Here is a 70,400-nt window from a genome sequence, read left to right on the forward strand (position 1 = left end):
CCCCGCTATAGGTTGTTGCAATACGTTCATGATTCACTTATGGTCGGTGGCGTGAGTGACAGAAGCACAGACCGAGTAAGGGGGTTGTTGCGTATGGGATAAAGAGGACTTGATACTTAATGCTATGGTTGGGTTTTACCTTAATGATCTTTGGTAGTTGCAGATGCTTGCTAGAGTTCCAATCATAAGTGCATATGATCCAAATACGGAAAGTATGTTAGCTCATGTCTCTCCCTCATATAAAATTGCAATAATGATCACCGGTCTAGTTATGGATCACCTAGGGACAAATGACTTTCTTGTGTGACAAAAGCTATCTACTTTTATTATCTTGCAATTTATTCGTAGTTTTATTCTCGCAAAGTACTCCTAGTTTTATTCTTGTTCTAGGTAAAGCAAACATTAAGTGTGCGTAGAGTTGTATCGGTGGTCGATAGAACTTGAGGGAATATTTGTTCTCCGTTTAGCTCCTCGTTGGGTTTGACACTCTTATTTATCGAAAAATACTACAAACGATCCCCTATACTTGTGGGTTATCAATATACCAGGGTCTCATAAGGACATCAATGTGCTGCAGTGATCATTGTTGTTTGCGAGGCTGATTGAAGGAAAAGCTCCTCCTTGCCACTATACTGTCAATGGACATGAGTACAATATGGGCTACTATCTGGTTGATGGTACCTATCCTTCTGGGCTACCTTTGACAGCACCATTTCTAACCCAATTGGCCAGAAAAAGGCTCACTTTGCCCAAAGACAAGAAGCAGTTAGAAAGGATGTCGAGAGGGTATTCGGAGTTCTGCTGGCCTGTTTTGCAGTTGTTCGTGGCCTTACTAGACAATGGGATTCGGAGACCTTGTGGGAGGTGATGACATGATGTGTGATCATGCACAACATGATCGCCGAGGATGAGGGTGACGATGTTGCCGCAGCTCTAGAACTTGAGAACATGGGTGATCCTATCCAACTTCCAGACCAGAGTCCGACCATATTTGAAGAGTTTATTCAAATGCATCAACAATTTCGGCATTGACCAACTCGTGAGCAATTGAAGGAATATCTGATTCAGTATCAGTGGGCGGTTAAAGGGGAAACAGTGTTGGAATGTAATATTTGAACTTTTTAAAATTCGAACTACTGTTGCATGCGGCTATTTGAATGTTTACACCCTTTGTATGTTGCTATTTGATCGTGCGGCTCAAAAAAATTTGAGGAAGGCTGGATGTATGCGGCTACGGTTGGGTGGCGTCATCCGACATCCATGTCCGTGGACTGGTCCCCCTGTCTGCGGACGGACGAGAGAGGAAATTTACGGGTTGTTGTTGAAGATGCCCTTATAATAACAGAAAAAAAGGGTTAGGCTCCACCGCACGCAAGTACAAAGGCCACGTCAGCCGCCGGCGTCCCCACCAGCCACGACATCCGACGTGGACTTGCCGGATCACACACCGAAAGTTCCGCGCTGCAGCCGCCCGCGCAGTGGAGACACCATCGGACGCACACTGCGTTTCCCCACTGACCCGGACCAGGTCGGCCAGGAGCACGATGTTGTCCGGGTCGTCGTTCCGCTTGAATGCCTGCGCCGTGCCGTGCCGTGACATGGATGGTGGCGTCAAGCCCGGCCAAGAACGCAGCGGACACCCGAGCTACCGAGAGCCAGTCCAAGCGGAGCAGGCGGGCGGCCCGCAGGGCATATAAAACTGCTCCCCATCCACCTTTCGTGTTGCTTCGTCTCCTCTCCCATTTGCCCCCGCCTCGCTCTCACGCCGCTCGCGTCACTCCGAGCCCCCCCAATCCGTCAACGAGCCCGCCCGAGCAAAGGTATGATTTCCTCCCCCTCCTCCCTGAACCGATTTGGTCCGTAGTTCCGATGGATCGTTCTCATAGATCGCCGCGCGAGGTGTCGGCTCGTAGTTTTTCCGGTGGTTTTCTCGCTGGCATGGGGGTTTGGTGGTTGATAGTTGGTACGACGCGATCCATGGTGGTCGTCCATGGTGTTTGATCATCGGATTGGTAGGATCTTTAGCTGGTAGCTTGCGCGACAGCCGTTGCTGGTCAAGTCGATGATACACGAGTTCCCTTCCCTGGTGACCGCTGACCACGGGCTGCAGTATCTTTTCTGTTGACCGCTTCGTGTTCGGGATGACCAGTGAATCGTGAACTAGTACTATCTTTCCTAATTAAACACGTGATTTGCGAAAGATTGGATCAATTTCTTGATATATGTATGTTGTACGTTTACCGTGATTGTAGCTGATTAAGAGTCAAATCCCCCGCTAATCATACCATGTAATACCTCGAGAAATCCTGCGTGATGGCCGGCAAACTATCCGTTTGTTATCACGCGTTTGTCTTGGATCCATCTGTATATATGTGAGCAAAAAATATTGTTGTGATGCTCAATACCATGCCCTGATCTTTTATTATCGAAATTGAAGAAACAGACTGAAAAATAGAATTCTTCTGTCGCAGAAAACCGCTTGAGAAATGGCTGAAGAGGATGTCCAGCCGATTGTGTGTGACAATGGCACCGGAATGGTCAAGGTCAGTTCCCCTCTCATGGTGTCAATCCCAAATTCAGTTAGCATGTTGTAGTGCAGAGTACATTTTAGCGTTCGCGCTAACTGAACAACCGTCCTTCGTGTCAAACTGCAGGCGGGGTTCGCCGGCGACGACGCGCCGAGGGCCGTGTTCCCGAGCATCGTGGGCAGGCCGCGGCACACGGGGGTGATGGTGGGCATGGGCCAGAAGGACGCGTACGTGGGCGACGAGGCGCAGTCCAAGCGAGGCATCCTGACGCTCAAGTACCCGATCGAGCACGGCGTGGTGGGCAACTGGGACGACATGGAGAAGATCTGGCACCACACCTTCTACAACGAGCTCCGGGTGGCGCCGGAGGAGCACCCCGTGCTGCTCACGGAGGCGCCCATGAACCCCAAGGCCAACCGGGAGAAGATGACCCAGATCATGTTCGAGACCTTCAGCTGCCCCGCCATGTACGTGGCCATCCAGGCCGTGCTCTCCCTCTACGCCAGCGGCCGGACCACCGGCATCGTCATGGACTCGGGCGACGGCGTCAGCCACACCGTCCCCATCTACGAGGGCTTCACGCTCCCCCACGCCATCATCCGGCTCGACCTCGCCGGCCGCGACCTCACCGACGGCCTCATGAAGATCATGACCGAGAGGGGCTACTCCTTCACCACCACCGCCGAGCGGGAAATCGTCAGGGACATCAAGGAGAAGCTCGCCTACGTCGCCCTCGACTACGAGCAGGAGCTGGAGACGGCCAGGACCAGCTCCGCCGTCGAGAAGAACTACGAGCTGCCGGACGGCCAGGTGATCACCATCGGCGCGGAGCGGTTCAGGTGCCCCGAGGTGCTCTTCCAGCCCTCCATGATCGGCATGGAGGCCGCCGGCATCCACGAGGCCACGTACAACTCCATCATGAAGTGCGACGTGGATATAAGGAAGGATCTGTACGGCAATGTCGTGCTCAGCGGGGGTTCCACCATGTTCCCTGGGATCGCCGACCGCATGAACAAGGAGATCACCGCGCTCGCGCCCAGCAGCATGAGGGTGAAGGTCGTCGCCCCGCCGGAGAGGAAGTACAGTGTCTGGATCGGCGGCTCCATTCTCGCCTCTCTCAGTACCTTCCAGCAGGTACCCATTTTCCCCCTACATGCTACTAATGCTTGCTCTGTTACTGCTCGTTTCACCCTGCGAGATTAATGGCGTGCCTCCATTTGTGTCGCAGATGTGGATCTCCAAGGCAGAGTACGATGAAACCGGCCCGTCGATCGTCCACATGAAGTGCTTCTGATCAGTCCGAGGCTGACCAACCTGTACCTGTCATTCAGTTGCTTGAGGTCCAAATCGCAGATGCTTGAATGTGCCATGGTTTCCATGGCGTCGTGGTTCGCTGAAAGTGTTTTGGTCATGGAACAAATTTGAAAGGTAAGGTCGATTGATGGTTTCGAACAATTCTGTAGGACGTCGGGTCAGTTTCAGTGGGTTCACTGAAGCATGTAGTCTGGGACATTTATTTTGGTTTCGGCGATTCAGCTCATGCGTGTGCTGGAGACCTGAAACAGAGTGTCGTTTGTTTGCACCACCCCGGCGAGGGTGTTGATTCTTGTACCTTTTGTAGCGGGGGTTTCTTGTCAAACCACCTGGTCAGTTCTCGCATGTAGAAGCTTATTTTGTTGGTACTTCAGCATTTGTACATTTTGAATTATTATTGAAGGAAGTTTATGTTTGTTATGTGTTGTTGTGGTACTCGTTGTTGATCCGGTTGGTGTGTTATGACTCTAGCAAGCGTCACAATCCCGTGCGATGGAAGTTTGCAACAGGTTCATGTATACTCTCGAAAGCTAAACAACAATGTATTTGTGTGCGTATGGCCTTGGATACATATCGTCAACCTCAAATCGTGTCGGTGGCTGATCTGTCCATACCACATCCTTGGTGATTGTCGATTCGAGTCGGGCGATCAGAGATGAAATTGCTCAAAACCCACCATTCAAATGGAAGTTTGAGACTCAAGAAAATCTTCTTCCGTGTCCGTTTTCAACTGGAAATCCAATGCTCAAAGAAAACCTTCACCCGAGTCTGTTTTCCTAATAATCACCTCAAATAAGCCTACAACACGCCTTTTAGTGGTATCACTTTGCTCAACGAGAGATGACTTACAAGTGATCTATGGTGTGCCTTTTATAGGCTCTTGGTAGTGTAGAAATGACCACCAATACTCTCGTGGGAGAGAAAAGTAAGGTCAATACCCTCAAAAAGGAGAAAGGAAAACATGTCTGATGTACTTGGTCCATAAAAGGGGCTTGCTTTGGTCCTTGAGGGATGTTCATGGACGTACTTGGTAGATTTCATGTTTCTTGTGAACCTCCCGTACTTGGGTTGTCTTTGACTTCTGCTTATGTTTTATCATCCTATAAGGGTCAATTCTTTCGTGGTTTATTTGTGGCTGTGGAAATAAGCTGCCTCATATCCAGCTTATTCTAAAAGTCCAGCCTAAAATTTTAGTTTATAAGCCTACTATTTAAACCTTAATTAGTAAGATTCTAAAATAAAAGTTTAGGTTAATAGGCTTCTAAAATAAAATTTTAGGTTAGAAGCCTACTAATTAAGGTTTAAATAGCTCCTTTGAATTCAAGATCCAACCGAGGGGTTGGCCTCGACCTCCTCCACCGATAGCCACAAAAACCATAATGGAAATACCTCTCCTATAAAGGAGAGAGGCCACATTAAGAAGAATGAGGAGGGCCCTAATACATGTAACCAACAAAGCTAGTGAGATTGAGAACCTCACTAGAAGTGTTGGAGACCAAGTGAAGTGCCTTAGTCAAGCCTCGGGGATGAGAGGAAGATGGCCCGATAACTGCCCCCGAGTCGCTCTCCTAGGCGACTAGGGCGGTCACCCATCCCCGCCGCCTGTAGGATCGAGAAGAGGTGTCTAGAGGGGGTGATTAGACTCTCAACAAGGAAAAGTAGCAGTTTTTAATTTCTTTAAGTTAAGATGGAGTTTTAGCACAAGGTTAAACATTCACAATACATTTCAAGCAAGCATGGCAAGAGTATATGAGCAGCGGAAAGTAAAGCATGCAACTTGCAAGAAAGTAAAGGGATGGGAATGAAGTGTGCAAACACAATTGGAGACACGGAGATTTTTGGCATGGTTCTGATATGTGGTGCTATAGTACATCACGACTCAGAGCCTCCGGTCCTTGCCCGCTGTTGGGGAACGTAGCAGAAATTCAAAATTTTCCTACGTGTCACCAAGATCTATCTATGGAGAGACCAGCAACGAGGGGAAGGAGAGTGCATCTACATACCCTTGTAGATCGCTAAGCGGAAACGTTCAAGAGAACGGGGTTGAAGGAGTCGTACTCGTCGTGATCCAAATCACCGGAGATCCTAGTGTCGAACGGACGACACCTCCGCGTTCAACACATGTACAGCCCGGTGACGTCTCCCATGCCTTGATCCAGCAAGGAGAGAGGGAGAGGTTGAGGAAGACTCCGTCCAGCAGCAGCACGACGGCGTGGTGGTGATGGAGGAGCGTGGCAATCCTGCAGGGCTTCGCCAAGCACCGGAATAGACGAGGAGGGAGAGGGGTAGGGTTGCGCCAAGAAGGAGAGGAACTCGTGTGTATTGGGCAGCCCAAACCTCAACTATATATAGGGAAGGGGAGGGGCTGCGCCCCCACCTAGGGTTCCCTCCCTAGGGGTGGCGGCAGCCCCCTAGATCCCATCTAGGGGCGGCCAAGGGGAGGGGAGAGGGGGAGGCGCACCAAGGTGGGCCTTAGGGCCCATCTGCCCTAGGGTTTGCCCCCTTCCCCTCTTCCTTGCACCTTGGCCCTTGGTGGGGGGGCGCACCAGCCCACCTGTGGCTGGTCCCCTCCCACACTTGGCCCATGCAGCCCTCCGGGGCTGGTGGCCCCACTTGGTGGACCCCCGGGACCCTCCCGGTGGTCCCGGTACGTTACCGATAAACCCTGAAACTTTTCCGGTGACCAAAACAGGACTTCCCTAGCGTCATCGAACCTTAAGTGTGTAGACCCTACGGGTTCGGGAACCATGCAGACATGACCGAGACGCTCTTCGGTCAATAACCAACAGCGGGATCTGGATACCCATGTTGGTTCCCACATGTTCCACGATGATCTCATCGGATGAACCACGATGTCGAGGATTCGATCAATCCCGTATTCAATTCCCTTTGTCTAGCGGTATTGTACTTGCCCGAGATTCGATTGTCGGTATCCCGATACCTTGTTCAATCTCGTTACCGGTAAGTCTCTTTACTCGTTCCGTAACACATCATCCCGTGATCAACTCCTTGATCACATTGTGCACATTATGATGATGTCCTACCGAGTGGGCCCAGAGATACCTCTCCGTTTACACGGAGTGACAAATCCCAGTCTCGATTCGTGCCAACCCAACAGACACTTTCGGAGATACCTGTAATGTACCTTTATAGCCACCCAGTTACGTTGTGACGTTTGGCACACCCAAAGCACTCCTACGGTATCCGGGAGTTGCACAATCTCATGGTCTAAGGAAATGATACTTGACATTAGAAAAGCTTTAGCATACGAACTACATGATCTTGTGCTAGGCTTAGGATTGGGTCTTGTCCATCACATCATTCTTCTAATGATGTGATCCCGTTATCAATGACATTTCAATGTCCATGGCCAGGAAACAATAACCATCTATTGATCAACGAGCTAGTCAACTAGAGGCTTACTAGGGACATGGTGTTGTCTATGTATCCACACATGTATCTGAGTTTCCTATCAATACAGTTCTAGCATGGACAATAAACGATTATCATGAACAAGGAAATATAATAATAACCAATTTATTATTGCCTCTAGGGCATATTTCCAACACCCGCCACAACCCAGAGCCCTCCGCCATGCCCCATCACGACTCAGAGCCCTCCTCCATGCTCCGCTCCTTAGCAATTTGTAAATCTAAGAAGTCAAAATGAACCACTCATATAAATCTTGCTGTGAAGTTGCTTCTACACGTGAACATAAGAAAAAGGGGTATCATAAACTACAATTAGGCAAAACTTGTGAACCTTCTTAGTCTCATACCTGAAGCTACAAGGCCATGTGGCACCTATCAGACAGTACACCATCAAATAGGATCGGCGGTCACGACATTCCCGGATGCACAGTTCCTCCGCTCCTTCCCCGCCACAATCCAGAGCCCTTTGTCATGCGCCGCCGTCACCCAGGGCCCTCCTCCATGCTCCACTCCTTAGCAAAATCAAAGAAGGTAAAACAAACCACACATATAAATTTTGTTGTGAAGTTGCTTGTACACGTGAACATAAGAAAAAGGGGTACCATAAACCTGTTGGAAATATGCCCTAGAGGCAATAATAAAAGTATTATTATTATATTTCCTTGTTCATGATAATTGTCTTTTATTCATGCTATAACTGTATTATCCGGAAATCGTAATACACGTGTGAATACATAGACCACAATATGTCCCTAGTGAGCCTCTAGTTGACTAGCTCGTTGTGATCAACAGATAGTCATGGTTTCCTGGCTATGGACATTGGATGTCGTTGATAACAGGATCACATCATTAGGAGAATGATGTGATGGACAAGACCCAATCCTAAGCTTAGCACAAAGATCGTGTAGTTCGTTTGCTAGAGCTTTGCCAATGTCAAGTATCTCTTCCTTCGACCATGAGATCGTGTAACTCCTGGATACCGTAGGAGTGCCTTGGGTGTATCAAACGTCACAACGTAACTGGGTGACTATAAAGGTACACTACAGGTATCTCCGAAAGTATCTATTGTTTTATGCGGATCGAGACTGGGATTTGTCACTCCGTGTAAACGGAGAGGTATCTCTGGGCCCACTCGGTAGGACATCATCATATGCGCAATGTGACCAAGGAGTTGATCACGGGATGATGTGTTACGGAACGAGTAAAGTGACTTGCCGGTAACGAGATTGAACAAGGTATCGGTATACCGACGATCGAATCTCGGGCAAGTAAAATACCGCTAGACAAAGGGAATTGTATACGGGATCGATTGAGTCCTTGACATCGTGGTTCATCCGATGAGATCATCGTGGAACATGTGGGAGCCAACATGGGTATCCAGATCCCGCTGTTGGTTATTGACCGGAGAACGTCTCGGTCATGTCTGCATGTCTCCCGAACCCGTAGGGTCTACACACTTAAGGTTCGATGACGCTAGGGTTATAAAGGAAGCTTGTATGTGGTTACCGAATGTTGTTCGGAGTCCCGGATGAGATCCCGGACGTCACGAGGAGTTCCGGAATGGTCCGGAGGTAAAGATTTATATATAGGAAGTCCTGTTTCGGCCATCGGGACAAGTTTCGGGGTCATCGGTATTGTACCGGGACCACCGGAAGGGTCCCGGGGGCCCACCGGGTGGGGCCACCTGCCCCGGGGGGCCACATGGGCTGAAGTGGGAAGGGATCCAGCCCAAAGTGGGCTGGGGCGCCACTTCCCTCATGGCCCATGCGCCTAGGGTCAAAGGGGAACCCTAAGGAAGAGTCCTAGGAGGGGAAGGCACCTCCTAGGTGCCTTGGGGGGGAGGGAATCCTCCCTTGGCCGCCGCCCCTTTCCCATCTAGGGCTGGCCGCACCCCTTGGGGGTGGGAAACCCTAAAGGGGGCGCAGCCCTCCCCTTCCCCTATATATATTGAGGCATGGGGCTGCCCATAACACGCGATTTGATCTCTCGTTGGTGCAGCCCTGCCCCTCTCCCTCCTCCTCTTCTCCCATGGTGCTTGGCGAAGCCCTGCGGGATTGCCACGCTCCTCCACCACCACGACGCCGTTGTGCTGCTGTTGGATGGAGTCTTCCTCAACCTCTCCCTCTCTCCTTGCTGGATCAAGGCGTGGGAGACGTCACCGGGTTGTACGTGTGTTGAACGCGGAGGTGCCGTCCGTTCGGCACTTGATCATCGGTGATCTGAATCACGATGAGTACGACTCCATCAACCCCGTTCACTTGAACGCTTCCGCTTAGCGATCTACAAGGGTATGTAGATGCACTCTCCTTCTACTCGTAGCTGGTTTCTCCATAGATAGATCTTGGTGACGCGTAGGAAAATTTTGAATTTCTGCTACGTTCCCCAACAGTGGCATCATGAGCTAGGTCTATTGCGTAGATTCTTTGCACGAGTAGAACACAAAGTAGTTGTGGGCGTTGATGTTGTTCAATATGCTTACCGTTACTAGTCCAATCTTGTTTCGACGGTATTGTGGGATGAAGCGGCCCGGACCGACCTTACACGTACTCTTACGTGAGACAGGTTCCACCGATTTGACATGCACTTGGTGCATAAGGTGGCTAGCGGGTGCCAGTCTCTCCCACTTTAGTCGGAACGGATTCGATGAAAAGGGTCCTTATGAAGGGTAAATAGCGATTGGCATATCACGTTGTGGTCTTGCGTAGGTAAGAAACGTTCTTGCTAGAAACCCATAGCAGCCACGTAAAACATGCAACAACAATTAGAGGACGTCTAACTTGTTTTTGCAGGGTATGCTATGTGATGTGATATGGCCAAAGGATGTGATGAATGAATATATGTGATGTATGAGATTGATCATGTTCTTGTAATAGGATTCACGACTTGCATGTCGATGAGTATGACAACCGGCAGGAGCCATAGGAGTTGTCTTTATTTTTTGTATGACCTGCGTGTCATTGAAGAACGCCATGTAAACTACTTTACTTTATTGCTAAACGCGTTAGTCATAGAAGTAGAAGTAGTCGTTGGCGTGACAACTTCATGAAGACACGATGATGGAGATCATGATGATGGAGATCATGGTGTCATGCCGGTGACAAGATGATCATGGAGCCCCGAAGATGAAGATCAAAGGAGCTATATGATATTGGACATATCATGTCACTACTCTATTTGATTGCATGTGATGTTTATCATGTTTATGCATCTTGTTTGCTTAGAACGACGGTAGTAAATAAGATGATCCCTTACAACAATTTCAAGAAGTGTTCTCCCCTAACTGTGCACCGTTGCTACAGTTCGTCGCTTCTAAGCACCACGTGATGATCGGGTGTGATGGATTCTTACGTTCACATACAACGGGTGTAAGACAGTTTTACACAGCGAAAACACTTAGGGTTAACTTGACGAGCCTAGCATGTGCAGACATGGCCTCGGAACACGGAGACCGAAAGGTCGAGCATGAGTCGTATAGTAGATACGATCAACATGAAGATGTTCACCGACATTAACTAGTCCGTCTCACGTGATGATCGGACACGGCCTAGTTGACTCGGATCATGTAATCACTTAGATGACTAGAGGGATGTCTATCTGAGTGGGAGTTCATAAGATGAACTTAATTATCCTGAACATAGTCAAAAGACCTTTTGCAAATTATGTCGTAGCTCGCGCTTTAGTTCTACTGTTTTAGATATGTTCCTAGAGAAAATATAGTTGAAAGTTGAAAGTAGCAATTATGCGGACAGTGGAAAGCTTATGTCCTTAATGCACCGCTTAGTGTGCTGAACCCCAAACGTCGTTTGTGGATGTTGCGAACATCGGACATACACGTTTTGATAACTACGTGATAGTTCAGTTAAATGGTTTAAGTAGAGGCACCAAAGACGTTTTCGAAACGTCGTGGAACATATGAGATGTTTCGAGGGCTGAAATTGGGATTTCAGGCTCGTGCCCACGTCAAGAGGTATGAGACCTCCGGCGATTTTCTTAGCCTGCAAACTAAGGAGAGAAGCTCAATTGTTGAGCTTGTGCTCAGATTGTCTGAATGCAACAATCACTTGAATCAAGTGGGAGTTAATCTTCCAGATGAGATAGTGATGTTTCCCCAAAGTCATTGCCACCGAGCTGCTAGAGCTTCGTGATGAACTATAACATATCAGGGATAAATAAAATGATCCTTGAGGTATTCACGATGTTTGACACCGCGAAAGTAGAAATCAAGAAGGAGCATCAATTGTTGATGGTTGGTGAAACCACTAGTTTCAAGAAGGGCAAGGGCAAGAAGGGATACTTCATGAAACGGCAAATCAGCTGCTGCACCAATGAAGAAACCCGAGGTTGAACCCAAACCCGAGACTAAGTGCTTCTGTAATAAGGGGAACAGCCACTGGAGCAGAACCACCCTAGATACTTGGTAGATGAGAAGGCTGGCAAGGTCGATAGAAGTATATTGGATATACATTATGTTAATGTGTACTTTACTAGTACTCCTAGTAGCACCAGGGTATAAGATACCGGTTCGGTTGCTAAGTGTTAGTAACTCGAAATAAAAGCTACGGAATAAACGGAGACTAGCTAAAGGTGAGCTGACGATATGTGTTGGAAGTGTTTCCAATGTTGATATGATCAAGCATCGCACGCTCCCTCTACCATCGAGATTTGGTGTTTGCGTTGAGCATAGACATGATTGGATTATGTCTATCGCAATACGGTTATTCATTTAAAGAGAATAATGGTTACTCTATTTATTTGAATAATACCTTCAATGGTCTTGAACCTAAAATGAATGGTTCATTGAAATCTCGATCATAGTGATACACATGTTCATGCCAAAAGATAGTAATGATAGTACCACTTACTTGTGGCACTGCCATGTAAGTCATAATAGTATAAAACGCATGAAGAAGCTCCATGTTGATGGATCTTTGGACTCACTCGTTTTGAAAAGTTTGAGACATGCGAACCATGTCTATTGGTGTATATGCATGAAGAAACTCCATGCAAATGGACCGTTCGGACTCACTTGATTCTGAATCACTTGAGATATGCAAATCATACCACATAGGCAAGATGACTGAAAAGCCTCGGTTTCAATAAGATGGAACAAGATAGCAACTTGTAGGAAGTAACACATTTTGATGTGTGCAGTCCAATAAGTGCTGAGGCATGCAGTGAATATCGTTATGTTCTTACTTCACAGATGATTCGAGTAGATGTTGAGAATATTTACTTGATGAAACACAAGTCTGAATTATTGAATGGTTCAAGTAATTTCAGAGTGAAGTAGAAGATCATTGTGACAAGAGGATAAAATGTCTATGATACGATCATAGAGATGACTATTTGAGTTACGAGTTTTGGCACACAATTAAGACATTGTGGAAATTGTTTCATAATTAATACCGCCTGGAACACCATAGTGTGATGGTGTGTCCGAACATCATAGTTGCACCCTATTGGATATGGTGCGTACCATGATGTCTCTTATCGAATTACCACTATTGTTCATGGGTTAGGCATTAGAGACAACCACATTCACTTTAAATAGGGCACCACGTAATTCCGTTGAGACGACACCGTTTGAATTATGGTTTAGAGAAACCTAAGTTGTCGTTTCTTAAAAGTTTGGGGCTGCGACGCTTATATGAAAAAGTTTCAGGTTGATAAGCTCGAACCCAAAGCGAATAAAATGCATCTTCATAGGAAACCCAAAACAGTTGGGTATACCTCCTAATTCAGATCCGAAAGCAATATGGATTGTTTCTAGAATCGGGTCCTTTCTCGAGGAAAAGTTTCTCTCGAAAGAATTGAGTGGGAGGATGGTGGAGACTTGATGAGGTTATTGAACCGTCTCTTCAACCAGTGTGTAGCAGGGCACAGGAAGTTGTTCCTGTGGCACCTACACCAATTGAAGTGGAAGCTTATGATATTGATCATGAAACTTTGGATCAAGTCACTACCAAACCTCGTGGGATGACAAGGATGCGTACTACTTCAGAGTGGTACGTAATCCTGTCTTGGAAGTCATGTTGCTGGACAACAATCGAGCTATGGAGAAGCGATGGTGGGCCCGGATTCCGATAAATGGCTTGAGGCCATAAAATCCGAGAGAGGATCCATGTATGAAAACAAAGTGTAGACTTTGGCGGAACGGCTCGATGGTCGTAAGGCTAATGAGTACAGATGGATTTCAAAAGGAAGACGGACAATGATGGTAAATGTCACCATCAAGAAAGCTCGACTTGTCGTTAAGATGTTTTCCGACAAGTTCAAGGAGTTGACTACGATGAGATTTTCTCACTCGTAGCGATGCTAAGAGTCTGTTGGAATTATATTAGCGATTACTGCATTATTTATGAAATCTTGCAGATAGGATGTCAAAACATTGTTTCCTCGACGATTTTAATGAGGAAAGGTTGTATGTGATACAACCGGAAGGTTTTGTCAATCCCGAAAGATGCTAATAAGTATGCAAAGCTCCAGCAATCCTTCTAAGGACTGGAGTGAGCATCTCGGAGTTGGAATGTGTGCTTTGATGATGATCAAAGATTTTGGGTTTGTACAAAGTTTATGAGAAACTTGTATTTCCAAAGAAGTGAGTGGGAGCACTATAGAATTTCTGATGAGTATATGTTGTTGACATATTGATGATCAGAGATGATGTAGAATTTCTGGAAAGCATATAGGGTTATTTTGAAAGTGTTTTTCAATGGAAAGCCTGGATTGAGCTACTTGAACATTGAGCATCAAGATATATAAGGATAGATCAAAATGCTTAATAATACTTTCAAATGAGCACATACCTTGACATGATCTTGAAGGTGTTCAAGATGGACCAGTCAAAGAAGAAGTTCTTGCCTGAATTGTAAGGTACGAAGTTAAGACTTAAAGCTCGACCACGGCAGAAAAGAGAGAAAGGACGAAGGTCGTCCCCTATGCTTAAGACGTAGGCTCTTCAGTATGCTATGCTGTGTACCGCACCAGAAGTGTGCCTTGCCATGAGTCAGTCAAGGGGTACAAGAGTGATCCAAGAATGGCTCATAGGACAGCGGTCAAAGTTATCCTTAGTAACTAGTGGACTAAGGAAATTTCTCGATTATGGAGGTGGTAAAAGAGTTCGTCGTAAAGGTTACGACGATGCAAGCTTGACACCTATCCGGATAGCTCTGAGTAGAGAGACCGGATACATATAATGGAGCAATAATTTAGAATAGCTCAAAGTAGAACAGTTATTTGGAATAGCTCCAAATAGAGCGTGGTAGCTACATCTAGGAGATGACATAGAGATTTGTAAAGCACACACGGATCTGAAAGGTTCAGACCCGTTGACTAAAACCTCTCTCACAAGCAACATGATCAAACATAAAACTCATTGAGTGTTAATCACATAGTGATGTGAACTAGACTACTGACTCTAGTAAACTCTTGGGTGTTAGTCACATGGCGATGTGACCTGTGAGTGTTAATCACATGGCGATGTGAACTAGATTATTGACTCTAGTGCAAGTGGGAGACTGTTGGAAATATGCCCTAGAGGCAATAATAAAAGTATTATTATTATATTTCCTTGTTCATGATAATTGTCTTTTATTCATGCTATAACTGTATTATCCGGAAATCGTAATACACGTGTGAATACATAGACCACAATATGTCCCTAGTGAGCCTCTAGTTGACTAGCTCGTTGTGATCAACAGATAGTCATGGTTTCCTGGCTATGGACATTGGATGTCGTTGATAACAGGATCACATCATTAGGAGAATGATGTGATGGACAAGACCCAATCCTAAGCTTAGCACAAAGATCGTGTAGTTCGTTTGCTAGAGCTTTGCCAATGTCAAGTATCTCTTCCTTTGACCATGAGATCGTGTAACTCCTGGATACCGTAGGAGTGCCTTGGGTGTATCAAACGTCACAACGTAACTGGGTGACTATAAAGGTACACTACAGGTATCTCCGAAAGTATCTATTGTTTTATGCGGATCGAGACTGGGATTTGTCACTCCGTGTAAACGGAGAGGTATCTCTGGGCCCACTCGGTAGGACATCATCATATGCGCAATGTGACCAAGGAGTTGATCACGGGATGATGTGTTACGGAACGAGTAAAGTGACTTGCCGGTAACGAGATTGAACAAGGTATCGGTATACCGACGATCGAATCTCGGGCAAGTAAAATACCGCTAGACAAAGGGAATTGTATACGGGATCGATTGAGTCCTTGACATCGTGGTTCATCCGATGAGATCATCGTGGAACATGTGGGAGCCAACATGGGTATCCAGATCCCGCTGTTGGTTATTGACCGGAGAACGTCTCGGTCATGTCTGCATGTCTCCCGAACCCGTAGGGTCTACACACTTAAGGTTCGATGACGCTAGGGTTATAAAGGAAGCTTGTATGTGGTTACCGAATGTTGTTCGGAGTCCCGGATGAGATCCCGGACGTCACGAGGAGTTCCGGAATGGTCCGGAGGTAAAGATTTATATATAGGAAGTCCTGTTTCGGCCATCGGGACAAGTTTCGGGGTCATCGGTATTGTACCGGGACCACCGGAAGGGTCCCGGGGGCCCACCGGGTGGGGCCACCTGCCCCGGGGGGCCACATGGGCTGAAGTGGGAAGGGATCCAGCCCAAAGTGGGCTGGGGCGCCACTTCCCTCATGGCCCATGCGCCTAGGGTCAAAGGGGAACCCTAAGGAAGAGTCCTAGGAGGGGAAGGCACCTCCTAGGTGCCTTGGGGGGGAGGGAATCCTCCCTTGGCCGCCGCCCCTTTCCCATCTAGGGCTGGCCGCACCCCTTGGGGGTGGGAAACCCTAAAGGGGGCGCAGCCCTCCCCTTCCCCTATATATATTGAGGCATGGGGCTGCCCATAACACGCGATTTGATCTCTCGTTGGTGCAGCCCTGCCCCTCTCCCTCCTCCTCTTCTCCCATGGTGCTTGGCGAAGCCCTGCGGGATTGCCACGCTCCTCCACCACCACGACGCCGTTGTGCTGCTGTTGGATGGAGTCTTCCTCAACCTCTCCCTCTCTTCTTGCTGGATCAAGGCGTGGGAGACGTCACCGGGCTGTACGTGTGTTGAACGCGGAGGTGCCGTCCGTTCGGCACTTGATCATCGGTGATCTGAATCACGACGAGTACGACTCCATCAACCCCGTTCACTTGAACGCTTCCGCTTAGCGATCTACAAGGGTATGTAGATGCACTCTCCTTCTACTCGTAGCTGGTTTCTCCATAGATAGATCTTGGTGACGCGTAGGAAAATTTTGAATTTCTGCTACGTTCCCCAACAAAACCAAGGTTGGAAAAAGCGCTAGGCGGTAGGCGGGAAGTGACCCTCTGCCTAGCGCCTTGCCTGCCTAGGCGTAGCCTAAGTGGCCCAAGGCGTTTCGTACGGTAGCAGGTTAGGAGGATAATTATTTGGGTAAATTTTGTACCATAGCAGGTTAGAAAAGACAATGTGGTGATAAAAAGGATAGACTTTGTACCATAGCAGGTTAGAAAGACAATGTAGTGATAAAAATAACATACATCAGGCAATGTGAAGAACTAAATATAGTCTATTCAATGGGGCAGCACGCCCATAGAAATATCAAATATTCAAATAGATTAGAGGCAAACATCACCCAAACCCAATTGGCATAGCATTATAAATTATGAGTTAACACATCAAAATGAAGTTCTTTAATTCCTAGAATCTTATTGGGAGGACTTCTCTCACAAGTCAAAAAGGGAAATTCCACATGGACGCACACACAAATGGTTTGACTCAATGACATAAAGATATAATATATAAAAAGTACTTAAGAAAAGACACCCGTTCATTTGGGTCTCCTCAATTATCAATAGCCATACTCCTCATCTGAATGCATCTCCTCCTCATCATGAAACTCCTCTTCTTCAGAATCAAATTCTTCTTCTTCATAAAGTTGTCTTGGTCTCGCACTTCTACGTGGCTCGAGCAGTTCATCGCCTCCCATTGCTTCTCCAATGCCACTCCCTGACATCCCTGTACTATTCATCTCCTCCTCATCTTTATCCATATAGATGACTTCTGCATAATCATATCCGCCCTCAAAAAGAAAACCTTGAGCTTCAGTAGTTTCAGCGGATAAGAGGACATCAGTGATCTTCTTCTCCTTGACCATTTGTTTCTTGGCCATCATTCTCGAGTTGAATTGTATGAACACAAGAGAGTTTAGATGTTCTGTAGTTAGCCTATTTCTTTTCTTCGTATGTATCTACAACAGGAAAAAAACATAAGGATTAAGAACAGGGAATGTTTTGACATGTGATGGACTAATCAAGCTAGATGTGAGATTAGAGAGTCAGGAGACTAACATTTTCGAAGGTACTCCAATTCCTTTCACAGACTGAAGAACTTGATGTCAATGAGAGGATTCTCACAGCCATCCTTTGTAGAGCTGGTGCTTCAGTTCCATAGAGCCTCCACCAAGATGCTATGAATTAAAGCACAGAATCAAGTTAACAATGTATTGCATAAATTCTGAATATATACTGAATAAATTAGACTTCACAAAATCAGAATGCATACCTGCATTATAATCAAAATTTTGACAACTCCTCGCAAGCTTCTTTGCAAATGATCCTTCTTTAATTCAAAATTGACAGCTTGATCTTGTTTGTCATCATCACCATAATAAAAGGTCTCCACACAGCTAATGAACCCTTCAACATTAAACTACAATTAGGTAAAAATTGTGAGTCTTCTTAATCTCATACCCGAAGCTACAAGGCCGTTGTTATCATCAACCATTGCTGCTGTATGTGTGTATATTGGTATTCAACCTCAATTCCTCACAAATTGTAAATCAAGCACATACCAGTAGCAGCCTCGTTGATCGTCTTTGTCACCGTCTACTCCCACGAGGTCATCACGAGGCAGCCGTTGCACCTTCCCATCATCCATTGTCTCCATCTTTCTCGGGCCCACGGTCTCGAGCAGGATGCCAACGACGGCCAGAGGGGCGGCGACGCGCATGCCGACAGGGGGAAGGAAGAACAGGGGCGGCGATGCTCCCTCCTGAAGGAGGGAGGAGCAGGGGCGGTGGCATGTGCGCCGGGAGGAGGCCGGGAGGGCATGGGCGGCCGGGAGCGAGGGAGGAGGTGGGGGCGGGGCGGCGCCCGGATCCAGGGAGGTTGGGGGTCGGGCACGCCGAGAGTGAGGGAGAAGGTGGGGGCGGGGCGAGCCAGGGTCTGGGGAGGAGATGGGGCGGCCGCCGAGAGGAGGTCGGGGGGCTTTTTTTTTGAGGGATATGGAGGAATCGCTAGGTCAGGAGGAACGTCGGGGAATCGCTAGGTTTTTTTTCGCGGGAGGGTTGCAAGTTAACGGAGGTGGGAGGATGACGAAAAAAAACCGGAGATGGGAGGATGACGAAAAAACCCAGCAAAATTAAACCGCACAGACTATTCATCAAGTCGTCCATTAAGAATAGAGATTTATTTTGAAAAAGAATTAAAAACATTTCTATGGACACCAAACTACCGTGGAAAAGAACTGTACATGTACACACAAATGTCCACTATATGCATACAAATTTTCACCAAATATGTATTTTCATACGTGATATATGAAAAATGTGCAGATCAAATGAGCTCATCTTTTGTTGTTTCTGGAGCACTATTTTTCTCGTTGTAGCCTACAAACCAGTGGTCAGTAAAACTTTTAAGATAAATTTTGAGTTCTTGTTTGAAACTCCCAGGAACCAATATGACGCTGGGAAAAAGGTCTGGACCCACTCGTCATTCACTATAAACGCTACCACGCCACAACTATTTAAAAAAAAGAAAGAAACGCTACAGCGTACTACAAGACCCACAGTCAGATCATCCAGTCGGAACCGAGGAACCTCCAGCTGAAAAAAATTAAAATTTTCGAGGAACCCGGGCCAACGATCCGCGTGACTCCACCGCAGCCAATCAGAAATCTGCAATCCCCTTCCCACGGATCGCACCCCACGATCCGCGTGCTCCACCCCAAGACCCAATCTCGGCCGTCCACCCGCCACCGATCGAACGCCCCAAATCCATCTTCCCTCCACTCGTCCCCGCCGCAGCTCCCAAAATTTCCCAGTCTCCCGCCGGCTCCTCCCCTACATAACCACCCCCATCCTCTCCATCCCATCTCACCCAGCTCCCAAATCCCCCAAGCAAGCAAGCAAGCAGCCACCGAAGCAGCCTCCGCTCCCCTCCCCGACCCCGAAGCAATGGCGCGCACGAAGCAGACGGCGAGGAAGTCGACCGGAGGCAAGGCGCCGAGGAAGCAGCTGGCGACCAAGGCCGCCCGCAAGTCGGCCCCGGCCACCGGCGGCGTGAAGAAGCCCCACCGCTTCCGCCCCGGCACCGTCGCGCTCCGTGAGATCCGCAAGTACCAGAAGAGCACGGAGCTGCTGATCCGCAAGCTGCCGTTCCAGCGGCTGGTGCGGGAGATCGCGCAGGACTTCAAGACCGACCTCCGCTTCCAGAGCTCCGCCGTGTCCGCGCTGCAGGAGGCCGCCGAGGCGTACCTCGTCGGGCTCTTCGAGGACACCAACCTCTGCGCTATCCACGCCAAGCGCGTCACCATCATGCCCAAGGACATCCAGCTCGCCCGCCGCATCCGCGGGGAGAGGGCCTGAGCAGCGGTCGCCGTGTGCGTGCGTTGTCAGAGAGTCGTGCTGTGATGTTCCGGTCTTAGAGCTTGGTGGTGTAGCTAACATGTTCCTGTCCGCTCTCGTCGTTGCCTTGCCATATGTAGCCCCTTGCTGCGATGAATTATCAATGAAGAGTGCAGTTATCCTCATATGAATCTCGTTTCAGTGTTCGTTTTTCTGAATCTCATTTCTGTTGGATGTGTACTGTCTTTCTGTTCTTCAGTTTCGTTGTCTAGCTGTATGCTGTTCGTGCTGTGAAGCAGAGGAAGAGCACCACTGCCGCATAATAATCTTCATCCGTTGATTAGCCCCTTCCGTCATTGGATTGCGTCCTTCGTCTTCCACTCTATTTTAATTCTGGATTTTTTTCTTAATTTTCGGATGGTGTTACGCTGATGGAGATGAAGAACAGGATCGCCGCGTCATGATTTTCGTCTCACCGTGGTTATGTTGTTCCATATTGAGATATCTTCCATATTTGTTCCCCAGATTTTGTTTTGGAAGTTTCCAGGTTCTCCGCGTCTGCCTCTTTGCCGCCTCCTGTTGGTGGTTGGCGGAAGGAATCCAGTAGTAGCTGAAAACCAACGCTGGCCGCCCAAGGCTGGCCCGCTGTCATTGACTTGTCGACGTCGTGGGGGTGAGACCGAATCCAGCAAAGTAGGAAACGGGAGGGGAGAAGCTTCTTTTACTTCCGCGCGGCGATCTCCCGTCCAAACCCACCCATCCAACCCACCGCCCAAGGTCGCCGCGGATCTAGCAGCCTCGTCGGAGCGGAGATGAAGATCACGGCGCTCGTCGTGCTGAAGCCGTCGGCCGGGGGCGTCGGGGGCTCCTCCTCCAGCGGCGGGCAGGGCTCCGAGGCGCTCGTGCTGGCCAACGCCACGGACGTCAGCCACTTCGGCTTCTTCCAGCGCGGCGCCGCCCGGGAGTTCATCGTCTTCGTCGCCCGCACCGTCGCCCAGCGCACCCAGCCCGGCCAGCGCCAGTCCGTCCAGCACGAAGGTAAACGCCCCTCCTCAGATCTGCTTGCCGCTGCTCTCTAGGTCTAGTTTACTTTGTGATCCGATGCTCAGATCCGGGGTCTGGGTTTGGACTGATTTTTCCGGCGGTCAGTCTTCTGCCACGGGTCTTACGGTAGTTTGATTCCTAGAGCAAGGCCAACATAAGTTATGATCTCTGCAAAGTAGCCTGTAGCCCTATCTGGTAGTTCATCCGATGTGCTGTAGGATTCGCACTTGCAAAGTGATTTTGTTGCTGAAGAAGCGCTGTAGGCTTGTGATTCTCTGTCCATACTGATTCATGATTATGTGACAATATCGACAATTTGCATTTGGTGGATTTGACCTAGTATTTCGGTGCTTACGGCGTAATTTAAGCCCCACCTGCTCCTATTCCTTGTATCTCCAATTGATTGCTAGTGCTCCTTTTCGTTTTAGTGACTTTGAGCAAATTCATTTTCGCGTATGTAATTGTGAGATCGAATCATGCAAACACTTTGCCGTTTCTTTGCAGAGTACAAGGTCCACTCACACAACAGAAATGGCCTCTGCGTGGTGGCATTTATGGATGACCACTATCCTGTACGAAGTGCATTTTCTCTTCTGAATAAGGTATAGATCGTTGTTGTTGAAACTCATGTATTATGTATTTCGTGATTGGCCTAGTATCAATTTTTACCAATGCAGGATTTGATCTTCCTGTTCTATGTTCTTATTCTGATGAATGCTTCCAGATACAGACTTTTTGAAAATTATTAACAGAAAGCATGCAAGTGTTGACGTTACGCAAGTGTTGACGTTACGCATCCATGGTTGCACACTGTATGCTATAAGCTCCCGCTAGGCTGGTATATATAATTGCCCTCAACATTAGAGAAGTGCTTTGGCATTATTGAAAAGGAATCCCTAGTGAGTGGCGGAGCTACAAAGAAACATCTGGACGGGCCGCGCTAGCACAATTTTTCTTAGAATTCTTAATCATACTACTTCGATAGACATACTCGGTACCTTGTGTAAGTCAGGAGATGCATACATATGCACGTTGTTGTCATGCAGTTTGCTTCCTCGCTGATAAACCATGTACTCCCTCCGGTCCTTTTTAGTTCGCATATAAGTTTTGTCCCAAGTCAAACTATTTCTACTTTGACCAAATTTATAGGAAAGAGTACCAACATTCATAATACCAAATCAATATTGTTAGATTCATTATGAAATGTAGTCTCATAGTATATATATTTGATATTGTAGATGTTGGTATTTTTTAACATAAATTTAGTCAAACTTTGCAAAGTTTGACTTGACAGAAATCTAATATGCAGAGTAAAAAGGACCGGAGGGAGTACAGTCTTTGCTAAACAAATATATTTTTCTCCTGAGTCCTGACATACATTCATGCGTGTAGTTAGATAATAATCATGATTTTATTGGGGTCATGCAAATATTTTCTGTACTGTCATAACTGAATAAGTTCCATAGAGCAGTTCTTCCATAGTAGTGTTTTTGGGTGATACTTAGCTGTTGATGCGATGTTTTTTATGAAGGTACTTGATGAATACCAGAAGGCTTTTGGGGATGCTTGGAAAGCCGCCACAGCAGATTCCACTCAAGAGTGGCCTTTCCTGATGGAAGCTTTGACAAAATTTCAGGTATAATCATCTATGGAAGGTTTTGTATGCTTGTGTGTTCATTGCTAGGAGGTAACATAATGCTCTATGTTTACTACTGGTCTATTTATCCTATATACTCCACAGAAAGAGAAAATGAGAGAGAGGGAGGGTGCAACTACAGTTGTAATAAGTTGTCTATTTTACAATTCTGCTATATCCATTGTATCGTGTCATGTATCGTTCTTGCCTTCTTGTTTTATGATGAAAAAGATGGCCAGATACAAGTTTGGTGTGCTGGGGTGGCTTCTAATTTTCTAAGGAATGGGCTGTATCTTGTGGTTGTATGTCTGTTTTTGAAAGAAAAAGTAGCTGGTGCGGTGTTCCGTGGTGGCTTCTCTGGGATGGGTTCTATGTTCTCCACACATTTAGGAATGGGTTCTATGTTTGGACATATTAGTGTGATTTTGCAATTTGCAGTGTGCTTTTACTCTACTTGTCATTTTCACTGTGGAACTTGCCATAACCCATGACAAACTTGTTCTCATTAATAATGAAGCATCCCATTTTGTAGGATCCTGCAGAGGCTGACAAGTTAACAAAAATTCAGAGGGACTTGGATGAAACAAAAATTATCCTAGTAAGTGTTAATTATCTGATTTTTCTACGTGCTTAGAGATCTACAGATTTACCATCTTACTTGCACCATACACAATGGGTGCAAGGCCAGCCTTTCCCTGTAAAGATGATCTTCACCATCCCATCTTGTACTGGAGATATCATGCTATTTTGTGTGTGGTAGCAACCCATTGCTGATATGCTCTGTATATGCTTGAATAATTTTAACAGCATAAAACTATAGAGAATGTCCTTCAAAGAGGAGAGCGATTGGATAGCTTGGTTGAAAAAAGCTCAGACCTGAGTGCTGCTTCACAGGTAAGCATATATTTATTTTATTTGCTATTTACCTGAGGGGTCCTTTTTTACTCAAGACATGGTGAAAAATTGCTACCAGTTACTGTTATTTATCTCCAAGCTACAATGGGCATTGTCTTTCAGCCTGCACATTGTTTTACTACAGGCGCCTCCATTAGATTGTAAAGTTTACTTGTCTAGTACGAAGGGATCACTGCCCATGGATATTTATTTCTAGTCATCTGCTATATGTGATGCTAATATTATCATGTGTGGTTTGTATAATAAGATAAATCTTGTTATTACATCATTCACTCACCAATTTCTTTACGACAATGCCCGAAACTGCTCTAATGCTGCACTTGCAATATCTTGCCTGTAATATTGAATAATTTCCTGAATGCTGTCCAGTTTCCAGAATGCTTTTTGTTAAAGTATATAATGTACATATTTGCAAAGGGCTCTTAAGGCACTTCTTTTCTTTTTACATAACCAGGTCCTGTTCTTCTAGGCTTTACTGTTTTTTCAGTCATAAAACAGACGTGCCCTTGTAACTTGCTGAAAATCACGATTTTAGTGTTACGGATCATTTCAATGCTTTGTCTTATTGAAGTTATCACTATGTTTGTTTTCCTGATAGATGTTTACCCTGTCCTTTTCAGATGTTCTACAAGCAGGCGAAGAAAACAAACAGTTGTTGTACTATACTTTGAAGCTTGAACTGTGATCCTCCAATCTTTCTTGGAAGGCTCCAGGTTAATGCTGTTTTCCAACAAAGATGCTGATACCCTCATACATGCTCCTTGTACCTTTAATTATACCTGCATAATTCTCAGGACACTTTTTACTCCTTTTTTCAGAAAGAAAATCAACCCAATATCGTTGTGTTGTACCGTAAGTCCGATTGCTCATGAAAACGTGCTGGGATCAATACTGTAAATCTGTTATTCTTTGGTGGTGCCTTTGAATAGCAACTAACATCACTTGTCGGACTAGATGGTTTCTCCCTGCGCTATACTCCTTAGCAATGGCCAACATCAATTGTCTTCTGCAATAGATTGTTGATATCTCAGTTCTCAAGTAGTATGTTGGAGCACCGTTGCTACTCTTAATTTAAGTATGTTGGAACACTGGTTGCTACTTGTAATTTATGTTCGATTGAAGATTGTTTGTACTATGCTTCCTTGATTTTATTACAAGTTTATTTATGTTGGAGTATTTTCTGCTAGCGACATGCATATACCGTGTCAAATGGTCAACATGCATGCCGTGTCAAATGCAAATGCCTTTGCTGATTTCCTGGACGCAACTTTTATTATTGTATGTAAGCAACGTTATAAATGGCACGTTATCTCCGTTGACATAAGTTATCGACAGCGTCAAGTTTACGCTAGTGGCTTCTGCAAGTCTTGACTGGACCACGAAAACGCATTCGAATCCAGGACCTGAAGTCACATAGCAAAAAGCAGCTATTCCCCTGACCAGGCTAGCGTTGAGGCCAAGCGGCAGCAGCCACTTGGGGCTGAGCCTGGTAGGAGTATATACCACGTATATGGTTGAAAAAAGTTACCCCAGGATATTTCACGTTTTTCAATATAAAAAGGCGCTACGATATTCCACGTACTACGCGTGAAGGGCAGGCCATCAAGCAAAGCTCCTCTTGTGTGGTTATTGAACGCAATAACAGCTTCCAACACCCCAAGCTTTGCTTGGTGCGAACTGCCGCTGACGACCGTGGCAAAACCGTCTCGCCGTCACGTCGGGGTTCAGTTTACGGCTAAACGTCGTCACTGTCCCGCTGATCGCTCCGCTTGCGCCGGGCGTTGGCGCCTTACTCCGGCGGGACGGTAACGTGCGTGCGCGGGACAAAGCCCTGCCCTCCTCTCACTCCCATCACCTCACCACGCGACGGCCACAGACGCACACGGCCACCGTGCTACCAGCCATCGCGGATAGAGGGGATAGGCCTGGGCGCTCATTCCGTTGGAGCCCCAAGCCCCTCCGCTCCCAGCCTCACTTTCTCCCCGCGCTACCTACCAAAACACCACGCCGCGCGTCACGTCACGGCTCGCAGCCGGCCACTTCCCGCGCCGTACCTCTCGGGCATAGATAGATCGCTCACTTCCGGGGCCTGCGCTGCAAGCAAAGCCCGCAACACGTACCAACTCTCCTACGAGCTGAGCGAGCGAACGGGAGAGAGGGTCGGCGTCGGAGAAGGAAGATGGATCACGCGGCGGACACGTTCCGGACGGACCTGATGACCATCACGCGGCACGTGCTGAACGAGCAGAGCCGGCACCCGGAGTCGCGCGGCGACCTCACCATCCTCCTCTCCCACATCGTCCTCGGCTGCAAGTTCGTCGCCTCCGCCGTCAACAAGGCCGGCCTCGCCAAGCTCACCGGCCTCGCCGGCGAGACCAACGTCCAGGCAAGCTGTTTTTCTTTTTCTTTTTCCTTTCTTTTTTGGTTCAAATTTTCTTCTGTGAGAATGAAAGTATGATGATGGTTGCCTATTGGCGTGGGTTCCTCAGGGGGAGGAGCAGAAGAAGCTGGACGTGCTCTCCAACGAGGTGTTCGTCAATGCCCTCGTCAGCAGCGGCCGCACCGTATGAGTTATCTCTCGTCCCATTTCCTTTTTTTGCCGATTCGTTCTGCTTTGTGACGCTTTGCTGTGCGAACGACCGGATATACGCAGTGCGTTCTTGTGTCCGAGGAGGACGAGAAGGCGACGTTCGTGGACCCTAAGCTCCGTGGAAAGTGCGTAAAAAACTTCCGACTCCTCCATGCTCTGCTCACGTACCTTTGATGTGGTCAAGGAGCAAATTTTCCTCTGTTTGTTTCTGATGAAATGCGCGGATCTTCATTTTCCATCAGGTACTGTGTCTGCTTTGACCCCCTGGATGGATCCTCCAACATCGACTGCGGCGTCTCCATCGGAACGGTAAGGGAAGCACACAAGAAATTTCATCAAACCCAAAAAGTTGTTCGGAACACGCACAATTATGGGAAGTCACATTTTACTTTCCTTTTTGCCCTTTCAAAGTCTCAGCCTCGCAGGGAATATGCTCATAGAAACATGCTACATGGACAGTTTATTTCTTATTCTTACATGGATTTTCTTGCTCTACAGATCTTTGGGATCTACATGATCAAGAACCAAGACACCGTGACTCTGGAGGAAGTACTGCAGCCTGGGAAGGACATGATTGCTGCCGGATACTGCATGTATGGGAGTTCCTGCACGGTAACTAATCGAAGTTCCCTGACCTCGTGTTGCACAAGCAAGATAAATCGTGTGTGACTGTATCTGAATTGGCCTGTGTACGCTAATTGTCTGCAGCTTGTCCTGAGCACTGGAAATGGTGTCAACGGCTTCACGCTTGACCCCTCTCTCGGGGAGTTCATAATGACTCATCCAGATATCAAGGTATTGTGTGACACTGCTAATAGGATTCATTTACTTTTCTGAAAACTCACCTAGAGGCATACTACTCAAAAGATCTGTATGCTCTGTTGTTTCAGATACCGCCGAAAGGAAAGATCTATTCGGTTAATGAAGGGAACGCCAAGAACTGGGACACGCCTACTGCAAAGTGTGTGATCTTTTATGTTTCGGAGTAATATTACTTCCTTCAGATACTTAAGCTCCAGCTAACATGTCACAAAATATTTAACAGGTACGTGGAGAAGTGCAAGTACCCCACGGATGGTTCATCACCTAAATCCCTTAGATACATCGGCAGGTGAGTGAATCTTCAGTTTGCTTGCCTGACGAAACAATTTGCCTCACATACTTAAGCTTCTCCCTAACAATGAATGTAGCAACCACTTGTATAATTCTTGTCACAACATATAACACTGCATTCCTGATGGTTCACAGCATGGTTGCTGATGTGCACCGCACCTTGCTATACGGCGGCATATTTCTGTACCCCGCGGACAAGAAGAGCCCAAGCGGAAAGCTCCGGTACGCCAGCGCCTACGCGCACAATTCAAGCAGCACGTCCAATTGCACGCAATTCTTTTGAAGTTGCCTGAATTTGCTGTGTTTGCAGTGTGATGTATGAGGTGTTCCCCATGTCATTCCTGATGGAGGAGGCTGGAGGCCAGTCTTTCACAGGCAAAGGACGGGTATGTGTTGTTGTAACATGCAAACATCTCTGTTTTTTCTTTCGCTGGCCAGAATTTCATGTCCGGCAACAGACAGTATGTATGTTTTTTTTTTGCGGGAAAGACAGTATGCATGTTGACACTTGGTTTTCTGCGTTGTGAATCGATGCAATGCAGTCGCTCGACCTGATCCCCACCGACATCCACGAGAGATCGCCGATATTCCTCGGCAGCAGCGACGACGTGGAGGAGATCAAGGCACTGTACGCGGAGGAGGCCAAGAAGGCAGGGTCTGCATGATGATCGGCGGCCGTCGCGTGTGAATCGATGGCGACCCATGGGCCTTTGCTGGCAATGTGATTCGTATGTCAGGCATTTCTTTTCTATACGTCCGTGTCATTCAGTGTAATATAGCGTGTGGAGGCCTCGAACAGCTTCATTCATGAGCAGCCAAGGCTTCTGCCTCTCACAACAATCCACTGATGATGGCACGTAATATACCTCCATAACTACATGTTTCCAGCTGACCAGCTCAAGAGGACCAGTTGCCGCAGGTTGTGCAGGACGTATTGCATATACATGCAGGACCTGTTTGGTTGCATGCATTATCTCCAACCAAGCTGGGTTGGGCCAAAAAAACACGTTTGGTTGCAAATAGGGTGGACCGACTCGCATCGGCATGAACCTTAAAGCAGTTCAGAGCCTGGTTTGCTGGAAATCCTCGAATCGGCAGTTTCCAGCGAGCCAGGCTAAGTGCGGCGCAAAAGGGATGTAGCGCGCACGTGACAGTGCAAGGCGAAATCGAGTGGAGATGACGAGGGATGGAAATCGGTCGAGGCGGGATGGTGTGAAATCTAGCCTCACCGTCCCATTTACTCGGCCACCGGTAGCTCTAGGACAAGCACTTCCTCTGTTCTTAGCACCGACGACGATGATGACTCAGATCTATGCAAGCGACGGCGACGGAGGCGGCAACATCACTCTCCAGCCGGCAGCAGGAGCCGCTTCCTCCCTTACTCTTGGCCACCATCCGGTCCTCCTCGACTCAGCCATGGCCTCCCCTTCCCCGTCGTCATCTTCGAAGCCGCTAAGCAACTTGGAACCCCTCCCCCTATGTTAGGCAAGGTGTAGGATCGATTTCTCCATTGCTCACCGCACCATTGATGTCGCCTAGGTTATGGACGAACGGGCAAAATTGGTAGTTCAGACAACAACGCTGATAGCCGTGGTTCAGACATGCCTCATGTTGATCCACAAGAGAGATGTTCGTCATGGTGACAAGCCTGTCATTCGTTATGCTCCCATGTTAACCCGATATCAGGAGAGGATGGCGAATCTGAACTACATTTACAATTGCAGTGACACAAAGGCTCTGTGGATGCTAAGAATGAAAAGAGCACCTTTCACCAGGCTTGTGCAGACCTTCAGGAGCAAGGGGCTGCTACGAGATAGCATCTACACTAGTGCGAAAGAGCAAGTTGCCATGTTCCTCCATGTTGCCGGCTATAACCAGAGGTTCAGGTTTATCCCCAACACGTTCAGGGGATCAATGAAGACCATTTCTTGGTACTTCAGGCAAGTGTTGTATGCTAACTCAGAGGAGAGATGATCAGGTCACCAATCGGCCGGACTCCTAGCAAGATTCGCAGCAGCCCAAGATGATATCCATATTTCAAGGTGAGCACTGACAGCATGGTTCATGCCTTGACATGCTTCTATTGTTCTCCTATAGCCATAACACCATCTTGTAATGCCATTTCAGGATTGCATCGGGGCAATAGATGATACTCATGTCACTACTAGAGTGCTCAGGTCACAATCTGCAACATACAGGGGGAGAAAGCACTACACAAGTCAGAATATTCTTTTTTTGACCCTGTGACTGTAGAACAATTATTCTACGACATGATTTCATTAACAAGGATATTTACAAGTACATAGGGGGAGGGGGTTGTTGAAACAACTAATCAACCAACACCAGTTCTAGTAGGCATTTGTCAAGTAATTACAAAATTTTATGAGATGCTTTCTAAGAAGCTAAATATGAAAGGTTACTTTGACTCCTTGACTATGTATTGGAGTGAAATAAAGTCCTCTTTGAATCTAGTAAGCTAGGACGTGGTGCTTGGAGATATACTTCTGAAATCTTTATTATTTCTTTCTTTCCAAATACTCCATGCAGTTTGGAGGAATATTTCCAGGAACATTGGTCTGGCCCAAGTAGATTATGTCTCTTCAATGATGGAGAGTCTTGATCCAACACCCTGCCATGTGATGTTGATTTTGTCCTAGCAACTCTTGCTGAATTGGCAGTGGAATATCATATGTTCAATTGTTTCCTCGGTTGCTTGTCCACATAGAATGCGGTTGTAGTTGTTTCCAATGTTGCGGTGTCTCCGTTTGAGCATGTTTCTAGTATTGACTCTAAGTCAGAATGTTCTTGCTGCTATTGACTTCGATCTGAAGTTCACATATGTGTTGGCTGGCTAAGAAAGATTAGCGCATGATGCTAACAATCTAAGTTCTAGCATACTAGACTTGATGGCATCAATATCGCCGATGGCAAGTTCTACCTAGGAGATGCTGCCTATGCATGTCGGCCAAGTGTTCTCCCACCCTTCAGGAAAACCAAGTACCATATGAATGAGTTCTCTGGTAGGAACTATCCTAGGACTCCACATGAACTGTTTAATCTCAGACACTTCAGTCTTAGAGTTACTGTTGAGAGGACATTTGAAGCTCTAAAGAATATGTTTAAGATCCTGGATAAGAAGCCACACTTTCCCCACCCAGGTTAAGCTTGTTCTTGCAAGCATTCTGTATAACTGGATCTTGCAATGGGGTTGCGATGAACTAGTGCCGGAGGAGTAAGAGGTTGAAATGGCATATTTCTCCCTAAGTGGTTTTCGTGATTGATGACAATGCTTTTGCGGACCAATCGTGTGCATTGAGCATTTCAGATATCTCATGTCTAGACACTTGACGTTTCGATGCCCCTCAAAGCCTATCAAAGATGGCGGTTCTATACGGTTCTTTTCGGTGGATTTGAGTCATAGGAAAGCCGTACTATTAAGAGGGGGTCCACTTCGGAAAGGTATGGGTGGAATCAACACGTACACAACCCCATATGCACCCACAACCTCCTTTCCGTTCTTTGGAGCCTTTCCAATGTTTTATGTGCTGTTTTCAGCATCTTACCAGTGGTAGTACCACTAGTGCCCATGGTAGTACCGCTTATGCGGTAGTACCGATGGTACTTCCGTGGCACTACCGCTTAGGGTTCCCCCGAGCTTGCAACTTTCGGTTGTCGATCTGTAATTCATGGTATTAGGGCGGTAGTAGAACGGTAGTACCGCTCCGCGGTACTACAACTCATACTACCGTCTCCACTACCGCTTGTGGGGTTTTCTTCTGTGCAAGGTTCTGTTCCCACTTTGCCCCAAGCGGTAGTAGAGCGGCACTAGGACGGTAGTACTGCTTGGCATGGTACTGTCGCCCCTAGCACCATCTACTACCGCAGCCTCTCCAGGTCTAAAACCCAAGGCGGTAGTACCGCCCGGGTCAGTGGTAGTACCGCTCCACCGGCACTACCATAGATACACTCTGTGTATTTATAGGCCTGTGCGGAGTAGTACCGCCTAAGCGGTAGTACCGCTTAGCTGCAGGACTGGGCAGAAAACGGCTGGATTTTGGTTCCCCTATATAAGGGGGGGGGGTCTTCTTCTTCCTAGGGTTGATCTCTTCCCCCAAGCTCCATTGCCTTCCAAAAGCTCATTCTTGCCCGATCTCTCTCCCTAGCCAATGAAACTTGTTGATTTTCTAGGAATTGGTTGAGAAGGCCCCGATCTACACTTCCACCAAGAGAAATTTGATTCCCCCCACTAATCCCTTGCGTATCTTGTTACTCTTGGGTGTTTGAGCATCCTAGACGTTTGAGGTCACCTCGGAGCCATATTCCATTGTGGTGAAGCTCCATGGTTTTGTTGGGAGCCTCCAATTCGGTTGTGGAGAGAGCCCCAACCTTGTTTGTAAAGGTTCGGTCGCTGACTTCAAGGGTACCAATAGTGGAATCATGGCTTCTCGCATTGTGTGAGGGCGTGAGGAGAATACGGTGGCCCTAGTGTCTTCTTGGGGAGCATTGTGCCTCCACAACGCTCCAATGGAGACGTACTTCCTCTCAAAGGGAAGGAACTTCGGTAACACATCCTCGTCTCCACCGGTTCCACTCTTGGTTATCTCTTACCTTTACTTGTGCAAGCTTATGTTGTGTTGTATCCCTTGCTTGCTTGTGTGCTATTTGTTGTTGCATCATTTAGGTTGCTCACCTAGTTGCATATCTAGACAACCTATTTTGATGCTAAGATTAATTTGGTAAAATCTAAAAATTGTTAGTTTCCTATTCACCCCCTCCAATCAACCATATCGATCCTTTCAATTGGCATCAGAGCCTCGTCTCTTTATTAAGGACTTTGCCGCCCGAAGAGTATGGTTGACACCACAAACAAGGTGGAGGAGCACCCCGGTGCGAGTCCCCCTTTGTCTGAGGCCGATGGGGGATCTCGGTATCTTGTGAGGAGTTCAATGTGGCCTTGGACACATTGAGAACCTCCATGACGGCGAGGTCAAAGGCATGCTTAAGAATTTTCTTGACGGTCTTAAAGTTTTCGCCGCACCTTTGGAAGTGGTCGATCCCACTAACAAGGTGACAGATGCTAACTCCAACAAGGGGGAAGCTACTAGTGATCAAGTTTCTTTGACTAGTGGTAGAAGTGGAAATGACATCTTTGCCCATGTTGAACCTCCTATTACTTATGGAGGACCGGTTCCCTCCATGCATACGAATCATGTTGGTCCTCCTCCCAAGCTTGTGAAAAATGAGGATTTTTCCGCTTGGGTCTATCGGTTTAAACGTCATTTAAATCATAGTTCTACTAATCTTTGGAGAATTATTGAGCAAGGTTTCTACCCGCACGACCCAAGCAACTTCACTCCTAGAGAAGCCACGGATCATCAATTCAACGAGTCCGCTCTCTTCATTCTCCAAGAAGGAATTCCGCCCAAAGATATTGCGCATCTCCATCCTTTCATCGTGGCCAAGGAAGCATGGCAACATGTTGTTTCCATTTACAAGGAAAGCGCAAGTATTCAAGATCAAACTTTGAAGTGGTGCAAGATGAAGCTGATTAGTTTGCAATGAATGAAGATGAAGAACCTCGAGAGCTTTACCGGAGATTAACCACTCTCGCGGTCTCACTCCGAGATCATGGGAGCAATGATACGGATGACAATTGGATCAAGCGCAAGTTTCTCAAGGCCATTATGCCTTACCACAAGGCCATGTCCTCCGTCATCCGTCAAAGACCGGACTTTCACGCCTTGTCCTCAAGTGAAGTGTTGGATGAGTTTGTTGCAATGAGGATCTTGGACAAGACCGCTGACAATGCGGTGTTGCATTCTCAACGAGCAAGGAAGCCCAACCTTGCTTTGAAGGCCAAGGCTAGTGTGGAAGAATAGGGTGAAGAGGAAGAAGAGGAGTGTTGCCCCGAAGATACCAAATATGCTTATCATGAGCACATGGCTCTCGCTTCACGGCAATTTTGGAGAAAGAAGAACTCAAGGCCCAACTTCAACAAGAACAACTCAAGCGGCGCCAAGGGCAAGCAATGTGTGAGGACATGCTATAATTGTGGCAATGTGAGCCACTTTGTTGCTGAGTGCCCATACGAGAAAAGGGAAGACAATGGTGGCAAGCTTATCTGAAAAGACAAGGCCAAGTCCTTCCCAAACAAGAACAACTTCACCAAGAAGACTCCTCCCAAGGGGTTGGTGGCACAAGAAGAGTACAATGAGGATGATAATGATAATGAAGATGGTGAGACGGTTGACATGGCTTCCGTTGTGAAAGTGTGTTATATCGACTAGAGGGGGGGGGGGGTGAATAGGCGATTTTTATGTAAGTCTTCAAAATGTGGGAGTTATGAAGACAAACGATAGAAATAAACCTAATACCCTGCAGCGGAAGGTAGACTACACTAGGCAAGCCATATTCAAGTATTCAATAGAGTGAAAGCACAATGACTAATAGCAGCAATGTAGTAAGGATCAGGTAGGAAGATATTGTGAAGCCAGACAGAACACGCAGTCACTCAGTGAAGACAAAAGATAGTGCAAACACACAATGACTTCACAAGGAGTAACAGTAAGTAAAGGGAAGGGAAGATGAAACCAGTGACTCGTTGAATACAATGATTTGTTGGACCAGTTCCAGTTGCTGTGACAACTGTACGTCTGGTTGGGGCGGCTAGGTATTTAAACCTTAGGACACACAGTCCCGGACTGAACACGCAGCTCAGGACACCCAATCCTCACCGTATTCCCCTTGAGCTAAGGTCACACAGACCTCGCCCAATCACTCTGGTAAGTCTTCAAGGTAGACTCCCAAACCTTCACAGACTTCGTTCACCGGCAATCCACAATGTCTCTTGGATGCTCAGAACGCGACGCCTAACCGGTTGGAGGATGCACAATCCTCAAGTGTAATAAGTCTTCAGATCACACAGACAAGAAGACTTAAGTGATGCCTAATTCTCTTTGGCTCTGGGTGGTTAGGGCTTTATCCTCGCAAGGAATTCTCTCTCAAAGGCTTCGAGGTGGGTTGCTCTCAAAGGACACAAGCCGTACTCTGAATCTGAGCAGCCAACCGTTTATGGTTGTAGGGGGTGGGCTATTTATAGCCACTTGGCAACCCGACCTGATTTGTCCAAAATGACCCTGGTCACTAAGGAACTGACACGTGTTCCAACGGCCAGATTTCAAACTTACACGGCAACTTTACTTGGGCTGCAAGCAAAGCTGACTTGTCCGACTCTGGACAAGATTCGCTCTCATAGTCTTCACTCGAAGACATAGGTTTTGGTTAGGCATCACTTCAGTCATTCTGACTGGTTCTCTTGGACCCCACTTAACAGTACGGTGGTTCCTATGACTCAACACAAAAGAAAGAGAACTACGAAAGATCTAAGTCTTCAAGCTCCATAGGCTTCATTTGGTGTCTTCTCTTGTCATAGTCTTCAATGTGAATATCTTCATATACCACCTTTGACTTTAATGTCTTCATACATTTTTAGGGGTCATCTCTGGTAGGAAAAATTGAATCAATGAGGGACTTCTACCTGTGTTATCCTGCAATTCTCACAAACACATTAGTCCCTCAACTAGGTTTGTCGTCAATACTCCAAAACCAACTAGGGGTGGCACTAGATGCACTTACAATCTCCCCCTTTTTGGTGATTGATGACAAACTAGTTGAAGTTTTCAACGGGGAATATAATCTGTGGAATTGTAAAGGATAAGGAATTGTCTTCATAAGTTGCAAGGGCTCCCCTGAAGATGTGCATATAATTAATTTGCTTTTGGAATGCAAATGCACATGGCAGGTTGTACTTGCGGAGATCCACTTCAACTTATGATGACAATCCACTATGCATGTGAAAGTATATGAAGATAATGACATGCATAATGGAAAATGGACGTCCTCAGAATGATCTAAGTGCGGAATTTATCGTCGCACATGTGGAATTTATCATCGCAAAACAAGGTGGCAGATAAGTAGCAGACGACCATTGAGTTTAAGTGTTACAACTCAAAAAACCAAATGTAGCAAAACGAGAGTTGTAAGCACGAAGCAAAATATAAAGCACCCGCCCATATAGACCCGCTTGAAGACTATCAACCTCATATGCTTCTCCCCCTTTTGTCAGTAAGGACCAAAAAGGTTTGAAGACATAGAGCATCTACTCGTTCCCATGAGGAGTAGGTGAAGTAGCAGGGTCGTTGGTGGTGTTTGGTGGTGCTGAAGAGCTTGGAGCAGAGTCGAAGCGTGCTGAAGGAGGTGGCGGTGAAGTAGCATCGTCTTCATCCTCGATAACTCTGGCAGTCACAGTTGCAGCAGAGGAAGAGAACTCAGAGTCTTCAAGGGAGGGAGTTCGTCGCAGCACAGCCCTTCGAGGAGGTGTGGAGTCAAACTTGAATCGCTCAGTGAAGCCATCCTCTTGAAGATCATCTTCAGAACACATCATCGTTAGCCCTTTCCATGTGCGGTGAGAGGTTTCATGAGCAACAAAAGCATCTTGGTGGCAAGATTGCGAATGCGATTAACATCCACCAAGAGGCTTTGCATCTGACGCTTCAGCCAGTCATGATGCCTATCCTGTTTCTGATGAAGAGCCACAAGAAGCTCTCGGTTGTTGAGAACACGAGTGCGCTTCTTGAGTCGTTGAGCAGTTGTACTATCAGTGGCTTCAGTGGACGCAGGATGTGGTGCACGTGTAGTGCCAGCCAAAGGATACACACGTGTGACTGCTTCAACTCCTTCAATGTTCTGAGAGAAACTCTGATGCTCTGCATTCTGAAGACTTAGAGGTTCTTTGGCAGGCTCAGGATAGATGGCTTCAATAGAGATATCCACATTAGGCAGAAAAATCCGATGATTGCGAGCAGATGGCTGATATGAGATAGCGGAGTGAAGTTTGATTAGCCGCATTACCCATGGGGCATAGAACTTTAAGCCAAACAGATCAGAGCCTGATGCAGCAAGTTGGCGAATGAATAAGTCCTGTGCATTGAAGCATTTTCCATGAAGAATATAGAAGACCAAAGTCTTCATTGCACCCTCAAGCTTGGCATTTGGAGAGTGCCCTTTGATGGGCCAGAGAGTTCGCCTGATGATGTGATAGATGGTTCTTGGTAGATACTCAAGGTCTTCAACGAAGAACTCCGTGGGATAAGCAGCATCTTGGGGCAATGGCTTCATCATGCTGAGCATCTGACTCATATCAGGTTCAGGCTTCTGAAAGATGCTCTCAATAGCTTCACTATGAAGCTGACAGCCATGCTCATAGAGATCGCCAGGAGTGGGCAAACCAGTGAGCTCAATGATGTCAAATGCATTGGCTTCGTGATGAATGTTTCCTGTCATCCACTCCAGGACCCAAGTCTTCGGATCTCTGCTGTACCCGCGGATGTGAAGTGTGGCATAGAATTGGAGCAGCAACTCTTCATTCCAATGCTCTTGGTCAGTAACGAATGGCAACAGTCCAACTTCCTTGAAGCAATCCAAAGCTTCTTCCAGACAGGGCAGACCAGCTATAGCTTCAATGTCAAGGCGCTTGCGTGGGAAGATGCGACCTTGGTTGTAAAGAATGCATGAGTAATAGCTTCGTTGCGGATAGCTCCAGAACCGATCAGATGATATCCTTTCCCTTGAGTAGGGGTTCCTGGAGCTATCGAAGAATGTGTTGTCTGCTCTGAAGCCATTGATATTGAAGGAGCCAAGTGCTGATGCAGGACCTGGGAACCTTGGTAATCTTGGGATTGGCTTCTGTACCTGAGGCCTATGCTCAACATGATAGTCGAACCGGGGACCGGCAGCAGACTCAGGAACAGAAGTGGTGGGATCAGTGGCTTCGCTGTCTTCTGATGCTTTTGTTGGGGAGGGCTCCACATTAGCTTCATTGGTGGTGGTGGCAGCCGCAAGATTTTCATCCTCCACTTGACGAGCTGGAGGGTCGGTCACAAGCACATTCTCCTTGAGAACTGCTTCTTGGTGGGACAGGGGAGTGGGAACTTGTGGGACTTCTTATTCCATGGCTGATGCAGCCGGAATGTCTTCAACAGAGACTTGAGGCCTTGGACCTTTGCGAAGCCTGCGCAACGCAGGCGACGCCTGTGGAGTTGGAGTTGGCTGGGCCTCATAGTCTTCTTCCTCTTGTGGGCGATCCGCCCATGAAGCATCCTATGCAATTGGCGTCAGTGGACGACCAATGCTGATGAGTTCGCTGTTCTCGAGCTGAGGAAGGACTGCACCATCTTCAGCAGCGATGGGATCAGCTGCTGGAAAGTCTTCAGCTTCATGAGCCTCTGTGGAAGCAGGCTCATGGATTGTCAGTTGGCGTTCAGCTTCAGGATAGACCATAGAAATGGGTTCAACTATCAAAGGCTCTGTGGGAGCAGCCCGATCTTTCTTGGTCTTCCTCTTCTTCTTGGGCAGTAGGAGAGGCTTCAGGATGTTTCCTCTTCCTGGCTTCAGCCTCAGCAGTCCTCGTCTTCTTGAGCTCTGAAGCAGCTGACCGGCTTTTTGGCTTCGAGCCAGTCATTCTTGTTGGGAAGACAATAGGAACTGCTTCCTACCTTGGTGCGTCGGGTTCAGCCGTAGCAGGCTTCTTCTTCTTTGCGGCCATCCTGGGGTCGATGCCAGGACGCCCAAGGGCCTTGCGCTTCTCAGCCTCATTGTAGGCTTGCACACATCTGTCAGCCAGAGCCTTCATGCGCTCACGCGAACCCTGAGCTTCTGCATGTTTCTTCAGAAAGGCTTCCTTGAGCTCGTGCATCATGATCTTGAAGTTCTTCACTTCTTGCACACTGAGCTTGGCCATATGCTTCTTGAACTGAGCCTTTTCATAGTCAATATTTTGCTTCAGTTCAACAATGCGCTGGGCGACAGCTAGCTCTGAAGCAATGGCGCCTTGGAAGGCGACACTGAGGCCAATGGGAAGCTGCAGATCTTCAAAGCTGATGTTTGGCGTGTCAAACCATTCGTCAATGAAGTTGTGGATGATGGTTACATCAAAGAGAGGCAGATCATTGAAGATTTCTGCTTCTTCTTTGCTCTTGATGAGTTGCTCAAGAGCGTCATCTGCAAGATCTTCATCACTTGACAGATCAATGGTATCATTGCGCAGAATGGCAGCAGCTGTTAGCTCTTGGCCGGTGTGTGGCAGAGGCATCTTGGCCTTCTGGGACTTGGAGATGCGTGATAAATCTTCGGACTGCACACTGTCTTCAGGAGGTGCAGTTTCCAGTGGCTTCGCCCGTGAGATTTTTGGTGAAGGGGCAGGCTTTGAAGCTTTAGGCTTCTTCAGCTTCTTTGTCTTCAGCGCTGCAGGCGCTTCATCTGATTCAGCGTCAGCTGCAGGCTCATTCACTGCAGTCCCTTGAACCAAGACATGGGTGATGAGGCCTTTAAGGTTGTAGAAAGGACCGGTGACATTGGGTTCTGCATCTCGTGTGCCATCAGCCCTTGGAGCTGAGGGACCAGGGTTGAAGTCTAGTCCCAAAGTCTTCTTGTTTTGCTTCGCTGAGTTTTGGGCAAACTGGAAGTTGCGCTTGAACAGATTGTCGTCACGACACCATAGTAGTGACGATGGGTGTGAATCAGCAGGCTGTGGCCCACGGACCATGCAGGGATAGAAGCCCTGTTCAATGGCTTCATCTCTGGACCTGGGTAGAAGATTCTTGTATAGGATGTCTCCCCACGGTCTCTTGATGGCGTTTTTCTCAGCATATTCCTGGGTTACAAATCGGTATTTGAACCATTGTTCTGCCCAATATCTTCGAATCCATTGGATTCGGGTCTTGCGCTGATTGTAATCCTCTTCAGGATCTGTCTTGTACAGTTCTAAGAGGTCATCTGGCAGATCTCTGGATGTTTCTCCACGACGCTTTCTGCCACCCTTCCTTGCTGGTTTCTCTGAAGCCATAAACTTTAAACTGAAAGGCTTCAACACGTTCAAAGGCTTCAAAGGTTTTCGCTTGCTGGACAAACAGGAACTGGCTTCGGGAGAATTTATGTGATGCTGTAAGAATTCTGCAAATGAATGCAGACTATGAGAACCAAAGGATTCTCCCATGGACATGTACCTGTGACAGCATTAAGGTGCGAGGGAAGGGGAAGAGGTCATATGCATTCTCAGAAGATTTTGAAGATAAATCAGTTTAGAAGACATTGACCTCATCGTGCGAAGATATTCATTCATAGACAAGAAGTTGGTTCCAGATTTGTATGAATCCACAGATCAGTACAAGTGAGGAATCTAACTACTTTGTGAAGCACAAGTGAATATACTAGGCATGTCATGAGATGCAGTATGAGAGAGATCTAACTTGTGTGAATAGAAACTGCTTGTGGTAGAAAGTGACAAGGCCATAGGATCAACGGTGCTGTAAAAAGGAACTTTTATTTACCACACTTAGAACTTCTAGACGGAGTGGAAGATGAGGCCGAGCAGTTCGATCTTCCGTGACCTAACTTGGAGATGGAGGACACCTACGGCGACGGCGGAGAGGACGATGTCCGCGGTCGGCATGAAGACGGCGTCGGAGAGGTTGCGACAGCAAAGCGCTTCATCGTCGGCGTCGTCGAGGGCTAGCGGTGGCGCTAGGGTTCGTGCGAGAGTGGAAGAAGAGATAATGACCGCTGTGAAGTGTGTATTTATAGGTACAGGGGCGGCACTGCGTTATTACACAGGTGTCCCTGGCGATTCGCATCTGAGGAACACGTGGCCATTATGCGGAATTTTGGGGTTTGTTCCACGTCCCACGCATGCCTGGATTGTCGGGTGGTCGTTCCTACTTCTCCGGGTTTCATGTGGAGGAATGAGCATTGAAAACGGACTTAATGGTTGTCTCTGTATCTTCTGCTGACAAGGACGCAGAGAAGACATTCGACAGTTTCAATAGAATGCATATGATTTGGAGAGATAGAATTTGAGATAGAAAGCATAGAGAGGTTAGGGTCCGATCACATTCACTTAGTTCAAAAGATCCAACAAGAAGACATAGCTATAAGTGAATGCTGTAGAGGACAGAACACTAGTAGATATATATATCTATATAATCAACATAGTGAAGATAATCATGAAGATATGTTGAGATTGAAGCCAAACCAAATGTGAAGACATTGCAAGGTAACGCCATGAGTGAAACACTTCAAAATAGAACGTTTGGTGGTGGCGTTACCCACCGTATAGGAAGTATTAGACCCAGACACGGCGCACAATTATCGTGGCACTCCGAAGTCAAATTCCACATTAATGTATTCACACTTAGAATGTATGTCTTCATTGATTGAAGATATACTTTACTTCGTGTGTTGCACATCTAAGTCATCAATATGCATAAGGGTTAGGATGTGTGCCTGATCACAGGACATTTGAGGATTCCAGGATATTTAGCTCACACCGTAACTTGCAAAATCTCTTCTCATCCAAGGGCTTGGTGAAGATATCTGCCAATTGCTCTTCAGTGTTGACGTGTATGATATCAATATCTTCCTTCACAACATGATCTCTGAGAAAGTGATGACGAATTTCAATGTGCTTTGTCTTCGAGTGCTGAACTGGGTTGTTGGCAATCTTGATGGCGCTTTCGTTGTCGCAGTAAAGTGGCACTTGCTTCAGATGAATGCCATAGTCCTTGAGAGTTTGCTTCATCCACAGAAGCTGAGCGCAGCAAGATCCAGCAGCAATGTATTCAGATTCAGCAGTGGAGAGAGATACACAGTTCTGCTTCTTTGAAGACCAACATACAAGTGATCGTCCCAGAAAGTGACATGTGCCTGATGTAGACTTGCGATCAACTTTGTCACCAGCATAATCAGCATCCGAGAATCCAACCAGATCAAACTCTGAGCCCTTTGGATACCATAATCCTAGAGTTGGGGTGTGAGCCAAATATCGAAGAATTCGCTTCACAGCTAAGTGGTGCGACTCCTTTGGTGCCGCTTGAAATCGAGCACACATGCAAACACTAAGCATAATATCTGGCCTAGATGCACATAGATAAAGTAAAGAACCAATCATGGAGTGGTATACCTTTTGATCGAACTCTTTACCATTGTCGTCGGGACCCAGATGATGTTTGGCTGGCATTGGTGTTGTGAAGCCTTTGCAGTCTTGCATACCAAACTTCTTCAGGCAATCTTTGAGATACTTCTCTTGAGATATGAAGATGCCGTTGCGTTGTTGTCATATTTGAAGACCGAGGAAGAACTTCAGCTCTCCCATCATGGACATCTGATATTGCTCTTGCATCATATATCCAAACTCTTCACTGTACTTCTGATTGGTGCAGCCGAAGATAATGTCATCCACATATATTTGGCACACAAACAGTTCACCATCATATGTCTTCGTGAAGAGAGTGGGGTCTAGGGAACCAGGTATGAAGCCTTTGCTCTTCAGGAAGTATTTGAGTGTGTCATACCAGGCCCGAGGGGCTTGTTTGAGGCCATACAGTGCCTTGTTGAGCTTGTATACCATGTCAGGATGTTTTGGATCTTCAAAGCCAGGCGGTTGTGCAACATACACTTCTTCTTCAATCTTGCCATTAAGAAAAGCACTATTCACATCCATTTGATATAGAAGTATGTTATGATGATTTGCATAGGCCAGCAGTATGCGTATGGCTTCAAGTCTAGCCACAGGAGCAAATGTTTCATCGAAGTCAATGCCTTCCACTTGAGTATATCCTTGAGCAACGAGACGAGCTTTGTTTCTGACAACTTGACCATGCTCATCTTGCTTGTTGCGGTATATCCATTTGGTGCCTATTATATTGTGCTTCCGTGGATCAGGACGCTTAACCAGTTCCCATACATTATTCAGCTCAAACTGTTGAAGCTCTTCTTGCATGGCTTGAATCCATTCAGGTTCCATGAAGGCTTCTTCAACTTTCTTGGGTTCTGTTATTGAGACGAATGCGAAGTGCCCACAGAAATTTGCTAGCTGAGTTGCCCTTGAACGAGTGAGTGGACCGGGTGCATTGATGCTATCAATTATTCTTTCAATCTGCACTTCATTGGCAACGAGAGGATGTACAGGGCGAAGATTTTGCTCTTGCTGATCATTGTCGTTGTTAGAAGGAATGTCTTTAGGCTGAGCATTGTCTTCATGTTGATCAGGTGCTGAGATGATAAGTTCTTCTTCAGGATGAGCTTCAGAAGGTATAATTTCTCCAGTTCCCATTAGCTTGATTGATTCACTGGATGGAACTTCATCTAGCACATTTGGCAGTTGCTCTCTTTGTGAACCGTTGGTCTCATCGAACCGGCACATCCACTGTTTCAACCACTTTGTAATGAAAGAGATTGAAGACTCTGTAGGAGTGCGAATCCTTTCCATATCCAAGCATAAAACCCTCATGTGCTTTTGGTGCAAACTTTGAGGTGTGATGTGGGTCCTTGATCCAGCACCTGGCTCCAAATACTCTGAAGTAACTGACATTTGGCTTCTTGCCAGTAAGGAGCTCATAAGATGTCTTGTTCAGAAGCTTGTGAAGATAAACACGATTGATTGTATGGCATGCAGTATCAATGGCTTCAGGCCAGAATTTTCTTGGAGTCTTGTATTCATCTAGCATCGTTCTGGCCATCTCAATGAGTGTTCTGTTCTTGCGTTCGACGACGCCATTCTGCTGTGGCGTGTACGGAGCCGAGAATTCATGTGTGATGCCCAAGGTATCAAGATATGTATCAAGGCCAGTGTTCTTGAATTCAGTGCCATTGTTACTTCTGATGTGCTTTATCTTGGCACCATAATTGTTCATAGCTCGATTGGCGAAGCGTCTGAAGACATCCTGCACTTCAGTCTTGTGAAGGATTATGTGCACACAAGTATATCTAGAATAATCATCAACAATGACAAAGCCATAGAGGCAAGCAGTAGTAGTAAGAGTTGAGTAATGAGTGGGACCGAAAAGATCCATGTGAAGCAGTTCGAAGGGTCGAGTAGTGGTCATGATTGTCTTCGAGGATGTTTGGCCCTCGTCATCTTCCCTGCTTCACAGGCACTGCATAAGTGATCTTTCTTGAACTTGACGCCCTCGATGCCTATGACATGCTTCTTCTTTGCAAGGGTGTGGAGGTTCCTCATGCCAGCATGCCCTAGCCTCCGATGCCAGAGCCAGCATTCTGAAGCTTTTGCTAGAAGACATACGGCAAGCTGTGGTCCTGCTGAGAAATCTACCACGTACAAATCATCTTTTCGATACCCTTCAAATACTAGAGACTTGTCAGATTCCATTAGTACAAGGCAACGATATTTTCCAAATATTACGATCATGTTCAAATCGCAAAGCATTGAGACAGACATTAAGTTGAAGCCAAGGGATTCAACAAGCATGACTTTATCCATGTGTTGATCCCTTGAGATTGCAACTCTACCTAGACCCAATACCTTACTTTTACCAGTGTCAGCAAATGTGATGTGGCTCTTGTCGGATGGACGTAAGGTTGAGTCCATAAGAAGGCTTCTTTTGCCAGTCATGTGATTTGTACACCCACTATCAATAATCCATTCTGAAGACGCTGGTGTCGTACCCTACAGTGCAGTTAGGGGGATAGGCTTCACCAAGAGCATTGTGAAGCAAAAACATTTGACGAACCAGTGGGTTATGAAAGCTTAGATCCAGATTAGGACTAATAGGGAGAGTAGCAAGCGATTCAGGAACGAAGTACATAGTAAGACCATTCGGGCATTTGATCTTGCGCCCTACAAGATGTTTAAGGTCCCCAGCAATAGCGTTAGACGATTTTGGTTTTCTGCTGGAGACCTTTCCCTGCAAAAGAGAGTTAAGCTTTCTTAGCCACCCACATCTTCAAGGGTGGCTTAGAAGCAATAAGTCTAAGTGCAGCATCTGAGAACTTTGGCTTTGGAGCCCTAGCAAACAGTCTTGCAGGCGGACAATAGTACTCATAAGAATAAGCAGAATAGTTCTTGGTCTTATGAACATGGCGGTTTGACGAACTGCTCTCATATTCATATGCCTGAGTATGGTTTCCCTGTAAAACATTTGCGTTAGTGCGACTCAGGTGAGTCCTCTGTCTGTATGAAGCCTTTGGACCGTATGAAGCCTTTGGTCTGAGGTTTGTCTTCTTCACGTGAGGTGTCATGATGACATTCACAGGAAGATTCTCCAGACACCTTTTCGGAACCCAGATCTTCTTCATAGGCGGTCCATTCCTGCAGTTAGTACCAATGTACCTGGCAAACACTTCACCATTCTGATTCTTAAACAGTATATAGTTTGCATCAAAGGATTCATCAATGATAATGGGGTTAGCACAAGTGAAGCCAGATAGATTGGATGGATCTGCTGAAGGTTCCTTTGCAGCAACCCACATGGTTTTGGGGTACTGCTCAGGTTTCCAGTAAGAGCCATCAGCATTCATTTTCCTTACGAACCCAACACCCTCTTTCCTCGGGTTTCGGTTCAGAATCTGCTTTTTGAGGACATCACATAGTGTCTGATGCCCTTTAAGACTTTTGTACATCCCTGTTTCAAGCAATGTCTTCAACCTAGCATTCTCATCAGCAATAGCGGTGGTACCTCAGCACAGGGGTTAGTTACCACATCAACAGTTGAAGATATTGCAACAGCAGTAGCAGTAGAACATTCAGCAACAGAAGTAGCATTATCACGCTCAATGCATTTAAGACATGGTGGTTCAAATCCTTCCTGAGCGGAACTGATCTGTTTGGCGCGAAGTGACTCGCTTTCCTTTTGAAGATCTTCATGAGCCGCTCTCAATTTCTCAAGATCTTGCTTCCTTTGAAGATAATCATAGGAAAGCTTTTCATGAGTTGTTGAGAGAGTTTCATGACGACTTTCAAGTTCCTGATACTTAACGTGAAGATTTTTATGTCTTCAATTAAGGATTCAGATCGAGTCATTTCAGCACCTAACAGATCATCGCTTCTGTCTAACAGTTTTTGAATATGTTCCATAGCTTTCTGTTGTTCAGTTGCAATTTTAGCAAGTGTTTTGTAGCTGGGTTTTGAACCACAATCAGAGTCATCGTCACTAGATGTTTGATAGTGAGTAGTGCGTGTGTTTACCTTGGCACCGCGTGCCATGAAGCAGTAGGTAGAAGCGGAGTAGTCCTTGTCATTTGCATCGGTGTCGGTGATGAAGTCATTGTCTTCAGTGTTGAAGATGGACTTGGCAACGTATGCTGTAGCCAGACTTGCGACGCCTGAATCGGACTCCTCCTCAGACTCCACCTCCGCCTCCTCAGAAGGCAGACTCCTCCTCTGAATCCATTTCCTTGCCAACAAATGCACGTGCCTTGCCAGATGAGCTCTTCTTGTGTGATGAAGACTTTGAGGAAGACTTGGAAGAAGACTTTGAGTATTTCTTCTTCTTCTTGTCGTCAGAGTCATATTCCTTGCTCTTCTTCTTCTTTTTGTTCTCATTGTCCCACTGTGGACACTCAGAGATGAAGTGGCCAGTTTCTTGCACTTGTGACATGTTTTCTTCTTGTAGTCATGAGCAGAAGCTTCATCATTCCTTGAGCTTGATCGGGAAGACTTTCTGAAGCCTTTCTTCTTGGTGAATTTTTGGAACTTCTTCACAAGCATAGCAAGTTCCCTTCCAATGTCTTCAGGATCATCAGAACTGCTGTCAGATTCTTCTTCAGATGAGGAGACAGCTTTTGCCTTCAAGGCACGAGTTCGCCCATAGTTTGGACCGTAGATATCTCTTTTCTCAGAAAGCTGAAACTCATGTGTGTTGAGCCTCTCAAGTATGTCAGACGGATCGAGTGTCTTGAAATCAGGACGTTCTTGAATCATCAGGGCTAGGGTGTCAAACGAACTATCAAGTGATCTCAGCAGTGTCTTGACGACTTCATGTTTGGTGATCTCAGTAGCGCCGAGGGCTTGAAGCTCATTTGTGATGTCAGTGAGTCGGTCAAATGTGAGCTGGACATTCTCATTGTCATTTCGCTTGAAGCGGTTGAAGAGGTTGCGAAGGACACTGATTCTCTGATCTCTCTGGGTTGAGACGCCTTCATTGACCTTGGAGAGCCAGTCCCAGACCAGCTTAGATGTTTTCAAAGCACTCACACGGCCATACTGTCCTTTGGTCAGATGACCACAGATGATATTCTTGGCAGTAGAGTCCAGTTGAACGAATTTCTTGACATCTGCAGCAGTGACACCTTCTCCAGCCTTGGGAACACCGTTCTCGATGACATACCATAGGTCGACGTCAATGGCTTCAAGATGCATGCGCATCTTATTCTTCCAGTAGGGATATTCAGTTCCATCGAAGATGGGGCACGCAGCGGAGACTTTAATTATCCCTGCAGTCGACATAGCTAAAACTCCAGGTGGTTAAACCGAATCACACAGAACAAGGGAGCACCTTGCTCTGATACCAATTGAAAGTGCGTTATATCGACTAGAGGGGGGGGGGTGAATAGGCGATTTTTATGAAAGTCTTCAAAACGTGGGAGTTATGAAGACAAACAATAGAAATAAACCTAATACCCTGCAGCGGAAGGTAGACTACACTAGGCAAGCCATAGTAAAGTATTCAATAGAGTGAAAGCACAATGACTAATAGCAGCAATGTAGTAAGGATCAGGTAGGAAGATATTGTGAAGCCAGACAGAACACGCAGTCACTCAGTGAAGACAAAAGATAGTGCAAACATACAATGACTTCACAAGGAGTAACAGTAAGTAAAGGGAAGGGAAGATGAAACCAGTGACTCGTTGAAGACAATGATTTGTTGGACCAGTTCCAGTTGCTGTGACAACTGTACGTCTGGTTGGGGCGGCTAGGTATTTAAACCTTAGGACGCACAGTCCCGGACACCCAGTCCTGAACACGCAGCTCAGGACACCCAGTCCTCAGCATATTCCCCTTGAGCTAAGATCACACAGACCTCGCCCAATCACTCTGGTAAGTCTTCAAGGTAGACTCCCAAACCTTCACAGACTTCGTTCACCGGCAATCCACAATGTCTCTTGGAAACACGACGCCTAACCGGCTGGAGGATGCACAATCCTCAAGTGTAATAAGTCTTCAGATCACACAGACAAGAAGACTTAAGTGATGCCTAATTCTCTTTGGCTCTGGGTGGTTAGGGCTTTATCCTCGCAAGGAATTCTCTCTCAAAGGCTTCGAGGTGGGTTGCTCTCAAACGACAAAAGCCGTACTCTGAATCTGAGCAGCCAACCGTTTATGGTTGTAGGGGGTGGGCTATTTATAGCCACTCGGCAACCCGACCTGATTTGTCCGAAATGACCCTGGGTCACTAAGGAACTGACACGTGTTCCAATGGTCAGATTTCAAACTTACACGGCAACTTTACTTGGGCTACAAGCAAAGCTGACTTGTCCGACTCTGGACAAGATTCGCTCTCATAGTCTTCACTCGAAGACATAGGTTTTGGTTAGGCATCACTTCAGTCATTCTGACTGGTTCTCTTGGACCCCACTTAATAGTACGGTGGTTCCTATGACTCAACACAAAAGAAAAAGAACTACGAAAGATCTAAGTCTTCGAGCTCCATAGGCTTCATGTGGTGTCTTCTCTTGTCATAGTCTTCAATGTGAATATCTTCATATACCACCTTTGACTTCAATGTCTTCATACATTTTTAGGGGTCATCTCTGGTAGGAAAACCGAATCAATGAGGGACTTCTACCTGTGTTATCCTGCAATTCTCACAAACACATTAGTCCCTCAACTAGGTTTGTCGTCAATACTCCAAAACCAACTAGGGGTGGCACTAGATGCACTTACACGTTCAGCGATTCAACAATGGGACCCAACCGGGAACTCAATCTGCCATCAGCCCAACGAATTTGGTCTCTAAAAGTGCCACTCTAATAGTTGGGGAAAGCCACAGATCAAGGTGAGGGGGAAATCAAAAGCTTAGATAACTACTAATCCTTGAGCTTGATGATTCATTGATAAAGTGAGGGCGAAGGTGGGTAGCTTTAATGATTTTATCCCTTTCATTTTTGTGAGTAGCCAGATTTTCTTAAACTGCCTGGAAGCACTTCGTTGCTCTGTCTTGAAAAATAGTGTTGGTGTTATGTGCTCCAATTTGCAATTAAATTGAGCTCACAATGTCGATAACCAATTTGCTTAAATATTGTGAATGTGCATAGCTCTGTGACTTATTGCCGCATGTCAGATATCAGTTTGTACATTCTCAGTTTCTAGATGCGCACCTTGCAGAAGAAGTTGCATTGTTGGCTCAATTGAGTCACACCTTAACGATGATGCATGCTAAATTAAAGAAAGAAATCTTGATGTGCTCTTGTTGTTCTCTTGTGCCAACTCCGAGAAGGCTAAACTTGGGTTTGACCATGCTAGACTTAAGGAGGAGTTTGATATACTTGACAAGGCTCACAAGGCCTTGAAGGATTGCTCATGCTAGCCTCAAAGAGTCTCATGATCAATTCCAAGTGAAGCTAACCAAGGAGAAAGCCATTTCCTCATATGGTTTTAATTGATAATGAAAATTGCTACTAACCTGTGTTGTGAGCATGTGCATCTTGTGGAGGAGAATGCCAAGTTGAAGGAGCAACTTGAGAAAGGCCTTGTGTCTTGCATACAAGGTGAGAAGAACCTCAACGACCTTTTGAGCAATCAAAGGAAGTTGTGGGCAAGGAGGGAATTGGGTTTGCACCCAAGTCCAAGAATAGTAAGAGAATGACAAGGCAAACGACCTCCTCCTCTCAAGCAAAATTTTGTGAAGGAGGGAGAGGGTGCTTCTAAGGAGAAGAAGAACATGTGAAGGGTGGTGGAGTCAAGAAGGGCAATTCCACTCCTTCCAACAAAGCGGCGACTTTAACCCTTCTTATGTGTTATGCCGCGCTAGTGATGGGCATGTTTATGCCAAATTTGTTGGTTCTCCTTATGAGTACATTGAATGGTCTATTTGGGTTCTAAGACCCTTATTACTAACATCAAAGGACCCATTAAAAATGGGTACCTAAAACCAAGCATTGATCTCTTGTAGGTGTTTGCTTCCGGTGGGGGATCATGGTTGCTCGATAGTGGAGCCACAAATCATATGACCGGAAGCAAGGACTTGTAGTGACGTGCACAAGGTTTGATCTATGCACACCAATGTCGAGTGGGGTGATGCATCATCTTCTAAGGTATTTGGTCTTGGAAAGGTTGTCATTTCTCATGATCTCACGATCGAGGAAGTCATGTTTCTTGAGTCCCTTGCATACAACTTACATTCCGTTTGTCAACTTGCACTCATGGGCTTTGCCGCTTTCTTTAATATTGATACCGTGGCCCTCTTGTGGAGCAAGACTCTTAAAGTAGCTTTGTTGCGGCATGCGGCACGGCAATATCTCCGACAAATGGGCAACAGCGGCTGTCGGTGTCAAAACCGGCGGATCTCGGGTAGGGGGTCCCGAACTGTGTGTCTAGGACAGATGGTAACAGGAGGCAGGGGACACGATGTTTTACCCAGGTTCGGGCCCTCTTGATGGAGGTAAAACCCTACGTCCTGCTTGATTAATATTATGATATGGGTAGTACAAGAGTAGATCTACCACGAGATCAGAGAGGCTAAACCCTAGAAGCTAGCCTATGGTATGATTGTATGTTGTGGCTGTTGTCCTACGGACTAAAACCCTTCGGTTTATATAGACACCGGAGAGGGTTAGGGTTACACAAGGTCGGTTACAAAGGAGGAGATACCCGTATCCGTATTGCCTAGCTTGCCTTCCACGCCAAGTAGAGTCCCATCCGGACACGAGACAAAGTCTTCAATCTTGTATCTTCGTAGTCTAACAGTCCGGCCAATGGAGATAGTCCGGCTGTCCGGAGACCCCCTAATCCAGGACTCCCTCAGTAGCCCCTGAACCAGGCTTCAATGACGATGAGTCCGACGCGCAGTATTGTCTTCGGCATTGCAAGGCGGGTTCCTTCCCCGAATACATCACAGAAGAATTTGAATACGAGGATAGTGTCCGACCCTGCAAAATAAGTTCCACATTCCACCGTAGAGAGAATAATATTTTCGCAGATCTAATTTGCCTAGCTTGTTTTGGCAGCATGACGTTACGTCATGGCCCGGTGATTATTCGAACCGTTTCTTTTAACCATCTCCACACATAACGCGAGGCGGTTTCTTGACACGTCTTGTCGAAGCGGAGATCGTGTTCCCCCAATTACGGGATTCTCATTAATGCGGTCGTGGGTAACCCAACCGTGTCTAGGACTCCCAGATTATAGGCAAGTCCTAAACGGCTATAGAGAGGATGCTTGATATTCACCCTCTTTATAAAGGGACAAGGTTTTCACTTTTTCCCTCTCATGCTCAATCGAACCCTTCCCCCGCCTCGAGTTCTAACACCCAAAGCCCAGGTTAGGTGCTCCGGATCTTCAATCATGTTCGGATCTAGCCTTCAAGGCCGATGGATGCCCTCCTCCTGTATGGAAGAGGACATTAAGAAGTTGAGGGAGGCCAGATACCTGACCGCCGAGGTTTCGCATCGGCTGCCTGCTCGAGGGCAGGTCGTCCCTACTCCCAAACCCAACGAGAACGTCGTGTTCGTCTCCCACTTCCTCTGAGGCCTAGGCCTCACTCTGGATCCCTTCATCAGGGGTTTGATGTTCTATTACGGGCTAGATTCCCACGATCTAGCTCCGGACTCCTTTCTCCACATCTCGACATTTATTGTCGTGTGTGAGGCCTTCCTCCGCATTACCCCTCACTTCGGCCTGTGGCTCAAGACCTTTGAAGTAAAGCCGAAGATGATCGAGGGGCAACATGCAGCGTGCGGAGGTGCATCAATAGGCAAGATGGCAGGAGCTCCATGGCCGAAAGGTTCCTTTCCAGAGGTGTCCGAATTATGGCAACGGGAGTGGTTTTACGTCACGGCTCCCAGAAGTGCCAAGTGGGCGGCTGCCCCCGCTTTCCGTTCGGGCCCCCCACCACAACTGATGTCATGGATTAGCAAAGGTCTGAGCTGGGGTCCAGCCAAGGACGTGCCTATACTGCAAAGCCGCATCCGAGATCTCTTCGAGGAAGATTTTAATTTGGTTGCAGTAATACAAGTTATGCTGGTTCGTCAAGTCCAGCCTTGCAAATGCCGGTCCCTTCGCATATGGGAGTTCAACCCAGAGGGACCGCGTGCCATTCAAAGTTTCCTTGGCCTGATGCACGAGGAGATGTACAAGTCATTCTTCGTACCTCAAGTAGAGTGTCCGGATATTACCGAGGACGTGGGCCTGAGCAGTAACCGCGCCGCCGAACAAGTAAGAAATCCTCTGGCCGAACACACTGTCTTTTATTCGTCATGAAGTTATTTCTGAGAGTTTGCTTTTTGACCAGGACCGGCTAACAAAGGCGAAGATGATTCGGTGTTTGGCCCCCCTCCCCGAGGGTTTGGAAAATCCGGTATTGGAAAAGATGCTCGAGGTCGCACCTTGCCCAGAGCCCTCGAAGGAAGATACGGGGGGGGGGGGGGATAATACGGGCGGACACGGGCCCCCATCGCTGCCCGTTCCAACCGAGGGAATGAGCGTCTCCATGAAGGAGGATAACCAGGGGAGGAAAAGGACCGCTTCCGAGGATCCAGAAGCCGAAGCCTCCAAACGGGAGAAGAAGTCTCCCACAGAGGGTCCTGCCTCGGGGGGTGCTTTTGCCGCACAAAGTCCGCGGGGGGAACAGCCCTCCAACGAGTCGTAAGTGATCCAAAATACTTTAATAGTAAAGGTATGCTATCTTTTTTCTGAGAAAATAACCACCACATATATCTTGCAGTTCGGGCCTTAGCCCCTCTCAGCTGAGCTCGTCTTCGGGGGATCTTCTTCCAGAGATGATGGAGAGCGAAACGCCTCCCCAGGACTCCTCCGCTCAAGAAGCCGGAGACCCCGAAGTGTCGTCACGGAGGGCCTCTCCGGATCCGGTGAGGCCAGAAGATAATCCCATAGACCCCCGAAGTCCCCAGCGTCCGGCTCTCAAAGAGAGCAGACGAAAAGAGTCCGGCACCGTCTGGTATGCGGTCGGACATTCTGAGGGAGTTGGTCGGGGCGAGCGGCCATCTTAGAAGAACACCGTACGATGATGGGTACGGTGATGGAGAGAATTTCGTCCGCCGAAAGCGGATTACATGAAGCCTTTATGAGTCTACTGATAGGCTTTGAGGTACGTGATATAATATGTGATAGTATTGCACATGTTAGGTGTGCCCTGTGTAGATAGTAGCCCCTGATACTCTGGTTGTCATTGAGAACGGCGGTGAACAGAGGATCATATCCCAGGCAATAACCAGACTGCCCCTATGTGCAGGTAGTGGAAGCTCCGGTGGCTAGCCGGACTAGTGAGTTTGCCAAATTAAAACGGAAACTGGATGCGGCAGACGCCGACATCGAGCTTGTTAACAAGAGGCTTGACGAGGCACAGGGTAAGTGTTATTATCTGGTGAATGCCACATAGTAAGAGCAGCATGATGCCAGTATCTTTAATATGTTGTGACTGCAGATGGAGATGCCACCGTGGAAACCTTGCGGGCAGAACTTGCCCGAGCCAAGGAACAAGCGAGATAGTATGCGCTGCTTTGAAGGCGGCCGAAGAGTTGAAAGCCGAGAAGGCCGCACATTGCGAGAGCCAAGAGAAGATGGCCAAGATGGCCGTAGAATTAAAAGACACTGCCGACCGTTGCCAGGTCCTTGAAAAAGAAAACCGGGCAAAGGCAATGGACCTTGAGAAGGCCACGGTGGCGGACAAAGACACCCGTTCTGCTATGAGAGCAAAGAAGGAGGAGCTGCGGGAAGCCGGGGATATTGTGGCTGGGAAACCCTTCATGTTACGGAGGAAGTTCAGAGATCCACGGTATGCCCCTCTGGATCGGCTGTGGAGTTCGGCAGATGCGTATATGGATTTGGCGGCGAGTGCTGCCGATGCAGCCAAGTACTTCCTAGGTCAGACAGATCGTGAAGTGGACAAGCTGTTCTGGTCGCAATTCAACGTTCCAGAGCATCCGCTGTCATTGACTGACCAGCTAGCCGAATGGGCCGAACTGAATAGGTTGTCCGGACTTGCCATGAGGTCTGTTGTGGATCAGCTATGGCCGGAAAAGCCAAAGCCGAACAACTATTTCAGCTTAGTGCAACAGTTCCTTGGTGCGGTGCCGCGCATTAATGCGATGAAGAGGTCGGCGTGCATAGAAGGCTCGTGGATGGCCCTTGCCCGTGTTAAAGCATACTGGGCGGATATGGACGCTACCACTGTTGCGGCGCAAGGTTCGGCCATAGGTCGAGTGGCTGCCGAGCACTATTTCGAGGAGGTTCTCGAGGGTGCTCGTTTGATAGAGGCCCAGTGCTCGAAGAATATTATGTTTGAGTGATGTGTATTCTCATTGTAAACACAATGCTTTTATGAAGTTTTATAAGGCTATGTTTATACTTTTGCCTGAAAGTAGTATGATGCCTCCTGTGAGGTCGTTTATGTATACATGTGTATAACCTGAAAGATTGCACCCGTCGGCTTCAACCCCCACGCACATAATGCGGAGGTGCTCACAAAAAACGCATGTTCACACTTAACCCAACGTCTTGGTCCTATTAAGGAGGTGATAGCGTAGCGAACGAGGCAACCAGACTATAATGCTTTAACACTTTCACTTAGCCATAGGAGTTTGACAGTGGGGCTACTAGATAGCCCCTGGTGGCTCAGCACTCTCCCAATCGCGGGGTGCGTACATGCCTGGCCAGAAAACGGCCCTTCGTTAAGGCGGAGGAATTCTAACATTCCGATAGGTCATCGAGTCGTTGACCAGTCTCACGCTATATCATGACAGTCAGTTTTCGGCTTTCTCTACTGAGGTGCTCGTCCAGATGAACCAGGGCACAATCACAGTAGTTCTCCTGGTGCTACCTTAGCCAATAAAGCAGAACGTAAGGCACCAAAACACAGGAGCCGGGCAAACCCAACATTTGACCAAAGACAATGATTCGAAGCTGATGCATATAAGGCCAAACTCGCGATGCCGAACACTCCCTAAGGTATTCGATCTTTATGGTATAAATCGGGCCTAAATAGTGCCCTTTGTAAGAAGCCCCTTGTGTCCAGGTACGTGCATTATTCTGACGTGGCCACATGCCAAGACGTCAGCATCCTTCTCAACTGTGCTGAGAATTCGGTGGATGTGTATCAACAAGAGACAGTAAAAAAGGTTTACACAGGGTCTTAATCTAAAAAGAATCCTTGGAGCGGGTCCCTACTGCATGTCTGCGCCTGTGTCTCCGTTGTGCCGTATCCTGAATGGGTGTATCACGATGATCATCTGTAAAAGAGAGGAACTTAGGTGAAAAAGTTGTCGTGCAAAAGGATAGTTTGTAAAGAAACCATGTATAATTCAAGATGAGTAAAAGTTGCCACTTGTCTGCGCGCGTTGAGCCCCTTGTATTTGTAATAGGGGTGCGACCATTGATCCGGTATGAATTACATATAGCTGCGCCGGACTCGTCTAACCGTGTCCGAGGTCTTGACGACCTGATAAATGCTTTAGTTGGTCAGGCCATTTTTAGTGTGCGGCTGCCACTCTCTTCGGTGCGCAAAGATCGCTTAATACTTCCGTTCACTGTAATGATGCCACGTAGGCCGGGCATCTTGAGTGTGAAGGAAGCATAGTGCGGTATTGCATTAAAGCGGACGAAAGCTTCACGTCCGAGTAGTGCTTGATAGCCACTTTGGAACGGAGCGATGTGGAAGGTTAAATGTTCGCTACGAAAGTTATCGGGGAAGCCGAATATAACCTTTAGTAGCAGGGAGCCCGTGCAATGAGCCCCTGGGCCTGGCGTTACTCCTTTAAAGGTATATTGCTTTGGCAAATTTTTGTTGGGTCTATCCCCATTTCGCGGATTGTATCCTGGTATATCAGGTTTAGACTGCTGCCACCGTCCATCAGGACTCGTGTGAAGTGGTATCCGTCAATTATTGGGTCTAATACCAGGGCAGCCCATCCTGCATGCCGGCTACTTGCTGAGTAATCACGATGGTCGAAAGTGATCGGTTGGGACGACCAGTGGCAGGACTCTGTGGTGATAGGCCCTTGGGCATATTTTTCTGGGAGTGCCATTTTGTTTCTTCCCTTGATCACGTGTAACACGTTTACTGTTTTGACTTCTGGTGGAAATTTCTTTTGTTCCCCAGTGTCTTGCTTGAGAGGCTCATCCTCGTCTTCGCTTGGTGTATCCTCCCCCTTGTGTACGGCGTTGAGCTTGTCGGACTGCTTGAAGACCCAACATTCTCTGTGGGTATGATTAGCGGGTTTACCAGGGGTGCTATGGATCTGACATATTTGGTCCAGAATTTTGTTTAGGCTGGAGAGTTCTTCTCTGACGCCTTTAGAGGGCGGCTTTTACTGACCTGGCCGAGAGCTTTTGAATCCGACGTTTACTGTCGTGCTCTTCGTGCTGTCTTCTTTATTATGGCGTTTGTTATTGCTGTTGCGCCGTGATTTCCCATTTCCATCTCTAACTTCAGATGTACTGGGGTCGCTGGTGCTGCATCTGGCTAGCCAGCTATCCTCACCCGCGCAAAAGTAGGTCATGAGGCTTGTTAATGCTGCCATTGTTCTCGGCTTTTCTTGGCCGAGGTGTCTGGCAAGCCATTCGTCATGGACGCTATGCTTAAAAGCTGCCAAGGCTTCAGCGTCCGGACAGTCGACAATTTGGTTCTTTTTAGTAAGAAATCTGTTCCAAAGTTTTCAGGCTAACTCTCCGGGCTGTTGAGTTATATGACTCAAATCGTCCACGTCCGGAGGTCAGACATAAGTCCCTTGAAAATTTGCCCGAAAAGCGTCTTCGAGCTCTTCCCAGCTTCCAATGGAGTTTTCGGGGAGGCTTTTAAGCCAGTGACGAGCTGGCCCTTTGAGCTTGAGAGGTAAGTACTTGATGGCATGGAGATCATATCCTTGAGCCATATGGATATGGAGGATATAGTCCTCAATCCAGACCCCAGGGTCTGTTGTTCCGTCGTATGCCTCTATGTTTACGGGTTTGAATCCCTCTAGAAATTCATGGTCCAGCACCTCGTCGGTGAAACATAGAGGGTGTGCGGCACCCCTGTATCTGGGTGTACCGCGTTGTTCGGATGTTTGTTGTGTTATATCGTATGCTGGGGCGCGCTTGCGTGGTCCATAGGTGGATCTGGTTGCGCCGTCCTTTTGGTGCGAGCCCTCGCGTGGATCGCGTATTGGCTTGTGGGTGGCGTTGTTTGCCGCTCTATGTTGGCCGTGAGGTCGTCTATCCGGCCAGGTGGCCATTTTTATTTTTGGTTGTGGGGGGTCTGGGGCCTCCTCATTGAATTCAGGTAGCAACTTCCGCTTTGGGTAGCTCTTGGTGGGGTGATTGCCGCCGTACTTCGCTGCTGTGTTGAGTACTTTGCTCCATCTGATTTGGAGTGTGTCCTGTGCAGCCTTGAGCCTTTGCTTCTGCTTTTTCAGACTCCTCGCAGTGGCAACAAGCCTTTGACGGGCATTTTGCTGCTCCGGGTGCCTATCCGGCGTTATGTCGTCCAGACTATTATCTTTGATAGAATTGGTTTGTTTGGTTTGATTCTCCGTATTGCCATGGTCCGGCAGTGTTTCGCCCAGCTCCAACGCTGGGTCTGTATGATCGTTATTTCTGCCGAGGCAGGGATTGGAGCGGCGCTTGCGCCGCCGCTTTGACTGCTTCTCGAGGGAACAAGCCTTCAGTGCGTCTTTCCGTTCCTCGTTGTCGTCTTCTTTTGGTGTGTCCACCATGTATACGTCATATGATGAGGTGGTCATCCAGCGCTCTATGGGAGGTGGTTCCCCTTCGCCTCCCGCATCGTCGTCCATACCGTCGATGTCTTCAGAGTCGAAGTCGAGCATGTCGGTTGAGTCATCAACAGTGGCTATTAAGTGGGTGGTGAGTGGGTGTCGAATTTCTTCGTCGTCCGCATCCCAATCCTGTTGGCCATAATCCGGCCAGGGCTCTCCTGACAAAGAGAGAGACCTTAGTGAATTCAGAATGTTGCCGAAGGGCGAGTGCGGAAAGATATCTGCGGCGGTGAATTCCATGATCGGCGCCCAATCGGATTCGATTGGCAGGGGCGCGGATGGTTCAGAGTCCGGAAAAGAGTTCGGCACCTTGGAGTCACGGGCTGCTCAGAGGGTTAGGCTGGTGTTCGGCTCGATCGCCGTTGAGACTGCAGCCCCTGAGGCGGTGTCTAACCACCCGTCCTCGACTGGCGCAGTTGGCTCCGAGCTAAGGGTCAGAGCTGATGCGGGCACAACCTCTGGGGTACTGTTCGACGACAGAGCTAGGTCATACCCATTGCGACAGTGTGGCGCGCCCGGCTGTGGCTCGAATCCGTCGAAGATCAAGTCTCCGCGGATGTCGGCCGTGTAGTTCAAACTTCCAAATCTGACCTGATGGCCACGGGCGTAGCTTTCAATCTGCTCCAGATGGCCAAACGAATTAGCCCGCAGTGCAAAGCCGCCGAATACAAAGATCTGTCCGGGGAGAAAAGTCTCACCCTGGACCGCATCGCTATCGATGATAGTAGGAGCCATCAAGCCTAACGACGACGACACAGAGGAACTCTCAATGAAAACACCAATGTCGGTGTCAAAACCGGCGGATCTCGGGTAGGGGGTCCCGAACTGTGCGTCTAGGCTGGATGGTAGCAGGAGGCAGGGGACACGATGTTTTACCCAGGTTCGGGCCCTCTTGATGGAGGTAAAACCCTACGTCCTGCTTGATTGATATTGATGATATGGGTAGTACAAGAGTAGATCTACCACGAGATCAGAGAGGCTAAACCCTAGAAGCTAGCCTATGGTATGATTGTATGTTGTGATTGTTGTCCTATGGACTAAAACCCTTCGGTTTATATAGACACCGGAGAGGGTTAGGGTTACACAAGGTCGGTTACAAAGGAGGAGATATCCATATCCCTATTGCCTAGCTTGCCTTCCACGCCAAGCAGAGTCCCACCCGGACACGAGATGAAGTCTTCAATCTTGTATCTTCATAGTCTAACAGTCCGGCCAATGGAGATAGTCCGGCTGTCCGGATACCCCCTAATCCAGGACTCCCTCAGACCCACTAAGACCGCGACATGCCTAATGGCTAAAGTTGAAATGGTATGGCTTTGGCATCGCCGTTTAGCCCACGTCAATATGAGATCTTTGCAAAGTCTTCTCAAGGGGGACCATGTCCATGGACTAACAAATGTTAGTTTTGCCAAAGATCTTGCTTGCAGTGCTTGTATCGAAGGAAAGCTACATGATAAGGCTCACCCACCCACGACTATCATCTACTCGAAGAGGCCCTTGGAGCTCCTTCACATGGATCTCTTTGGGCCTCCATCCTTTGATAGTCTTGGGGGTAGAAAGTATTGCTTGGTGATTGTGGATGATTATTCAAGATACACTTGGGTATATTTCTTCAAGAGGAAGAGTGAGACCCAACAAACCGTTATCGACTTTGCAAATGAAGCTCAACGTCAACACAATGCAAAGATCTTGACAATAAGAAGTGACAACGACACCGAGTTCAAGAACTACACCTTGGACGAGTTTCTTAGTGATGAGGGGATCAAGCATCAATATCCCGCACCTTACACCCCTCAACAAAATGGTGTTGCGGAGAGGAAGAACCGGACATTGATGGACGCAGTAACCATGATGGCAGAGTTCAAGTCTCCATACAACTTCTGGGCCGAAGCCATCAACACCGCTTGTCATGCATCCAATTGGCTCTATCTCCGCAAAGGCTTGAACAAGACTCCATATGAGATACTCACCGACAACAAGCACAACCTCAAGTACTTCCGGGTGTTCAGGTGTAAGTGTTTCATTCTCAAGAAAGGTGTTCATTTGTCTAAATTTGAGGCTAGAGCTCACGAGGGCATATTTGTTGGTTATGCTACAAACTCTCATGCTTACTGTGTCCTCAACAAGTCCACTGGACTCATTGAGGAGACATGTAACGTGGAGTTTGATGATAATAATGGCTCCCAAGTGGAGCAAAGTGATACTTGTGACGTAGGTGATGAAATTACTCCCCAAGCCATAAGAAGAATGGGTGTTGGCTATATCCTACCCATTGAGGAACCCCTTGTGGCCGAAGGAGAAGGACAATGTTCCACTCATGTGGAACCATCACCAACCCAAGACCCACATGCTTCTGAAGAACAAAGTGAAGGCCCTAACAAAATGAACAAGTGATATGTCTCCAACGCATCTATAATTTATGAAGTATTCATGCCATGTTTACAACAATTTTATATAGTTTTGGTATGATTTGCATGGAACTAACCCGGTCTGACACTGTTTTGAGCAGAACTACCGTGGTGTTGTTTTTGTGCAGAAATGAAAGTTCTCCAAATGAGCTAAAACTTTTTGATGATTTTTTGGAACAAAAGAGACCCCCTGTCGGTGTCAAAACCAGCGGATCTCGGGTAGGGGGTCCCAAACTGCGCGTCTAAGGCGGATGGTAACAGGAGGCGGGGGACATGATGTTTTACCCAGGTTCGGGCCCTCTTGATGGAGGTAAAACCCTACATCCTGCTCAATTAATATTGATGATATGGGTAGTACAAGAGTAGATCTACCACGAGATCAGAGAGGCTAAACCCTAGAAGCTAGCCTATGGTATGATTGTATGTTGTCCTACGGACTAAAACCCTTCGGTTTATATAGACACCGGAGAGGGCTAGGGTTACACAAGGTTGGTTACAAAGGAGGAGATATACATATCCGTATTGCCGAGCTTGCCTTCCACGCCAAGTAGAGCCCATCCGGACACGAGACGAAGTCTTCAATCTTGTATCTTCATTGTCCAACAGTCCGGCCAAAGGATATAGTCTGGCTGTCCGGAGACCCCCTAATCCAGGACTCCCTCAGTAGCCCCCGAACCAGGCTTCAATGACGATGAGTCCGACGCGCAGTGTTGTCTTCGGCATTGCAAGGCGGGTTCTTCTCCAACTTTCAAGTGTTCGTAAGCAGTGTCTGGCTCCATAAATGTTGAACCTCTTAGCTTCTGTGCCCAATAAGGGCTATCTCCCACGCGTCGAATGAATACGAGGCGCCAGGGCATTTTTACATTTGCCCCCCTAGCCAGATAAATAAATTATCTATTAAAGGGATGGGGATTCTTAGATCCAATCCATATCATCCTCCCCCAGCGAGAATTCATCAGAGCGTGCTTCGGAAAGATCCATTCCAGCATGGACGACCTCCGCAGCTCCTCCCGTCCCCGGAGCCCTAAGCCTGGTGATTGGGAGAGGTGTTCAGTCCCACACAGTCGATTAGTCGAGCTGCAGACTAAGGGATTTCTCCCTCCGGCGTACATGGTGCCCGTTCGAGCCGGGCTCGCCACCTATATTGGCGGGGAGTAAGCGGAGAACTTTCCCTGTCCCTCCATGGGGGAACGGGTTTGCCTTGTTCCTTACTTACTAAGGGGACTCGGATTTCCAATTCATCCGTTCCTTCATGGGCTCCTGGAGTTCTACGGCCTCCAACTACACAATCTCACCCCTGCCTCCATCCTACACATCGCCGGCTATGTTGCTCTCTGCAAGTTGTTCCTGGGCTGCGAGGCTCACTTCGAGCTGTGGAAAAGGCTATTCTGCCTTGTCCCTCACACACAGAGGGAATTGTCGGATTTCGGGTTCCGGCAGACCCTTGAGGTTCGAACACTGGGGTGCACACGGAGATTTCGCCTCCTACCTTCCTGCACCCCTCCGCCGTGCTAGGATCTAAACTAAGGAAAGAACAACACAAGAGACATAGGGTTTATACTGGTTCGGGCCACTGTTGTGGTGTAATACCCTACTCCAGTGTGTGGTGTGTGGATTGCCTCTTGGGCTGGTGATGATGAACAATACAAGGAAGAATAGCCTCGCGAGGGTCTGTTCTTGGCCGAGGCGATGAACTGCTGGGAGGAGTTCAACCACCTTTCTCTCTCTCTCTCTCTCTCTCTGTTCTCCTTTTGCCGAAACCCCCCTTTGCTGTGTGGGTGGATAGTCCTATTTATAGAGGCCCTGGTCCTCTTCCCAAATATTGAGCGGGAAGGGAGCCAACAATGGCGGGCTAATTTGAAGGGGGACATCAAGTATCAGCTATCCTGACAAAAGTAGTCTTCGCCTGCGCAAAGCTCTGGTGATGACGCTATCTTGGGCTCCACGGTGACCTCCATCTCGTAGTCCTCCTGGTCTTGGTCTCTTTGCACCGAAATGGCAACCTTTGCCTGATGCCTCGGTACTCCGCGGCTGCGCTTGCTCCCTTTGCACCAAAGAGGAAAGGAGGATGCTGCGCGGGCTGGCACCCGCCTGGTGCCCTGAGTCATCATGGCTTGCGTCACGGGCTCCTCGTGAGGTACCCCGCCTTGATCTCTCCGCCTCCTCGTGAGCCAGCCTGACGAGGCCTTGCCTGAGGAAGCTTCGCGTCGCCCGCCTCGCGAGGCTTAGCCCCTCGCGAGGGTCTCGGGTTTGTGTTGGTGAAGATGGGCCGTGCTGGGCCCCCCTTTGAGCCACGCCACAGGCCGCAGCCAGGCAAGTCTGGGGACCCCCGTTCCCAGAACACCGACAGTAGCCCCCGGGCCCAAGGCGCGCCCGGACTTGGCCGTGCAGGGAGGCGGAAGGGCAAGAGCGAAGTGCCGCGGGCCCTAACAGCCTGCGGCCTTGGGCGCCGCGTGGCGGTTGATTGGACGTGGGCGTCTCCACTTCCCCATGGTGCCTCGGCAACTGCACTGACTGGACAAGTCCCTACATGCAAGACGGGTCATGATTACCTGCGATCATGGAGGTCGGCGGTTGGCCTCCGCCGGCTATAAGTACTGGACGGCGTGCGCCCTTCCGGTTCATCTCCCCTTGCTTCTTCTTCTTCTTCATGGCCCCGTTGAGGAGGTTTTCGGTCGCGGAGAAGGGGAAGGCTTGCCAGGCAGAGCATGCCTCTCCCCTGCCCAAGCGCGGCCGAGGGCGCCCCCGCAAACATCCTGTGGCCACCACGGCAGCTTCCCGCGGCCGCGGAGACGCTTTCCAGCGCGGTGGCGGGCGGATTGCTGCGGCCGGGGGGTGCGCTCCGGCTGCGCGTCCTCCTATTCCGCGCTTTCGCGCTGCAGAGGTGCTGCCGGAGTTCGTCATGTGGTCAGCGGAGCCAACTAGCACCCGGCTCCCACTTCCTCGCTTCCTCCTTGGCGAGCTCCCGGCCGGCGCCCCGGGCGGCCTATGGCTTCAGGCCGACGACTGCTGCAGCCGGGCCTCATGGGTCTCACTGGAGGTCTCCGCAGCCGGGAGCCTGGCCCTGGCCCGCGGTTGGCAGACGTTTGCCCACGCGCGTGGCCTGGGCCGTTGGTGCACCCTGTACTTCAGGTTCAACGGCGATGCCACCCTCTACGTGAGGGTGTTTGGGGAAGATGGTCACCGCGCAGGGTGTTGCCCCAAGGGCGACGACCGCGACTGGGAACCCGGCTCCGGCGATGATGGAGAGGGCGACGCTCACGGAGCCGGCGGCGCTCAGGGTTCCTCAAGCTTCTGCGATTCTTCTTCAGGCGGCGACTCTCCTAGTGGTGGTCGCAGCCAGCCCCCACGCCGTCGTATCTGCTTGGGGGGTGGTGGCGTGTCCGCCCACCATCGCGCCCTGGTGAAGCGCGAGAGGGAGTCCGCCTGAGCTCCGGAGGCTGCTCGGGCTTCCCTGCGGACCGATGCGAGGCAAGCCGCCCCAGATTTGTTTTTCTCTTCCCTTTTCCTGCATAAAGAAGGACAACAGTGTGGTGCCCCGCGGGGGCGTGTATGGGTTATTGCCGTTAATTATCGTTTTGCTTTCTTCATCGTACCTTCCGACTATGTGCCCGCGCGTGGATGGTTCCCAGCCCCAGCCATGGGGGCGACCGACCCAGGCCCTGTGTTTGTGTCGCGGTGCCCGAGGGGCACGGACTGGAGGGGTGCTCCTGCAAGGGGCCCATGTCGCGAACCCTTTGAGTGACTAGGATAGGAACACTCGCGAGGGTGCTCGGCTCTCCCCCTCGCGAGGCCTTGCACAAGAGAAATCGAGGCAGGAGCGTGAAAAGCCGAAGAACCGCGAGCCAAAGACGGCAACAACTTCAATAAAACTTCAAATGGAGAAGAACAAGCCAACTGTGGAAAGCAAATGAAAAGCCGCGTCCGGCACCTAGTCTAGTCTTCGACGTCTTCTCACCAGCGCGGAGCTAAGTGCTGCCACTGGGCGTGGGAGGGAGCCCCAGGGCCTGAGGCCGGCGCTCCTGAGACTCCGGGGCGTGTACAGCCCCAACTCATTATTACGTGAGAGTGTCACGGGCGGCGAGCTTCACAGGCGTTCGCCTTGCTTCACAGGCTCCGGGCCTTTTTCGAAACGCGATAGCTTCACAGGCATTCGCCTTGCTTCACAGGCTCCGGGCCTTTTCCAAAACGCGATAGCTTCACAGGCACTCGCCTTGCTTCACAGGCTCCGGGCCTTTTCCAAAGCGCGATAGCTTCACAGGCACTCGCCTTGCTTCACAGGCTCCGGGCCTTTTCCAAAACGCGATAGCTTCACAGGTACTCGCCTTGCTTCACAGGCTCTGGGCCTTTTTAGGGGTAGAACCTCTAGAGGTGCTGGATGTTCCATGTGTTCTGGACTGGCACTCCCTCCTGTGTCTCCAAGCGCGCTGAGCCGGGCCTGGAAACATGAACAACCTTGAACGGTCCCTCCCACATGGGAGAGAGCTTGTGCAGCCCTTCCCTGGAGAGGACCCGCCTGAGCATGAGGTCTCCTACCTCGAGTGTCCTGGGGCGGATGTTGCGGCAGTGATATCGCCGCAGCGCTTGTTGGTACCTCGCCGCTCGTAGCGCGGCTTCTCGGCGACGTTCCTCCCCCAACACGAGGTCCATCCCCCGCATGGCGTCCTGTTGCACCTCGTTGAACGCCAGGACCCGCGCGAAGCGACGTCTGACCTCGTGAGGGAGGACCGCTTCGGCTCCGTAGACCAGGAAGAACGGGGTCTCCCCAGTCGGCTTGGTCGCGGTTGTGCGGATGGACCACAACACGGATTGAAGCTCGTCGTACCAACCTCTGACGCAGGCCTCCAGCTTCTTCTTGAACGTCCTGGTCTTGAGGCCCCTCAGGACCTCCGCATTGGCTCGCTCGGCCTGGCCGTTGCTTCGGGGGTGCGTCACTGAAGCGTAGCATATCTACGTTCCAAGGTTAGTACAACATGTTTTGAAGAGGTTACTGGTGAACTGCGAACCGTTGTCTATGATGATGCGATTCGGCACCCCGAACCGACTCACGATGCCCTTGATGAACTTGACCGCGGAACCCGCAGGAATGGTGCGGACAGCCTCCACTTCATCCCACTTGGTGAACTTGTGAGCAATGTAAAGGTAGCGGTAGCCCCCTGGCGCCCGAGGAAACAGACCCAAGATGTCGAGCCCCCAGACTGCGAATGGCCACGAAAGGGGGATAGTTTGCAAGCCCCCCGCCGGCTGATGGATCTGCTTGGCGTGGAACTGGCAGGCCTCACAAGCTTTCACTAGTTCAACGGTGTCATTGAGCGCGGTGGGCCAATAAAACCCACTGCGGAACGCCTTGCCGACGAGGGTCCGTGACGATGAATGATGTCCGCAGTCCCCACTGTGTATATCTTCCAGTAGCTCCTTCCCTTGCTCCCTGGAGATGCAGCGCAGGGATACATTGTTTGGTCGCTTCCGGTAGAGCTCTCCATCTCTGATGCAGTATGTCGTGGCCTGGCGTGCCACTCGCTCTGCTTCCTCCTCCTTCTCCGGCAGGGTCCCTTGCGTCAAGTAGCTCCGGAGCTCCGTGATCCAACATCCCTCCTGAGGTTCCATCGTCAGGAGCAGGCGTGCTCCTGAGGCCGGGCCACAAGCCGGAGCTCCGGAGGCAGGTGGCTGGGGGAGCTCCTCCCGGGGCTGAGCCGTGTTTGATAGTGACGGCAAGGCTGAAGGCTTGAAGAGCCGTTCCTCGAAAATGCCAGGCTCCTGAGGTAACCGCCTGGACGCGCGTTTGGCGATGTCATCGGCCTCTTGATTGGTGCCACGGGGCACATGCTGCAACTCCAACCCCCAGAACTGCTTCTCCATCCTGCGGACCTCTGCAAGGTAGGCCTCCATGTGCTCATCCTTCGGCTCGTACACCTTGTTGGAGAAATTGACAAGGAGCTACGAATCACCCTTGATGGTGAGGTGTTTCACCCCCAGGGCAGCTGCGGCCTTCAAGCCTGCTATTAAACCTTCATACTCCGCTATGTTGTTGGAGACCTTTTTGCCTTGCTGGAAACAAAGCTGCATGGCGTAATAGAGTTTGTCCTGGGTGGGCGATATAAGCACCGCCCCAGCCCCTGCACCGTGTCTGGAGAATGCCCCATCGAAGTACATGACCCAACCTTTTGGCGCCTCGCTTCCCGGGGACAGGGACCGATTCTCGTCGGCCTTGAGGCCTGGCGCCTCCGTCCATTCTGCCCCAAAATCTGCTAACGCTGCTCCCTTGATGACTCTGGTCGTGCTGAATTCGAGCTGAAATGCTTGCAGCTCTATGTTCCACTCAGCGACTCTCCCAGCTGAATTGGGGCTCCTGAGCACCCTCTCCAGGGGGTATGACGAGATGACCTTGATAGGGTGACCTTGAAAATAGTGTCGCAGCTTGCGCGAGGCCACGAGTAGCGCGAGGAGGAGTTTCTGGGGCATAGGGTACCGCGCCTTTGCATCCCGCAACACTGTGCTGACGAAGTACACTGGGTTCTCAACGAGGTGGAGTGCGTCAGTGCTGGCAGCTCCCTTTGGAGACCATGGCGCCTCTCGAGACAATGAGGCCTCTTGAGACTGGCCATCTGGGAGAGGGGCCTCTCCTGCCTCTGGTGCGCCCCTCTGCGGCGGCTGGTCCTCATCAGTTGCTGTGGCGGCTTTTGTGGGCCTTCCTCGTACCAGCTCCGCCTTGTCCCGGGCTGCTGCCGCGGTTCTGATTCAATGCTCCTCTCTGACTGCCACCAGGGCTGCGCTGGCGGAGTAGGGAGTGGCGGCGAGATAAAGCACCAGGGGCTCTTGAGGGCGTGGAGCCACCATGACCGGTGGGCTGGTCAGGTATTTCTTGAGATCCTGGAATGCCTTGTCGGCCTCTTCAGTCCACTCGAAGGGCCCCTTTTTCTTCATTAGCTGGAAGAAGGGTAGCGCTCGCTCCCCCAACTTGGAGATGAAGCGCCCTAGCACGGTCACACGCCCCGTGAGCTTCTGCATTTCTCTGAGGGTCTTCGGCGGGCTCATGTCTTCCACTGCCTTGACCTTCTCTGGGTTAGCCTCGATGCCTCGATGAGACACGAGGAAACCCAGGAGCTTGCCCGAGGGGACTCCGAACACACATTTCTCTGGGTTGAGCCGTAGGTTCACTGCGTTGAGGCTCGCGAAGGTTTCCTTCAGGTCTTGTATCAAGGTCCTGGCCTCCCGAGATTTTACCACGATGTCATCGACGTAAGCTTCAACATTCTTCCCGAGCTGCGGGCCCAAGGTGATATGCATCAGCCGCTGAAAGGTCGCCCCTGTGTTACGCAGCCCGAATGGCATGCAGGTGTAGCAGTACACCCCACACGGGGTTAGGAAGGTTGTCTTCTCGACGTCTTCAACCGCCATCTTGATCTGGTGATACCCAGAGAAGGCATCCAGGAAGCATAGCAGGTCGCATTCCGTAGTGGAGTCGACGATCTGGTCGATGCGGGGGAGCGGGAACGGATCTTGCGGGCACGCTTTGTTGAGGTTGGTGAAGTCGACACACATGCGTTCCTTCCCTCCCTTCTTTGGCACAACGACAGGGTTGGCCAACCAATCTGGGTATCGGACCTCGCGAATGACCCCAGCGGCCTCTAATTTGCGGGTCTCTTGGACGATGAAGGCCTGCTTTTCTGTGGACTGCCGCCTGGCCTTCTGCTTCACAGGGCGCACGTTGGGGTATACGTTGAGGTGATGCTCGATTACACTCCTGGGGATCCCTGCCAACTGGTCTGGCTCCCAAGCGAATACCTTCTTGTTTGCACGCAAGAACCCGACCAGGGCCTCCTCCTGCTCGGGCTTGAGGTGGGCGCCTATGGTGAAAGTGGCGTTGGTGGACCCGTCCTCATCGACGGGTATCTGCTTGGGTTCTGCCTTGTCTTGGGTGAACAACTGTTTCTTCTTGGGGGCGCAGCCCCCTTGGGCTCGGGGGCCTCCAAGGCGGCGGGCTGTGCCGACGCCGCTGTCTTGAAGACGAGCTTGAGCACCCGTAGAGCGTTCCCAGTGTCCCCGTGCACAGTGAGGACACCGCTGCTCCCGGGCATCTTCATGAGGTTGTTCGCCGGGTGCGTCGCGGCCATGAACTGGGCCAGCGCCGGGTAGCCAAGGATGGCATTGTAGGGAAGGCCAATGGGGGCGATGTCGAAGTCGACCAGCTCCGTGCGGAAGTTGTCGTAGGTGCCGAAGGTCACTGGGAGCCGGATCTGTCCCAAGGAGCCGAACGTCCTGCCCCCAACGCCTGAGAAGGGTCGGCTGGGCTGCAGCCGTTCCAGGGGTATGCAGAGGAGGTTGAAGGCCTCGACTGAGAGCACGCTGAGGCCTGCCCCGCCATCGATGAGAGTTCTGGTGATGGCCACTTGGCAGATGGTGGGGGTGCACAGCATGGGGAGCGCGCCCGAGCAGGCCGAGTTGGAGGGGTGGTCCTCCGAGCTGAAGCTCAGGCCGGTCTCGGGCGCCGCCCGATCCAGGGGAGCCCCCTGTCGCGTGGAAGCGGCGCTGACCCGGCAAATGAACGGCTTGATGTGGTAACTTGTAGGCGGCGCCTACGAGCCGCCCAAGAGGGCCGCGACGACTGGGGGTGTCGGTGCAGCGCGATAGTCGGGGGAGAGGTTGCGGGGCCCCATGGGCGCGTGGAGCGCGCGGGACGAAGAACCAGCTGGAGCGAGCGAGGGAGTTGCGGTGCGGCCGTCTTGGCGCACGGATGGATGCCGCTCGTCCCCCGCCGTGCCGGTGGTGGCATTGTCGGCAGGTGACAGGGAACGACATGGATGCCCGCCGACAGGGGCCGTCTGGGCGATGCGGGAAGCGAGTGCGGCCCGGCGCTCGGCGCGGGCCCGACGAGCGTCAGACATGGGCGTGACGGTCGGAGGAGAACGGGGCGGTGGAAGACGAATTCCGGCGCACCCCTACCTAGCGCGCCAAATGTCGGATTTCGGGTTCCGATAGACCCTTGAGGTTCGAACACTAGGGTGCGCACGGAGATTTCGCCTCCTACCTTCCTGCACCCCTCCGCCGTGCTAGGATCTAAACTAAGGAAAGAACAACACAAAAGACACAGGGTTTATACTGGTTCGGGCCACCGTTGTGGTGTAATACCCTACTCCAGTGTGTGGTGTGTGGATTGCCTCTTGGGCTGGTGATGATGAACAATACAAGGAAGAACAGCCTCGCGAGGGTCTGTTCTTGGCTGAGGCGATGAACTGCTGGGAGGAGTTCAACCACCTTTCTCTCTCTCTCTCTGTTCTCCTTTTGCCGAAACCCCCCTTTGTTGTGTGGGTGGCTAGTCCTATTTATAGAGGCCCTGGTCCTCTTCCCAAATATTGAGCGGGAAGGGAGCCAACAATGGCGGGCTAATTTGAAGGGGGACAACAAGTATCAGCTATCTTGACAAAAGTAGTCTTCGCCTGTGCAAAGCTCTGGTGATGACGCCGTCTTGGGCTCCATGGTGACCTCCGTCTCGTAGTCCTCCTGGTCTTGGTCCCGTTGCACCGAAATGGCAACCTTTGCCTGATGCCTCGGTACTCCGCGGCTGCGCTTGCTCCCTTTGCACCAAAGAGGAAAGGAGAACACTATGCGGGCTGGCACCCGCCTGGCGCCCTGAGTCGTCATGGGTTGCGTCACGGGCTCCTCGTGAGGTACCCCGCCTTGATCTCTCCGCCTCTTCATGAGCCAGCCTGACAAGGCCTTGCTTGAGGAAGCTTCGCATCGTCCGCCTCGCGAGGCTTGGCCCCTCGCGAGGGTCTTCGGTTTGTGTTGGTGAAGATGGGCCGTGCTGGGCCCCCCTTTGAGCCACGCCGCAGGCCGCAGGCAGGCAAGTCTGGGGACCCCCGTTCCCAGAACGCCGACAGGAATCACTTTATCAAGTGGGCGGAGCCGAAATATGGCGCATCGCCGATACCGGATACCTGTCCGGTACCCTGAAGAAGCCGTCCGAAGACTGGCCTTCGGAATGGTTTTATATGGAGTATGTCCCCCTTCCGGACCTTGTTCGGCGGGGTCTACCCGAGTTCAACAATGCTCCTCTGAAGAAGCGCCGAAGTTGGCGCCCACGGAGCCCCCACGTGGAAGACAACGGAGAAGTCCTCTATCTGATGAACCGGATCAAAGCACTAGCTCGATCCGGATTGACAATAATCAAAGTTATGTCGATTTGCATAATGCGGGGAGTGCAGCCACTCCAATATCGTGGGCACCCCTTGTGGTGTTATAACGGGGCGGATGACGCCACCCGCTGCGAGCGTAAGGGTCCGGACAATGCTGCCGCTCTAGCGAAGATTCTGTCCGAATTGTTCAAGGGCGAGGAAGAGGAGTTCACCCGCATCAAGCCACGTGATGGATTCTCTATGTACAATCCTCCAAGCTGGGTAAGTTATATTTCCCTGCTCCCATTTTTCCCGCATTCTTAGTCGTAAGTATTCACCTTGCCACCTTGCGGCAGGAACTGCGAAAAGTCATAAAGGAGGTCAGCAGCCCTTCTCCACAACCAGAGGTCCCTGACCGGGCCATCGATTCTGGACTCGAAGAAGCTCCGGTTATCTCCGCGGAACTGATAGACTGGCAGTTCTATCAGTTAAGCTGCGACGATGCCCCGGTGGCCATTACGGCCGACTATCCCGGACTGCTCCCTGCATCTCAGGTAAGAAAAATCAAAAAGTCCCAACTCCAAAACTAGGATCCCCTTTTAAGCTCTTCACCCACCATATACACATGTCATCTTTTACAGGGAAGGCATTCGTGACGCCCTGCCGAACCCGCGGCAATTCGCCAACAAGAGGTGCCGAGGCCGGGTAGGCCAAAAAGGAAGGCGGTCAGGACGGAGACGCCGGCGCAAAGGTATAGGAAAAACCCTGCTTCGTGGTTGTCGTCTTTCTCAAAATGTAATGACGCTCGCGTTCTTTAATAGAAAGAACGCTCTCCGGAATATGTCCGGCGATGCTGCCAATCAAGATTCCACCAGTCGGGCGCCAGGACCGGATATAGAGGCGGAAG

General features: G+C 49.1%; 4 protein-coding genes across 4 annotated transcripts; all 4 read left to right on the forward strand.

Moving 5' to 3' along the window:
- The first annotated feature begins 1,527 nt into the window (after positions 1-1,527).
- Positions 1,528-4,262, forward strand: LOC123062711 (actin-7). The gene is made up of 4 exons (XM_044486348.1): positions 1,528-1,820; positions 2,472-2,543; positions 2,655-3,662; positions 3,757-4,262. Exons 2-4 carry the CDS (start codon positions 2,487-2,489, stop codon positions 3,820-3,822), a joined length of 1,131 nt encoding a protein of 376 aa, XP_044342283.1. The 5' UTR covers positions 1,528-1,820; positions 2,472-2,486; the 3' UTR covers positions 3,823-4,262.
- A 15,150-nt stretch (positions 4,263-19,412) lies between these two features.
- LOC123062714 (histone H3.2) lies at positions 19,413-20,079 on the forward strand. The gene has a single exon (XM_044486352.1). The coding sequence runs from the start codon at positions 19,505-19,507 to the stop codon at positions 19,913-19,915; it is 411 nt and encodes a 136-aa protein (XP_044342287.1). The 5' UTR covers positions 19,413-19,504; the 3' UTR covers positions 19,916-20,079.
- Positions 20,080-20,536: 457 nt separating this feature from the next.
- LOC123062713 (VAMP-like protein YKT61) lies at positions 20,537-24,202 on the forward strand. The gene is made up of 6 exons (XM_044486351.1): positions 20,537-20,932; positions 21,443-21,540; positions 22,470-22,574; positions 23,107-23,172; positions 23,382-23,468; positions 24,110-24,202. The coding sequence occupies exons 1-6, from the start codon at positions 20,707-20,709 to the stop codon at positions 24,158-24,160; spliced, it is 633 nt and encodes a 210-aa protein (XP_044342286.1). The 5' UTR covers positions 20,537-20,706; the 3' UTR covers positions 24,161-24,202.
- A 1,238-nt stretch (positions 24,203-25,440) lies between these two features.
- Positions 25,441-28,079, forward strand: LOC123062712 (fructose-1,6-bisphosphatase, cytosolic). Its single transcript, XM_044486349.1, has 11 exons — positions 25,441-25,875; positions 25,979-26,053; positions 26,143-26,204; positions 26,322-26,388; positions 26,578-26,691; positions 26,788-26,874; positions 26,970-27,040; positions 27,125-27,190; positions 27,328-27,414; positions 27,503-27,578; positions 27,735-28,079. The coding sequence occupies exons 1-11, from the start codon at positions 25,669-25,671 to the stop codon at positions 27,855-27,857; spliced, it is 1,035 nt and encodes a 344-aa protein (XP_044342284.1). The 5' UTR covers positions 25,441-25,668; the 3' UTR covers positions 27,858-28,079.
- Positions 28,080-70,400: the final 42,321 nt, after the last annotated feature.

Source organism: Triticum aestivum, chromosome 3A (genome assembly GCF_018294505.1).
Source record: "Triticum aestivum cultivar Chinese Spring chromosome 3A, IWGSC CS RefSeq v2.1, whole genome shotgun sequence".
Taxonomy (NCBI): domain Eukaryota; kingdom Viridiplantae; phylum Streptophyta; class Magnoliopsida; order Poales; family Poaceae; genus Triticum; species Triticum aestivum.

What these genes read in the sequence shown, in the direction of transcription:
- LOC123062712 (XM_044486349.1), top strand. Translation starts at nt 25,669, where the DNA reads ATGGATCACGCGGCGGACACGTTCCGGACGGACCTGATGACCATCACG. An exon ending in CCGGCGAGACCAACGTCCAG is followed by an intron (nt 25,876 to 25,978) that starts GCAAGCTGTTTT and finishes TGGGTTCCTCAG; the next exon opens with GGGGAGGAGCAGAAGAAGCT. An exon ending in TGGGACACGCCTACTGCAAA is followed by an intron (nt 27,041 to 27,124) that starts GTGTGTGATCTT and finishes AATATTTAACAG; the next exon opens with GTACGTGGAGAAGTGCAAGT.
- LOC123062713 (XM_044486351.1), top strand. Translation starts at nt 20,707, where the DNA reads ATGAAGATCACGGCGCTCGTCGTGCTGAAGCCGTCGGCCGGGGGCGTC. An exon ending in CCAGTCCGTCCAGCACGAAG is followed by an intron (nt 20,933 to 21,442) that starts GTAAACGCCCCT and finishes GTTTCTTTGCAG; the next exon opens with AGTACAAGGTCCACTCACAC. An exon ending in CATTTTCTCTTCTGAATAAG is followed by an intron (nt 21,541 to 22,469) that starts GTATAGATCGTT and finishes TTTTTTATGAAG; the next exon opens with GTACTTGATGAATACCAGAA.
- LOC123062711 (XM_044486348.1), top strand. Translation starts at nt 2,487, where the DNA reads ATGGCTGAAGAGGATGTCCAGCCGATTGTGTGTGACAATGGCACCGGA. An exon ending in ATGGCACCGGAATGGTCAAG is followed by an intron (nt 2,544 to 2,654) that starts GTCAGTTCCCCT and finishes GTCAAACTGCAG; the next exon opens with GCGGGGTTCGCCGGCGACGA. An exon ending in CTCTCAGTACCTTCCAGCAG is followed by an intron (nt 3,663 to 3,756) that starts GTACCCATTTTC and finishes TTTGTGTCGCAG; the next exon opens with ATGTGGATCTCCAAGGCAGA.
- LOC123062714 (XM_044486352.1), top strand. Translation starts at nt 19,505, where the DNA reads ATGGCGCGCACGAAGCAGACGGCGAGGAAGTCGACCGGAGGCAAGGCG.